The following is a 60948-nucleotide window of genomic DNA, read 5'->3' on the forward strand; positions in this document are numbered from 1 at the left end:
GCCACATATATAATTGTAAAATTTTCTAGAAGCCATAGTTTAAAAAGTAAGAAGAAACAGGTGAAATTAATTTTGATATATTTTTTTAAATTTTGATATTTTTTATTTAATTTAGTGTGTCTAAAATATTGTCATTTCAACATGTAATAAGGATAAAATGTTATTGAGGGTTTTTTTTTTTTTCCTCTTTTTCCTGATGTGTATTTTACACACTCTAGTACATCTCAGTTTAGGCTAGTCACATTTTAGTTGCTCAAAAACCACATGTACCATATTGAACAGCTCAGCTCTGTACTCTCACTACATATTTATGTATTTATCTTCCCCATTTTACCATCATCTCCTCAAGGAGGGAGACATTTCGTTCTTCTTTTTATTCAAGTTGTATTGAAATTTAAAATATATTAGTATTGTAAAATGTTTGGGAAAAGCTAAAATGTCCTTGGGTAACATCAGTGGAAGAATTTCTTGAGGAAAGTGGTAGTAATACTCTTCTCCTATTTACCAGGCAGATCATCCCCTAATTATTATGTTTGGTCCTTCTAGGCTTCCAAAGGGCAATGTTAAACAGGAGAAAGCCCAGAAAAGAGTGATTAGATTAGTAAGGGGTCTTCCAATCAATGCCTTTTAAGGAATGACGGAAACCTTGATGATACTTCACGTGGGGTTTGGGAGGTAGGGATGGGCATGAAAGAGTATGGTCTTTAAAGGCTTGAAGAGGGGCGCCTGGGTGGCTCAGTGGGTTAAGCCGCTGCCTTCGGCTCAGGTCATGATCTCAGAGTCCTGGGATCGAGCCCCGCATCGGGCTCTCTGCTCAGCAGGGAGACTGCTTCCTCCTCTCTCTCTGCCTGCCTCTCTGCCTGCTTGTGATCTCTCTCTGTCAAATAAATAAATAAAATCTTTAAAAAAAAAATAAAATAAAGGCTTGAAGAATTGTTAAGAGTAGGAATGAGTCTTTGTTCCTCTGAAAATAGAACTAAGGTCAAGAAGTAGATATAACAAGGGGTCAGATCTCAAATAAACGTTAGGAAGAACTCCCCAACTGAAGATTACCTGGTTTACCTAAGGACCAAGGGATGTCCCTGTGCTGGAGGTTTCTGACAGCTCACCTTTTCAGGGTAGATGGCAGAAGATTTCTAGCATCACATGGAATAGAGACTTAGACCAAATGATTTCTAAACATCCTTTTCCCCCTGTGGTATTGCGGTTCCATGAGATCATACCTGTAAGCACATTTGAGTCCTTTAGAAAAGTGTGTCACCAAATTCTAAAATATTTATGTGAAGGTATTTGTGTTGGGATGCTTGGATTTACTTTCACCTCTTTTAATGAGGTTCTAAAACAGCCACTTTATAGATATTTTCTAACCTTTGTACTTCACTGAAAAACCTGGTACTTGCATATTTTTTTTCATATTTTTCATATTTCTATCATTAATTTATTCAACATTGTTCACTGTCTTTAATTTACTTCCTTATGTCCTCTGGCTCACTTAGAGAGTCTGGATTTCGTAGACCTTGCTTGGAAAGGCTTGATAAGACAAACATGAAAATCCTGTGTATGGGATATGATACATTTCTTTGGAAGAGTTGCTGATTTGTATACATTCAGGAAACACTTGGGTTAGTTAATATTCTAGTAAAGATTAGCTTTTCATTTACATAGCTCTTTGCATCGCAGGTTCTCAAATACTTTAAAGATAAGCAGAAATCATAATCAGTGTTAACTCCGCAAGCTTCTTTGTTAACATTCAGCAAGTAGTCTTTAGGTTTGAGCCACAGCTTATAGCCTTGGTGTGTTACTTCCAAAGAACCAGAAACTTGTATTTAAACTGATGATTGTATCTCAGGTCAAGGATTTTGAATTTATTGGTTTTGTGGGTCGTTTTCAAAGTTCAGAAATGCAGGAAAGGGTGTGTTAGTATTATGTTGATAAAATATATCAAAGTACCAGTTCCTAAATTTGCCAGTGCTTCTGAGTGAATCTGTAGGAATGGGTTGTCTTTTTTCCAGAATCGAATATGTTTATGTGTTTACTAACTTCCACATAGGGCTATGGAACACACCTGATGAATCACTTGAAAGAATATCATATAAAACATGATATCCTGAACTTCCTCACATATGCAGATGAATATGCAATTGGTTACTTCAAGAAACAGGTAAGTTTTTCACTGTGCCACCCTGTTCTGTCATTTCTTTTCTTTTCTTTTTTTTTTTTTTTAAGATTTCATTTATTTATTTGACAGAGAGAGATCGCAGTAGGCAGAGAGGCAGGCAGAGAGAGAGGAGGAAGCAGGCTCCCCGTCAAGCACAGAGCTCGATGCAGAACTCGATCCCAGGACATGAGATCATGACCTGAGCCGAGGGCAGAGGCCTAACCCACTGAGCCACCCAGGTGGCTTGTCATTTCTTTTCTTAATATATACTCAGGTAGCCTTCATCTAAGGAAGTTTTTCCCCTAGCATTTTCTATTTATAAGAAGGACATGCAACTACTTGTTAATCCTTAAGCCAGGACTAAGCTTCAGATTTTAGTGGAGGTTATAACCAGCACAGTAAGTACGAGAGATTTGTTGAGTGAGTGAATGAATGCCATCTATAAATGAAGTATAATATTGCATCACGGATTCTAAAATATGGTATCCCCAGGCTAAGGAGAAATTCCCAAGGCTAGGTGAGTAGAGTTCTCCATGAATAAGAGAAATAGATTCAGTCTGTGGAAATCCTCCATTTATGTCAGCAGAAAGAAAGTTCTGAAAGTTCTTAGAGTTCTTTTTTGGCAGCACACAGTAGGCTAGGAGCTTGGCTGCCATCTTGGTCCTTTCTTACCAGAAGTTTTCAGCTCAACTTTTTAAAGATTATTCATTGGCTGCATATTTTTTTAAATAATGCTTTATAATTCCTAAACATTTTCATTTACTTTTCTAACTACAAAAGTAATGTAAAGTTACTGTAGAAGTTTGGGCATAGTAAAGTAGAATGAAGAAAAATCAATTGTAATTCTACCACCAAAGAGATTTGCTGTTACTATTTTGATAGGTTCCCTCCTAATAATTGTTCTGTGTATGTGTTAATGTGTATATATGTATATAAATATAAAACTGGGCTCCTATTATATGTAATTGAATTACTTGCCTTTTCACTTAATCTGATTATTAATATTTATATCATTTTTTAAAAAGATTTTATTTATTTGATGGAGAGAATGAGAGAGAGAGCATGAGGAGAGGGAGGGTCAGAGGGAGAAGCAGACTCCCTGCTGAGCAGGGAACCTGATGTGGGACTCCATCCCAGGACTCCAGGATCATGACCTGAGCTGAAGGCAGTCACTTAACCAACTGGGCCACTGAGGTGCCCCAATATTTATATAATTTTTGATGGTTCTCTGAAATTTTATGGTATAATTAGAAAATGCTTCATTAAACCAATACTACGTGTTTAGGACATTCAGGTGTTTGTTCTATGTAAATGTACATTTATAAGTGTGTGTTCATAGGTATGTTACCCTCATCTGTGGTAAGTTTGCTTAGAGTGAATGTCTAGAAGTAGAGTTGTTTCCAAATATATCTGAGGTTTTGTTATGCATTGCCAAATGCTGTAACAATTTCTGTTCTTGTCAGCAATATAGAAGGGGGTTCAGGAAAAAGTTTGATAATGTTTGAAATGTTTGAAAAACATTTTTTTTTGCTCCTTTCCTAGATAATAAATTACGTATGTTTATATTTTGTTTATATTTATTTAATTATTGTGAAGTTTGATGTGTTTTTTCTTATTCAGTGATCCTTTGTATTTGTATTTCTTTTTCTGTTTTTGAATTGCCGGTTAATTGTATTTTGCCTCTTTTTCTACTAAAATATTTATTTTCACATAGAGGACTCTTTGTATATGAGGATATTAACATCTTATTATTTTTCTCCCATTTGTCAGTTGTTTCAACATTGCTTGTGACTTTTGATATACAAATTCTTAAAGACTTCATTACATAAAATCTGTTGACTTCTTTATTTTATATAAGTCTCATGTAATTAGAGAGCTTTTCTTCCTCTGATGTCAGATAATCTCCTATTTGTTTTCTTCTCATTCTTTGGGTTGTGTCTGTGACTTTTATAATAAAACTCATTTGGGACAACTCAGTGGGGTTGTTAACTGAAGGCTTGAGTATCAGCTTTCTTAGGCTGCAACTGCATTGCAAAGCTTGAAATACCAGTCATGGTTCTTAAATGACTTGTCTGTAGTCCTCTATGAGGATGATGGTAATGATTGCTTGGAGAATAAATTTTGCTGAAAGGGAGGCAGTGTCTTTGTGATAGTCTGAATTCCAAGTAATTCACTGCAAAGAACTGAAATAGGCATTGTAAGGAAAATTATGTTTATGATATAAATATATGAATATATATCCTGTAGCACTTGGTTATTGCAGATTAAAGTATATAAATGAACATATTACAGATAAATGTCACTGACACAGCTACACATTACAATGGTCTGGAAGTTTTCGCCTATATAGTAGGGGTTTCATTTCATCAACATTAAAGTTCTAATTATTGTATATGTATATTTTAAAGATTTTATTTTGGGGGCACCTGGGTGGCTCAGTCGGTTAAGCCTCTGCCTTCAGCTCAGGTCATGATCTCATGGTCTTGGGTTCATACCCTGGTCAGACTCCCTGCTCAGCAGGAGTCTGCTTCTCCCTCTCCCTCTGCCCCTCCTCACTCCCCACTTGTGCTCTCTTTCTCTCTCAAATAAATAAATAAAATCTAAAAAAAAAAAAGAAAGAAAGGAAAAAGGAAAAGGGTAATAAGTAATTAAGTAATGACTGTACCCAATGTGGAGCTCCACAACCCCAAGATCAAGAGTCTCATGGTCCAGGGTGCCTGGGCGGCACACTTGGTTTCAGTCCAGGATATGATCTCAGGGCTGTGAGATCGAGCTCTGCATGCAGTTGTGCACTCAGCATGGAGTCTGCCTCGGTTTCTCTCTCCCTCTGCCTCTGCTCTCCCTACCCCTCAGATAAATAAAATCTTAAAAAGAAAAAATCACATGCTCTACTGACTGACCCAGGCAGGTACCCCTAATTACTGTATTTTTTGATAAGCTTTTCTTTTAGAACTTAGATTGGTTTTTGATTTGTTGAGAATCCTGGGGTCCCCTCCCCAATTTGGGAGAATTTCAATTTAATGGAATTGAAGAGGAATTGGGAGAATGTTTAATTTAATGGAAAATTCAACATTAATATTAGGTCTGTTAAAAAACCATTTAGTATAATTTGTGTTTTACTAGGATTATTTTTTTTTATGTTGTCTTGCTTCCTATTTGGAATTTGATTTTTGATGTTTTTGAACTCCACAGTGGGGATGCTAGTCCTTTCCAGAGTAATAGGATGAGAACTTGAAAGAAGTGTATCTTGCTGCCTACCATACGGTTTGCATTCAGTGGATATTTGTTGCACAGTGGCTGTATGAATGAATTTATTTGCATTGCAGGGTTTCTCCAAAGAAATTAAAATACCTAAAACCAAATATGTTGGCTACATCAAGGATTATGAGGGGGCCACTTTAATGGGATGTGAGCTAAATCCACGGATCCCATACACAGAATTTTCTGTCATCATTAAGAAGCAAAAGGAGGTAAGCACGGGACCGCCTCCTGTTCCTTCTCTACAGGGTGGTCTTTGTTGGGTGAGTTGTGTGTCTCTGGGCTCTGTGTGGATGGCTCTATGGTGTGTCATCATGATTTTGGTTTGCTGTAGTTTGTACATATTTCTTCTTTGATGGGACACTTGATCTGTTTCCTTTCTAGGCACCATTCCTAAGAGGGTCAACACTTGTTAAATTGGTATAAAATATAAAACTTGTAAAATATGATGACATCTTACCTTCGCCTTCAAGGCCTTTACATTTAGCCTCATGCATCCTTCCCAGACTTCTTCACTTATCTAAACTCTTCTCGAAAAGCCATTACTGATGCTTTAAGCCTCTAGCTTGGTGTCTTTATCCATTTCCTACCTCACTCTCCCAACACACGTACGAATAGGACCACTTTGGCCTGTGTTCAGTTTCTTCTTTGAACTTCACTACCACTAGTTTGATCCGCTTATTTGAATTTTTGTTACTCATCATCTTACATGGGCATTTATCTTAGCATGTATTCATCTCTCTTTTTAACATTGGGAATTTCGAAGGCCTGTATTTGTAGGAATTCAGTGATTTGCTATCCCATTTTGGGGTGAAGTCTTTTATACATAAGAACTAAAAGAGAAACAGAGGAAAGGTTGAGAGATTTGACTATGTAGTAGTTTTACATTTGTCCAAGACAGAAGAAAATACCATAAAAAGAGCATAATTGGGGAGTGTGCATTTATTAAATGAACGAATTTTGTGTTAAGCCCAGGATCACCTCCTCGCTCCCCCTAGTTCATTGACGTTCAAAAATGGGCTTTGTGGGGCACCTGGGTGGCTCAGTGGGTTAAAGCCTCTGCCTTCGGCTCAGGTCATGATCCCAGAGTCCTGGGATCGAGCCCCACATCGGGCTCTCTGCTCGGTGGGGAGCCTGCTTCCTCCTCTCTCTCTGTCTGCCTCTCTGTCTACTTATGATCTCTGTCAAATAAATAAATAAAAATAAAATTTAAAAAAAAAAAGGGCTTTGTGGCTATGTCATCCCTCATCATTTCCACTTTATACTCCGGTTACTCATTTTAGTGCATTCTTTTTCTAGCAAGTAACTAGAAAAAGCATCTGTCTTAATTCCCATCTTTGTTTTCTGGTTTCTACTAATTTCCCTTAATCCCAGTTCTTGGTTGTTTGTCAGATATCATCAACATAACAGACATAAAAGTCCTTATGCAGTGTTTGGTGCATAGTAGGTGCTCAAGAAATATTTTCCTTTTTACTTAATGTGGGTCAGGTTTGTTCTTATGAATGTGAGCAAAAGGCGCTTTTTTTAGGCTTTTTTTTTTAAAGAAAATAAAAACAACCTTTGTTGTTTCTTGCTCAGAGATGCCAGCCTTAGAGTAAATTCCAAATAGGGTACTTGGAGAGTTAATAAAAGCACAGCAGGCCCCTCTCTCTGTTTCTTTCTAAAGAACTAGCTTTCTTCATTGTTCTCTTTGGGGTTTAATGAGCAGGTCTGTATTCAGCAGCTCCCCATTCAGCATGAGGGACTGCTGGCCAACTAGAGCCATCACCAGGCAGTCAGCTGCTGGGCCCTCCTTCCTCCTCTGAGGAGCATCCATGCATCTCTGGTGAAAGAAGAGAGCAGGAGTCTCCTTCAGATTCACCTAGTCTGGATCTTTTGGCTCTTAGTGCATACAGGGGAAAGCCATGAACACAGAGCTAACAAGAGCATTCAGTCCTTTAGAAGACAGGGCTCCTTCCCCTTCCTTTTGCTCCTCCCCTCTTGTATCTCATCTCCCTCTCACCTCCCCTTCCCTGTTTGCCTCCAGCCTTCTCTAACACATGCCACTGAGTGGATGATGCAGCTATGAACCTAGTTTCTTTCAAAGAGACTTGAAGTCACCATAATAAAATACTGGATTTCATGTAGTGTCTTCTTCCACAGAACTTGAATGATTTTCACAAGTATCTTTATTTCAACTTGTGAAACCCTCCCCCTTGCAGAAGACAGGGACTGATGGTAGTAGCAGACAAGTTGTAAGTAGATGGAGGGCTTTGCTGGCCCCTGAAAGCATGCATGAGCAGAATAAGTTGTGGTTGTGTCGAGTGGAGATGGAGAGGGAAAGCTAGTGCAGTGGGACAGGGGAGCAGAGTAGGAGTTGAGGGCTACTTTGTGAGTGTTGACTCCAAGGGCAAGAGGAAGGTGCGGTCCTTCAGGGGCCTAATATCATCGGAGGTGTCTTTGTCGGAAATATGTTTTGAACTGTTTTGAGTCTGCTGAATCCCATCAGCATGAGCAAAGATTCAGAGTCCAGCGTAAGTAGATTCATGGGCACATGCGCAGCTAGGACCCTAGGTGTGCCCGTGATAACAGCCACTGTTTGAGAAAGTATAAATAGGTCATGAGAAGGCAAAGTTGAGTGTATATATGCATGTGTTTGGGGGGCGTGGAGCTGGGATGTAGGGATACATCTCAAATCTTCATCCGAGTGTAAGGTGACAAGGGACTGGGTTTGGAGGATCCAAAGTAAGGGTGACGCCAACCAGTGGGATTTCTTTGTAAGAACACGTGCTAAGACTTGGTGACATATTAAAGATGGAAGAGCTCCCCCAAATCTTGTGTTTGGGGAGACTAAAGCTGAAGGGATGAAATGGGAGAAGAATTTGAGGAAAGAATGATGATGACATGGTGAAGAAGTGGAAACATTTTCGAGGAAGGTGAAGATAAAAGACTGAAACAAGTAAAGTGTCTCCTTTCTCCAGAGCAACCCTTGGAGGCACAGAGGGGTTAAGAAGCCCTCCAGTGTTGTTATGAGTCACTCACTAGGACTCCGCCCCCTTCAGGGTGCTACACAAGGGCTATGGAAGCCACCTGGGTGGGTTATCACATCTGAGAGTATCCGTGATAAAGAGAAAAAGTTTTAAAATTATATTTGAAATTATATTTTCTGAAGGTGTTTGTTTAAGAGATTACAATTGGCATTCTCCTTTAAAAAGACTTAGACTGGGGTGGGGTCCCTGGCTCTCTCTGTCAGAGAGCATCTGACTCTTGATCTTGGAGTTGTGAGTTTGAGCCCCAAGTTGGGTGTAGAGATTACTTAGATAAATTTAAAAACTTAAAAAATAATAATAAGGCTTACACTCAGGGCACCTAGCTGGCTCAGTCAGAAGAGCATGTGACCTTGATCTTGGGGTTGTAAATTTGAGCCCCATGTTGGCTATAGAGATTACTTTAAAATCTTTTTCTTTTTTTTAATTTATTTATTTTAGAGACGGAGAGCATGCAGGTGTGGGGAGGGAGGGGCAGAGTTAGAGAAACTCAGACACTCCTCACTGAGCCAGATGCCTAATGGGGCTGGATCCCACAACCCTGAGTTCACTATGTGAGCTGAAATCAGTAGGGGGACACTTAACCAACTGAGCCACCCAGGTGCCCCCAAAAATAAAATCTTTTTTTTTTTTTTTTTTTTTTAGTTTTTTATTTATTTGACAGACAGAGATCACAAGTAGGCAGAGAGGCAGGCCGGGGGGCCGGAGGGAAGCAGGCTCCCTGCTGAGCAGAGAGCCTGATGTGGGACTCCATCCCAGGACCCTGAGATCATGACCTGAGCCGAGGGCAGAGGCTTAACCCACTGAGCCACCCAGGCGCCCAAAAATAGAATCTTAAAAAAATAAATAAAAAAACTTGAACTCGTAAATAAACAAAGGGAGAGCATGCATCTAGATCTATCCTATCCAGAGTGGCAGCCACTAGGTGCATTTGGCTCCTGAGTGTTTGATACATGGCTAGTTGAAATTGAGATGCTCTGTAAGTATAAAATACACTCTGATTTTGAAGACCTGTTAAGAATAAAAGAATGTAAATGTAAAATATCTCATACTTTTTTTTTAACTGATTATATGCTGCAGTGATAATATTTTGGATGTATTAGATTAAATAAAAACATAAAAAATGTATTGTTAAAGTACAGTTTCTCCTGTTACTTTTTACTTTAAAAAATGTGGCTACTGGAACATGAGTGGATGGGGAGGGTGGGTGCCTTTGGGGCTCAGTTGGTTAAGCCTCTGCCTTCAGTTCAGGTCATGATCTCAGGGTCCTGGGATTGAGTCCCCAGTCTGGGCTTCCTGTTCCGATGGGAGCCTGCTTCTCCCTCTGCCACTCCACTGCTCCTGTCCTCTCTCTCTGAAATGACTAAAACCTTACCAAAAACTCACATGAGCTGATTGCATGATATTTCTGTTGCACAGCAGTGAACTAGGTTTACCAGACATACACTTTTACTAGTCGCAGTCACCTTATGAAGTTCTTTGTTTAATTGTCAGGATTAAAATGCATTCATGCTGGAGCATTTACCAATGATACGTTTGAGATCAAGCTGTTAGGAACTGGAATTTTTAGTTTACCTTTGTGAATTCAATTACTGACTGCTACTGTGTTTTTCTTTCTCAAATTATTATTTAAATTCTAGTGAGTTAACTTACAGTGTAATATAGAATTTAGTGATTAATCACTTATATATAACACCCAAAGCTCATCATAGGCGCCCTTCTTAATGCCCATCACCCTCTAGCCCATCCCCCACTGCCCTCGTCAACCCTCAGTCTCTTATGGTTTGCTCCCCCCCCATCCTTTTTTCCCTTTCTCTCATTTTTTCTTTTCCAAAATCAGTTACGACATAGTTAATTTCTGGATAGCTATTTTTAATTAATTTTTCTTTTTTAAACGGGAAACTGGCACTGTTTTGGAAATAGTTGACCTCAGTACTTCAGGAACTATTTTACAAAACAAACTTCTCTCAAAATTCCCATTCATCATTCATCCTGGCTGCTCACACCAGGGGGTGTGTTGCCTCAACAGTTTGGAGCCGCTTTTCTGATGCAAAGAGTATAGATTAGGGCTCAAGCCTTGAAAATTTTGAATAATAATGTCAACCTACCTGGCACTGGGGACTTTTTGAGGCCTGTTCAAGTGCCCTTCAGTCCAGGAAAGGGAACACTTAGCTCCTAGTTGGGGGATGTGAAGAGGTCCAGGCCTGGGGCTTGGGCTGGGTAGCTGATCAGCTCCGGCAGAGGCTCCTCAGAGAAGAAGGGCAGGACACCTGGCTTCTGTGCCAAAGAGGATGGCGGGCCTCCAGGGCAGTGTGTTCTCTCACTGTTGGCTTTTTTGATGGCAAGGGACAAGTATTCAAAAATGGTTGTGTGAGGGGCACCTGGGTGGCTCAGTGGGTTAAGCCGATGCCTTTGACTCAGGTCATGATCCCAGGGTACTGGGATCGAGCCTCACGTCGGGCTCTCTGCTTCTCCCTCTCTCTCTCTGCCTGCCTTTCTGCCTACTTGTGATCTCTCTCTGTCAAATAAATAAATAAAATCTTTAAAAAAACCACAAAAAACAGTTGTGTGAATGCCGCTGGAGGGGTATGGTATAATAGTACATTTTCAGGTCTTCCCTGTTCAATTGCATTCACCCTCTCTCCCTTTTCACGTCCCGAAGACTTTATTTAGGAGACCGACTTTTTAGGTTGACTGATGTCATCTGTAGCCAACAGACTTCTGTCACTAAACGCATTTTCTTCCTGTGCCTTACAGATCATTAAAAAGCTGATAGAAAGAAAACAAGCCCAGATTCGAAAAGTATACCCTGGACTTTCATGTTTTAAAGATGGAGTTCGGCAGATTCCAATAGAAAGCATTCCCGGAATTAGTATGTATAGATCTTCTTTTAACAGCAAAATCTTTCGGGTTTGCCATGCACTGTGTTTAAAATGGTTGCCAGAGTGCAGTGATTTGGAAAGCTTTTTGCCTTGCCTGTCTCCATTCGTGGGGTTTGTAGTCTTAAGGGGGCAAATGCTTTTCCTTTGTCTTTTCTCTACTGAGTGCAAACAAATTAAGGAGGACTTAGATGACTCCTTCTAATAGCTGTTCATATCCATCATTTACTGAAAGATGGCTGTGGATAGCATGGGGGAATTCTACTTTTATGAATGGGGGAATTGAGTCTCAGAATGGTGAAGTCCTTTGATCGCAAATAGCACGTGGCCAGTAACCGTCAGAATTAGCAGCAGTGGGATGCCGGTCTGCGGATTTGTTGCTGTGTGCACCCTTGCTCCTGCTCTCATGACTGCAGCCTGCCCAGGTGTGTGCTGGGCCAAAATTGTCTCCAAATTTCGAGAAAAGATGATTGGGAAACATATAATTTGTTTCAAGTTCCCTGTTTTAGAGTAGTTTTCCCAAGGGTTCTTATCTGTGCGCGTTAGAGATGAATTGTCGTGGGTGAAAACTTGCAAAATAGCTGTTTTTGTAGATTGAAAGCTATCGAATAGCCACACTTTCAATGAGTTCAAATCCAGGATCTTGTAGCATATTGAAGATTCAATACACAGCACAAAATCAAACAAACCACAGCTCTCCAGAAAAAAGTAAGACCTTATTCCGGCAAGATACATCCCTTCAATACAATAGCTACCCTATAGCAGATCTGACTTTTACTTCTAGACCTAGAAATTTCACTTCCCTACATTACCCCTGCTAATGCATCATAGATAATCACATTGCTGAATGCCCTCTTGCGCCGGCATTCTTCTGTTTTTGGTTTTTTTTTTGTTTTTGTTTTTGTTTTTACATACATCAGCTAATCTCAGAAGGGATAATATCACCTAATTTTTAGAGTTCTGTTTTATAGATTGATAAATTACAGAGGCAAAAGGTTAAGTAACTTATCTCGGATAAGTTAGCTTTTAAGGAGAGAGCAAGAAATCAAATCCTTGAAGCTGTAGTTTCTTTCTGCTGCACTAAACCATCTTGTATTACAAGCAGGGTTTTTGCCAAATAAAAGAGAGGCCAGGATAAGGTTTGTTCTAACCTAAAATAACAGCTTAACTCTTTTACGTGGTGATTAGCAAAATATGTGATTTAGAGTTTAAAATATACACGTGCCCCAAATACTGGACATACTTATTTTTTATATTTTCCTCTGAAAAGTTGGGAGTTCCTTCTTTAAAAAACACCAACAGAAAGAGGTGTTGGCTATCTCGGAAATGTTTCATGCTGTTAGCTGTAGAAGGAAGTAATTAATTGCAGTTGATTTCTGTCTTCCCAGAGGTAGACTTTTATTGAGGCATGCTTGTAATTTATTTCATTTTTGTTAAGTATTACTTTTGTTACTCTCTTGACCAAAAGCAGTTCTCATTCAGTGTTTAATTTTGTTGACATATAGGAGAGACAGGCTGGAAGCCGAGTGGAAAAGAGAAAAGGTAAGTAGGATGGGTGAGAGGATATTAATGGAAGTGATTTTTCTCTCCTTCCAGAAACTTAGAGGAAGCAGGCAAACTACTTATAATCACCCATTACAGCACTTGCTGCTTTTCAGTTTTCATAAACAATTCTGGGATGGCTCCCATTTTAGGTTTTGGTCAAAATAAGCAGAATAGGAATCCCCTGGCAAGGGGGCAAAAAACTAATCATGGTTCTTGCTGTTTACTCTTTTCCTTTCAAGTAAAGAGCCCAAAGACCCTGACCAGCTTTACAGCACGCTCAAGAGCATCCTGCAGCAGGTGAAGGTGAGTGTTGTCTTTTCATTCACCTCATGCAGATATTTTGAAATGATTTCCCACATGGAATTTCCATATTAGATACCTTACTTTTTTCTTTACTCAAGAGCCATCAAAGCGCTTGGCCCTTCATGGAACCTGTGAAGAGAACAGAAGCTCCGGGATATTATGAAGTTATAAGGTTCCCCATGGGTAATGCCATTAACATTTTCTAAGTATAGATTTAACTCTCTCTGGATGGCGGTGTGGGGGACACGTGGTTGCTGAGCTTGATTTGTACTCTTCTGTTGTAGGGTAGGGTGTATGTGATGGGCGGTGGGGTTCCCTGCATCTGGGCCACTGATACAGAGTAGAGTGATAAAAGACAGGTGGGTGGCCCAGTCTCGTTAGACATGCCCGCAGCTTTTACAGCCACCTGCCGCCGGCACTGGATGCAGAGAACCCAGGTGGGGAGCTGCACCCAGCCCTAGATGCGAAAGCTGGCTGTTGGGACATAACCTGGTTTACATTCTACCCATTTGGTTGCACATGGAGAACTTCAGGCTCTCCTCTTGATATATTTTGAGGCTTTTGATAATTTTTGAAAGCGATGCAAAATAAGTTGGAGTAGGGCTGCTTGCCTGCTACACTAGCAGAGGGAGAAATCCTAGTAACTCAGTTCTCGATTTTCTACGCTCTTGATGGATACTATTAGTGTCACTATTTATATTCCCGTTAAAAGCTTTGTTCCACATCCAATGCCAGACAAACACAAAATGATTTAGAAATGTAGAATTGTGGAATTTGCTGCTGTGCCTGCACCATGCTAAAATGATTAATTGAGCCAATTGAGAATCCAATTAAGCTAATTTGGCATTGTGTAGATGACAGACGACTAGCTGAACTGTTTTCAGTCAGTTGTGTGGCCATTGTTTCGGAGACAGCCTGTGTCTTCTGTCCCTTTTCTACCTGCAAACTGTTCCTGGTACTAAGACGTTATTAAAATATGAAAGGAAGAATGAAAGGGCTCTATTAGCTCCCTGATAAAAGAGTTATTTGTAGGTGTTTTCTGTAGCATTAATTTTCACATGAATTTTCAATATAGTCATTGTAATGATTTTGGTAGTCTGTCCTCCTTAATGTGTACCTACATGCATATGCTTTTCTTTCTCTTTTCTCTCTGCCTTGCTTCTCTGTATCTTAGTTATGAAAACTGAAGTGTAAGGGTTGAGTGAGTCTAGAATTCTGAATGGAATTCAAAGTGTTTGGGGAATCAGTATCTTCTTTTCTTTTTATTCTTTTTTAAAGGTCTTATTTTTAAGTAATCTCCTTACTCAACATGTGGCTAAGACTCACAGCCCTGAGATCAAGGGTCCCATGCCCCATTGCCTGAACTGGTCACATGCCCCTCAGTGTTTTCCATCCTGTAAAAAATATGTTAAAATCCTTTATTTTTTTTTTTTAAAGATTTTATTTATTTATTTGACAGAGACACAGTGAGAGAGGAAACACAAGCAGAGGGAGTGGGAGAGGGAGAAGCAGGCTTCCTGCTGAGCAGGGAGCCTGATGTGGGCCTCGATCCCAGGACCCTGGGATCATGACCTGAGCCGAAGGCAGACGCCTAACGACTGAGCCACCTAGGCTCCCTGTTAAAATCCTTTATGCCCATTTCCAAATTTAACTGACCTTTGCATCCTCATCGCCTGGACCATCTCAACTCCCTTCATGAAACACTCATAGGAGGTTGTATAAGGTTGGGGGAGAATAATTATCTTTCAGCCCTGCTCATGTACTCTCTGAAGACCTGCAGTGGTAGGTCTAGAAGGTCCCCTCTGTCACCTCTGGAAATGTTTTGCTTGGTCCAGCCCGAGAAGGGTGTGAGCCTCTCCAGTTGGCTACCACCTGTGTGCATAGCTGACTGCTCATGAGCGGAATATTGGCCCTGTTGAGCAAGCCCAATGGTAGACTGAGGTGTGTTCTAGACAAAGTTACAACAGTAAGTGGTGCTTTTTAGGGGAGCAGTAATATTTTTCTTAGGGTGCCTTTAGGTGCTGAGTGAAAGGTATAGTCTTGTCCTTAAGATGGTCATGCTTTTGGGGCAAGACTGACAAATCTGTAATTTTACTTTCCCCCATTATTGCCTTCTCAGCTTTTTCTAAAAACATTTCTTCTCTTTCCTTTGTGCTCTCAGAAACGCTTTTTCTTCCATATGAATGAGGTCCAGCCTGTATCATTTAGAGAATCTCATTCAGAACATCGTCTAAGTAGTCTGGCCCAAGCATGTCTTCTTACCATTCGTGGATTGCTGGGCAGGGTTTTCCTATTTACTCAGAACTCCGCAGTTGGTGGGAGGGATGAAAATGGAATAATTTAATGATTTTTCCATATGTGATATCACTGATACTTAATCACCTTCTTTAACATGCCATTTGGTCAGTAAGCTTCTAGTAAGGCTAGAGGAAGAACAATGTTATTTACTTATTTAAAGATTGTATTTATTTATTTGACAGAGAGAGCACAAGCAGGGGGAGTGGCAGGGAGAGGGAGAAGCAGGCTCCCTGCTGAGCAGGGAGCCTATACAGGGTTCAATCTCAGGACTTTGGGATCATGACCCGAGCCAAAGGTAGACACTTAACCGACTGAGCCACCCAGGCACCTGAAAGATGTTATTTATAACTTAAGAATAGAATAGAAATATAGAAAGGAAATAACACAGAATGATTTTAATTATTCTGAAAGATCCAGATACTTTTATGGCTCTCATTTTGTTTCTGCTGTAGCTTAGGCTCTCTCCATCTCTTCTTACCACCTTTCTTCCAAATAATAGTTTGAAATCTTTTGGATAAACTTCTTTGTGCCATGTTTCATTCCCCCCACCCCCTTTTAGTTATACAACTCTTCTTCTAAAACATAAACACTGTATTGAGCAGCATATCTTAAGTGGTAGGCATTAGGTGGTAAGGTAGATATCCAACTCTACCTAGAGAGGCACAGTTAATTTTATTGCTCTTCTTTCATTTACTGAGAGGACATCTTCATCTGCTCAGTCACACTTGGGTGAGACATCTAGTGGGGTATTTGCTGAGCCTTTATAAAGTATCTTAATATTTGCCAATTTTTCTCTCCTTCTGAACTGTTTTAGTTAGAGAAGAAAGAAAATTGAAAGTTGAACTCTCAGATACGATGACATATCACTAACCAAGAGAAGCTTTAGTCAAAGGAAATAGGCAAAAGTACCTATTTCACATTTTTTTCTTTGGTGTTTTGTGGTAGATTTAAGATTTTGACACAAGTGAATTCTCCCCATTTTTGGATGTTGCACATAAATTTATATATCTCACTAGCTGATGATCCCAGTGTATTCAGTTATAAGTTTCTTTCCTTCTGGAAAATGTGATAATATAGTGGGAATTTGGGCATTGGTAGAGCTATTTTATTTTTTAAACAATTTTGACTTTTCCATGTACAGTTAATATAATTTTTAATGACAGAACCAGACTTAAAGACAACTAGGGTACCTATAAGTAGACAAATGTTAGCATCTTCTTTTTTAATTTTTTTTGTATAAGATTTTCTTTTCTTTATTTTATTTTATTTTTTTTTTTAAGATTTATTGATTTATTTGAGAGAGAGAGAGAGAGAGTGAACGACATGCTAGCCAGGGGAGGAGCAAGAGGAGCACAGAGAAAGGGAGAAGGAGAGAAATAGACTCCCCACTGAGCGTGAAGCCTGCTGTGGGGCTCTATCCCAGGACTCTGTGGTGATGACCTGAGCCAAAACCAAGAGGCCGCTGCTTAACCAACTGAGCCACCTAGGTGCCCCTATTTATTTGAGAGAGAAATAGGTGCCCCTATTTATAGAGAGAGGGAGAGTACATACCTGTGGGGGAGGGACACCGGGAAAGGGAGAGAGAATCTCAGGCAGGCTCCATGCTCAGGGGAGAGCCTGACACAGGACTCAGTTCCCACGACCCTGAGATCTTGACCTGAACTGGAATCAGAAGTCAGGCACCTAACCGGCTGAGCCACCCAGGCATACAGAAATGTTAACGTCTTCTAATCTGCATGGAATTTTGTAAATCAGTTCTAAGAGTGAGGAGTAAACACGCCCCATGGTATTCTTACAAGTTCATTTTTTAAAATTATTTATTTATGTATTTTAAAAGGATTTTATTATGTATTTGACACACAGAAAGAGAGTGGTCACAAGCAGGGGGAGTGGCAGGGGGAAAGGGAGAAGCAGGCTCCCTGCTCAGCAGGGAACCTGATGCAGGGCTCCATCCAGTACCCTGAGATGGTGACTCGAGCCAAAGCAGACGCCCAACTGATGGAGCCACCCAGGGCCCCTATTCTTATAAGTTTAAATAAAGTACTATTTTCATTTGTAAAATAATATAATTTAAAGCAAGTGAATATATTAGGAAAATATTATTTTTACAATAATTTTTCAAAGCTTACTTGCTTTAGAAAAGAAATTACTATTTGTGTTCTGTTTTGTTTTGTTTTTTTTTACTGCCTGTGATTCATATTTCATGGATGGAACATGAAACTAAATTCATTTGAACCATTTTATGTGCAAGGATACTGGCGTATCTGTAGATTTGTTTATGATCAGTTTTTCTACTTTAGTTCTGTTTCTGCAGCTCCAAAACAACTGTGAATGTAATGAAACAAACTCAGTCTTATTGATTGGATTTAAGTAATGAAGTGATTCAGACAAACGTTCCACCTGCTCTACTCCGGGTAGAGAGAGCCTCTCCTGTTTAATTCTGGGTGAATAACTAACAGTACTTAGTTTATCGTACTTATCACTGCTAATCTACTTAGCTTCCTTGTGCTGAATCGGGGATTGGGCCAAATGACTAATAATGATCCTTTCAACGCAAAAATGCTGGGATTTTACACAAGAAGCTCTCACAACAGAAACAACATAAAATTTAAGAACTGTTTGCCGTGATCATAAGAATGTCTCTTAAGGGCTTGGGATGGTAAAAATGTAGCCACGCTGATGACATAGATTTCTCTCCCTGTCCCCTTCTTTGTCAGCTACTGTTTAAAAGGAGTCAAAGATTGCTAATATTTTTTTTTCCTGTGCAGATCTGAAAACCATGAGCGAACGCCTCAAGAATAGGTACTACGTGTCTAAGAAATTATTCATGGCAGACTTACAGCGAGTCTTTACCAATTGCAAAGAGTACAACCCCCCTGAGAGTGAATACTACAAATGTGCCAATATCCTGGAGAAATTCTTCTTCAGTAAAATTAAGGAAGCTGGATTAATTGACAAGTGATTTTTACCCCCTTCTGCTTCTTAGAAACTCATCAAGCAGTGTGCCTAAAGCAAGGTGGTTTAGTTTTATAAAGAATTGGACATAATGTTTTGAAGATACTTACTTGTAAATGTAATAATTAGCACTTTTGAAAAACAAACAAAACCTCCTTTTAGCTTTTTCAGATATGTATTTAAATTGAAGTCATAGAACATTTTTATTTTATGGAATAGATTTTAAGCTATTTACTACTATTGTAAATTTTCTATGGCATGTCCATTAGCTGAATATTCAATAATAGATGATCAGGGGTTTCCTCAAAACCTGTGTATGAGGAAATTGCACATAGTACCAAGATTTGGGGGAATGCAGAAACTTTTCAGACCATGAATGTTTCCATTTTTTTCTAATGGAATGTGAGAGTTTATTTTTATTTTATTCTGAAGGACTTTAAGGAAGGGATACATGATAAAAAGCCCGTAAAAGGTGAAATATGTGATGTTTAAAGTCTCACTGTAGACTTTTTATATATATTTTTTAAAAAAACACTCATCTAGATGAGGTGCTTTGAGCAGTTCTGAAAAATGCAGTTCCAGAAAAGCAACTGCTTTGATTCCTAAGGAAGAAATTCTAAATAATGCACACTTTTTTATAAGCATCTGGATTTTTGATAATTCTATCTACCTACAATAAACTCATGAGCACATAACCACTATTTTAATAATTATTTTCTCTACACAGATGTGGACTATTATATTTGACTTCGCTTATGCAGGCCATAAGTTCCAAAAGGCAATCTGATGCACAGAGGCATACATTTAAAAACACTTTGAGATTGAATCAATGTGCTTTAATAAGGAACGATGCATCATCTACATACGTATCAAATTTGGTGAATCCTTGTTCTAACAAATAAGGATTTTTTTCCCTTTTCTATGATGTTTGCAACCCCACTGATAATGTATTATATGAACATTTTTCCTTTTGCATCTCCAGATTATATTCATTGTCTGAGGTGAATTAAATCACCAAGATTTGCTGTCAGTATTTTAACACCTACATTGGAAGACAGACCCAGGGTAGTTTCCCACTAAAATCCATCATACAACCTTATTAACCTGTCTTGGGATTCCAGCTTAGTGCTTGGAAATATTTCCTGATTAACACTACATAGAAAAGTGGGACATCTGCCATCCCAACTCTGGGAGAACCAACTAATATCAAACAAATGAAGGCCATTTTGATGGTCTTTGACACTAATTTTTATGATAAAAATTTATAAACTGATTTTTGTAAAGAACTAGGTTTTAAAAGTATATTTAACTTGATGTTTTCTATCAGCATAAATGAGTTAAAATGATCATGTAATAGTTGTCAAAAACAGTTGCCAGAGATAATCTGCATGAAGGAAAAAAACCTGCAAATGGCTGTTTGCCAGTGGGAAGTATGGTTTTTAATATGTAAGAGATATTCAGAATGCTCACACCGAAAAATGCCTCAACTTTTATAAGCATAAGAAACCACCTTGAGTGGCATCTAGATTTCTAGTGAAGAATGATGATACAGTTTGGATTAAGTATCTTGGACTGGTTTTAAACAGTGCTTTGTCCTGAATCTGCCAAAGCATCTGTCCAGCTTGGTATCCTGTGAAAGTTGTTATTTTCTGGGTAGACATTGTTATAGAGTATTGTCTTTAAAATCAGATTGTCTCTTCTATATTGAAAACATTTTTATGTTTTCTAATTTAAAAATTAATATTTTCTTATAGATATTGTGCAATAAAGCTGAAGTAGGATGTGTGGTTTTTGCAAATGCTTTAACAGCGGATAAAATTTTACATTTGTAAAATTAATATATTGTACTGGTACAACATAGTTTTAAATTATATTTTAAAAAGCTCTCAATTTGGTGTTGTGTTTTCTTCTTCTAGCCTATTAAGTTTAACAGGGCAAGTGTTTGGTTGTTGACCATTGACTATATCCATAATTCTTAGATTTTAGGCATTTTGTTGAAGATGGTTAGCACTGTGGCATTTGTTGGAAGTTTCATAAAAATTCACAGCCCACCAGTGAGGGAATTTCAAGAGGAGAGACGCTCGAGTGTGTGTGTTTTTTGAGTGGTCCACTGCATCTTGCCCACTGTCACTCATTAAACAAAGAAAAAAAAAGTCTTACAGAAAGAAGAGTGTTACTCTTTTAGAAATTAGATGTTTTTTCCCCAGTTTTTCTACTCTGCATCGATGAAATAGATGAAGAGACAGATAAAAATACAGCTTCTTACAGATTCTTAACACATCTCCTCCTGAGCTTCTCATGTTCCTCAGAATGGTGACTGCAGGAAAGAATACTGTGTCCTCTCTGGGGTATGAGAGAACCCACCAAAGAATACTTTTTCTTTCTGAATACTGAACCAACTGAGAAGTCAAAAGAATAAGGCACTTGATGGCCAGAATATCTTTATTAGTAATAAAATGGGTATTGGAGAATGTGGCTTGTATATCTCTGGAACATGGGCTAATACTGAACAACATGACTGGCTTGCCAGCAGCTTGGCACCACTGCCAGCTTCCCCTCCAAGGGCAGGGCCTTTACCACTGAGCTCAGGGCATGGCCAACAGCAGTGCTGCTCTCTGGAGGCAGGCCAGCTCTGAAGAGGTCTAGGTGAGCAAGCAGCCACACAGTGCAGTCCTGAGCCTTCCGGTAACTCATCAGTTAGAGGGAGGAGTGAATAAGGGCAGAGGGAGGCCAGGGGGCATGTCCTTCCTTCTGCTGAAATGTAAACATCTGGATTGGAGAAGAAGTCTCCTTCCCACTCCATCCCATATATCTGTATCAAGAATCGCTACACAGTTGTTTTTTTCAGTACACGTGAAAGCTTGTTGTATTCATTAGAATAGTGAAAAGGCTGAGGTTTCATACTACCTGGAAGTAAAATTTAAAATTATGAAACCTAAGATAGAAACAAGATCAGATTGAGGCACTATGGACAGATCAATAATGTGTCACCCCTTTTAGCTGAGAATCTCAGACCGACCCTCACTGTTTTAAGAGATGTAAAACCTGTACAGGACAGGGTTGTTGGAGGCAGCCTGTGGCTTTTTCCACAATGTTCTGCGCCAGTCTGCTCCAGCGCTCAATAACGAGCGTTCTCCTCTGAGCAAAGTAGAAATGATACTGCGAAGTCAGAGCTTCAGCAAAGTAAACAGAAGATGCTGAGAGAAGGTGAGGGAACACCTGTAAGTATGATGAAAAGTTTTTTAATGTAATTTATGTAGATTTACGACTAGGTTTCTTTATTGGGAGCACCTTTCTTTTTTTGTGGAACAAAGAGACAAAGCAGGAGATTCTGGGTTTATTAAAAGCAGTATATTTCAACGAGTCAGAGGAAAGCGAAGAAAACAAAAGTCAGTGTTCTTACTCCCTCTTGTTATTGAGAGATGCAACACAACTTTGGCAGAATTAGTTTAAAAAGATGAGAAACTACACGACTGTGTGTGTGTGTGTGTGTGTGTGTGTGTGATTTTCTGAGCTGAACTGAAGGTTATCAGTTTTAATTTATGTATGTTTAAAAAAGTTCTTTAAGAGAAATCCCTTGGAGAATTTGTTGGAAGATAGGGACCCTCTCAAAGTCATGCACATGTTCATGCATAGGTACTTTCTACATACCACTTTACTTGGTTCTTGGACCCTTTCTAAAATTCACTGGTCTCTATTCTTTGCTCTCTTGTTAACCACCCATTTCCTACAGTTAAGAGATGGGTATCCTGTTGAAATGCTTGAAAATAAGAACAGAAAAAAAATCTGTGTTATTGGACAATAAGGCAGTCCAGCAACAGAATAGGCAAAGAGTTACAAGAAAGTGCTTGAGTTTGGTTAATGTTGGTTGTTTTAAAGAGTTGAATAGAATACAGACACGGTTTATACAAACCTTGTGACCAAGTTCTAATTCAAATCTTTTCCCCATACAGTGTTACTAATTCAATGTGCCAGCACTGCTTCTACTCCTTTTTTTTTTTTTTTTTAAGATTTTATTTATTTATTTGACAGGCAGAGATCACAAGTAGTCAGAGAGGCAGGCAGAGAGAGAGGGGGAAGCAGACTCCCTGCTGAGCAGAGAGCCCGCTGCGGGGCTCCATCCCAGGACCCTGGGATCATGACCTGAGCCAAAGGCAGAGGCTTTAACCCACTGAGCCACCCAGGCGCCCCTACTGCTTCTACTCCTTAACACACTCACACTGTACAGTCATAGCTAGTTTTTCGAAAAACTCAACATCCCCTCCTGTATTATTTAACATTAAAAAAATTGAAGTATAATTAATAAACACGCAATACAATATAATAAAATACACAGGTCTTATGTGTAAGGAAAAAGAAGTATCTATCAATCCCATACAAACTCAGAAAAGAGATGTGGGAAGACTTCTGAAATCATTATATGAGGGCCAGGATTGTTTACCCAGATACCGAACCCAGAAAATTCTAAGGAACTATACACCAACACAACCCTCAAAAGCACAGATGCGAAAGATCTTTAACAAAATACTAGCAAATGGAATTAGCAATATATAAAAATTATAAGAGATCATGACCAAGTGGGGTGTATCTGATTAAGTCAAGATTGATTTAACATGAAACTTCATTAATGTAATTATATGAACAGCATAAAGGAGAAAAAAAATGTTCATCTCAATAGACAAAGCATTTGGCAAAGTTCAACAGCCACTCCTAATTTAATAGAAAAACTAGCGAATAAGAGGAAACTTCCTCAATATGATACAGGTTATTAATAAAAACTTAAAGCCAACATCACAGTAATGCTGAAAAACCAAATGCTTCCAAGGTTGAGATAAGAAAAAGTGTCTGCTATCATCACTTTTATTCAACATTATAGCAGAGGTTCTAGTGAGTGCAGTAAGGCAAGAAAAGGCATACAAGTCAGAAGAGAACCCTTTATTTGTAGACAATAAGGTCATGTACATTAAAAAAATTCTAAAGAATAATAAAAAAAAAGATCTAGTGAGTGAATTTAGCAATATCCATACATGAAAATCAATTGCATTTCCATAAACTAGCAGCCAACAAGTGAATATGAATTTTAAAAATACATTTACAATTAAGTCAACAATATGAAATGCTTAGGATAAAGTAATAAAATGTGAGCAAAAATTAGATCGACAAGACTTCTCAACAGCAAAATTAAGACCGTAAGAGAATGAAATTTGGGGGAAGTAAATGTCAAGCTACATCAAGAGTGAGGGAAAAATTCATTTCTAGAAAAAAGAATTTGACCCTCATCAAAATGACTTATAAAAGATATGCTTCAGAAACTTGGACTTTGGAAATACAAATTAAGCCATTACAGGATAGCCATTTAATAAAAGTAGAAATAGAGACAACTTGACCAATCCAGTGGTAAACAGTAAAGAAGAAAAAAGGGCAGAGTAGATAGCATAAAAATATTTGATAGAAATAAATTTAGGAGTTATCAAAATAAATGTAAATGGACTGACTTTGCTAGGTAACAGATGACAATTCAATTTGGACTAAAGCCAAAATCTAGTAATATGCCCTTTAATGAGATATATCTAAAACATTAACATAGGAAACCTTGAAGAAATGGAAAGAAAAAATGATATAGTAAAAATACTAATATTAACCATATGCAGGCAAATATTAACCATACATAAGTTGCCTTAGCTATATAAGACATTAAAACAGCATTATGAGGAAAAAAGAGTGACTACAACAGTGATAAAAACAACAGTTCACAGGAAAATGAATAAACCCAGAAATTTTGTGGAAGATGTTATACTTTTAGCAAATGATGAAACAAGACAAAATTAGTAAAGCTGTAAAATATTTGAAAACATTATACAACACTACATTTAACAATTAGAGAATTTATATTTTTTTTGGCACACACTGTTAAACATTTGTAAAATTTGACAACTTAGTCACAAAAGATCTAACAAATAGCAAAGAATCAACACGATACACATAACTTTTTTTGATGTATTACAAAAGGAATAGAACTCATTAACAATAGAATTCTCCACTTTTGTATATGAAAAAAATGATTTTACAGAACTGATACATCAGAAAAGAAATCACCAAGTTAGAAAATACTTGAAATCAAAGTTAAGGATATATAAATCACACTGAAGAGGTCATGGAGTAAAACTAAGAGGCCAAAAGGTATGCCTTTAGAAATTTATGTTAATAAGGAAGGTTGGGAGCACCTGGCTGGCTCACTCAGTGGAGCATGCAATTCTTGATCTGAGGGTCAGGACTGAAGAGTTTGAGTCCCATATTTAGCATAGAGATTACTTAAAAATAGAATCTTTTAAAAAACGAAGGCTAGACAGCATGGAGTTGGATAGAAGTTAGAAAATGACAACATAAATGAATGTGAATGGAAAATAACAATAGCAGAAATTAATAGAGTAGAACATGAAAAAACTGAGGATCAACAAAAGCTGGAGCTTTGAAAAGATTAACAACTAGCAAAATAGATTCTGTACAAAAGAAAGCAGGCAAAAAATAGGCAAAAAAAAGTGACAAAACTAGATAGTACAGATAAATACGCAATTCCTAAGAAAAATGTAATTTAGCTAAATACAATAAAGAAGGATAAGAGAATTTATAATCATTTAAAAAACCAAGACAAAAATTTGCCCACAAAACACAGGATAAAATATTTTTAATGGCAAGTTTTACCAAACCTGAATCGGTAACAATTTGTTCCATAGAGCAAAAAAAGAAGGTCCTCAACTAATTTAATGAGGCTAGTATGGCCTTGTTTTTAAATTTTATTTGTGATATAGGTATAAAAAATCCTAAGCAAAATATTAGCAAACCAATTCCATCTATGGCTTTAAAAACAAATGCAACTTATAAGAAATAATAGAGGAAAAACTTCATGACATTGGATTTGACAATGATTTCTTGGGTATAACATTGTGTATAACATCAAAAGCAAAGAAAACAAAAGGAAATATTGATAAACTGAACTTAATCAAAATTAACTTTTGTGCATCAAAGGACACTCCAACAGTAAAAAGCCAACCCACATAATGGGAAAACATTTGTAGCTCACATATCTGATAAGGGATTAATATCTAGAACATTTAAGGGACTCCTAAGATTCATCAACAGAAACAACCCAATTCAGAAACAGGCATAGGACTTGAACAGATATTTTTCTGAAGGAATACAAATGGACAATAAGCATATAAAAAGACGCTTGATATCATTAATCTTTAAGATAATGCAAGTCAATATACCACAATGAGATGCCATTTCATACCATTAGGATAGGTATTATGGAAAAAACCCACAAAACAAGTATTAGCAAGGATATGGAAAAACTGGAACCCTTTGCAGTCCTGGTGGGAATATAAAATGGTGCAGCCACTCTAGAACACAATATGTAGGCTCATCAAAATATAGAATTACTATTGATTAACAATAACACTTCTGGGTGTATATATAAAAATTAAAAGCAGAAACTCAAGTAGGTTTTTTCCTTAAAGAGTTATTTATTTGACAGAGACAAAGTGAGAGAGGGAATACAAGCAGGGGGAATGGGAGAGGGAGAAGCAGGCTTCCTGATAAGCAGGGAACCAGATGCGGAGCTCGATCCCAGGACGCTGGGATCATGACCTGAGTCGAGGGTAGACGCTTAACTTACTGAATCACCCAGGCACCCCTCAAATAGATCTTTGTATTAGCATATATACAGAAAGTGGAAATGACCCAGATGTCTACTGATAAACAAAATGTGGTACATATACCCAATAGAATACTATTCTGTATTCTAGCACTTGAATACTTGAAAAGGAATGAAATTCTGTTAGGTGCAGACATGAATAAATGAAATAAGCCACACACAAAAGGAAAATTAATGTATGAGTCCATTTATATGAGGTACGTGGAATAGTCAAATTCATAGAGACAGAAAATAGAATAGTAGTTACTAGGGGATGGGGGGTGGAGTAAATGGATAGTTACTGCTTAATGGGTATAGGATTTCAGTTTGGGATGATGAAAAGGTTGATTGCACAAAAATGTGTATATAATGCTACTGAACTATACACTTAAAAATGATCAAAATGATAAATATTTTACCACTGTACTATAATAAAAAAATGTGACTATACAGTACCCAGCCCATTTCTAGACAAATAAACCAATAGAAAGAAACCTCAGTGTATGTCAAAGACAGCAGAAAGATTAGTCTGAATAGTGCTGAAATGGTAGGCTATTTTCATGGAAAATGAAATAAAATTAGATCCCCGTTTGACAAAATACCAAACAGTTTAAAGACCCAAGTGAAAAAGAGAAAGTACCAAGTTGTAGAGAAAAACCTTAAGGGAAAAGGTGATAGAGGACACTGATATTTAAAACTCCCGAACATCAACAAAAAAATAAGGTAAGAATAAAGTAGAAACCAGTAGTTATAATCCATGTAAATAAAGACACGGCATACTATCCAGAATATATAAAGAGCCCATTCTGTTAAGAAAAAGACATTCTGGTTGAAAAGTGGGCAAAGTACACAATATGCAATTTATAGAAGGAACGAGCGACCAATAAACATTTGAATTCTCAGAAGTAACTAACTCAGAGATAAAATCTCATAAATAATTAGAACAAAGAGAAACCACTTCAAATTCATTGCCTTAGGTAATTTCAATGTCCAATGATACAACGTGATCGTGTGTGGGGAAACTGGAACTTAAACACATTGCTGAGAGGAGAGTGATAACACTTCTCGTGTCAGGAGAACTGGTATAACCACTTTAGAGAGCAACTCCCCTTCTAGGTATCAGCTCCACAGAAACTTAGTCACATGTGTGCAAGAATGTAGAATATTCACCGCAGCACTAACTTGTAATAATGAAAAAAGTGGAAGCAAATTATCTCTCAAAAGAATGTCTAGTTTATTTATGAATAAAATACTGTACAACGATGGAAATAATCTACATCTGCCAACATGGATAAATCTCAAAAACAATGGTGAGTTAAAAATCAGTTGCAAAAAAATATATATACTATAACATTCGTGAAAAATGTTAAAATATAAAACAAAATGGTCTATGGATAAACGCTACAGCAAGAATACAGAAATATTAAAAGTACAAAAACAACAAATTTGCGATCACCCAATAGTTTTCTGTGGTGATGGAAATGTTCTATATCTGCATTGACCCCAACATGGTAACCACTAATTAGCGAACTATCCTGAAAGTCCAAGACACAATTTGTGATTTTGCTGAGTTATCGCTGAAAAATGTACACACAGAGTTTGGTATTCAGAGCTAGTCACTTACCTAGTCCCTGAGCCTCAGCAACCATTAATTCTTTAATAATGATCTCACATTTTATTTGAAATTTTAAATATAACAGTGATATAAGGGATCCACAAACAGTTTAGGGTATACCCTACTATGCATGCCAAGGATTTATTTTATTCAAGTATTATAGAGAGTTGCAAAAGATCCTTGGCCTGTCTTCAAAAATCATTCATTCTAGTATTTTCCACTTAAGGAAAAAAAAAAGGCACCAAAAGCTTGTAATTAAAACATCTTAATTTGATTATTCATTTCTAAAATTTCTACAGAAGATACATTCTGAGTAAAATTAAGAGTTTTAGGCAGTTTAAGAAATAGGGCTTCAGTTCAGTTATTTATATTTAAAAGAAAAAATAAACCAAATTTATTAATGGTATAAAAAAAAACATATTTGAAGTCCAGTTTTGAAGAATTTTCGTGATCTAGAGTTCAAAGAATATTCCATGGCAACAGTTCAACCCTATTGTGTACTATCTTAGAGATTCTCTCTCGGAGTGATAAAAGGAGGTGTAATAGGATGGATTTAAACATCATCCAACAAACAGCATCCGTCACTGTATTTGCTTCATACTTCTTTTTTTAGAACTGCGTCTGGAATCCTTTTTCTGTTTGAAAATCGGAGAATTTAAGAAACACAAATCTGTAAAAGGGTCTCCTCTTCTCAGTTTCCTATAAGAGTAAAAATAATTCTTAGACATAATTATAAGTATCCCAATACTAACTCACTCTTCAATATAGTTATTGTAAAACATGCCAGTGCTAGTAGTCCCACGTCAGTTTTTAATTAAAACTTAATATTTCAACAAGACTCATTCTTTTTTTTTTTTTTTTAAGATTTTATTTATTTGACAGACAGAAATCACAAGTAGGCAGAGAGGCAGGCAGAGAGAGAGGGGGAAGCAGGCTCCCCGCTGAGCAGAGAGCTGGATGTGGGGCTCGATCCCAGGACCCTGGGATCATGACCCAAGCCAAAGGCAGAGGCTTTATTTAACCCACTGAGCCACCCAGCTGCCCCAACAAGACTCATTCTTGAACAAAGCTCCAAACTTTACTCCCCCAACATGTATCATTAAAGGTGGGTTCCCACAAATCAAATACTTACGAAGCTAGCGTGGGCTCTTTATAATTCATACTGACTGCACACCTGCGTTTAGGCAGAGACACTCCTGGGCTTGCTTTCTTTTTTGGAGAAAGAGAAAGTTTTCTGATTTTCACTACAGGATGCAAGGGGACATTGGTGATATCATTCAGGCTAAAATGAGGTGAGCGGTGAGTTTTAGGTAGTGCACCTACAAAAACAATTTTTACTGAATATGGTTCCAAATGAAAGAAAAAAACACAGGAACTAAAATTGTGTGCAATTACATATCCTAAACATACAAATCCAACATTTTACATATAAAATATATATATACACATATAATTATATAATACAGATCTTTAACTCAGTCATTTTTTCATCCCAGATAACACTGAAATATTACTGTAGATGTGAAGAACTGATATGTTATTAAAACACTAAATTCTTTAAAAAATTATAATTCTTCAACGATAATATGGGTATAATGAATTAAATTATGGAATTTCATTTTAGTTTCACCTTGCTCCGTTGAATCTTCAAGGCCTCCATCTTTTTCAATACCGAAATTTATGAAGTGCCTTCCTATAGTCTTAAAAAGCCACTTAAATTCACTTTATTAAATAAATGAGAATTCTACACCATAGTCTCTGTGGAGGTCAACAGGAAAGGGGTTCCCTCTGGTAAAGCTAATATGTTAAAAAGTTACCCATGTTTTTCCTATTATAAGCATCCAAGTTATTCTACTTTGGAGATAGATCTATATTGGGTGACAGGTACACAGCACACAGAAGGACAATACAAGACAATCTCTTCACACAGCTTTAAAAGGCAAATTGTTTTTTGAAGTCAAACTATAACTGTAAAATGCCTATATTTAGCAACCATGTTCTCCAGGGTTATCTAGGTTTCAAATACTGCCTCTTTTTGTCCCCACATAAGTTTACTGTACTATACTAATTATTCCAACTTTTAGTTTGGAAAAGTATGGCTAAGCAACATCAGATCAGTTGCTATATTCTGGAACAATGCTTCTTATAATTTATGAATATACAAATACCCCAGGGAACCTGTTAAAAAGATGCGGATTCTGATTCAAGGGTATGGCCTGAGAGTCTGCATTTTTAAGAAGTTTCACATAAGGGGCACCTGGGTGGATCAGTGTTAAGCTCCTGCCTTCGGCTCAGGTCATGATCCCAGGACCCTGGGATAGAGTCCTGCAAGGGCCTCCTTGCTCAGCTGGAGCCTGCTTCTCCCTCTGCCTGGTACTCCCCCTGCTTATTCTCTCTCTCTAACAAATAAATAAAATCTTAAAAAAAAAAGTTGTTTCATTTAATTGATGCTAGTGATCTGGGGATTAAACTCTGAGTGACACTACATTAGAGTGTAGTTTTTTTTTTAATTCACTGTGTAAAATTTCAAGGATACACAAATTTGGACACAAAAATCTAATGAAACCCCAGTTACCACGCTTCAACAATTATCAACATTTGGCCAATTTTGCTTGATTTTGTAACATTAGGATAGCATATTAAAAACAACAACAACAACAACAACACATTTGCATACTACCACGGCTGTACTGGTTGACCTTGGAAAGTAATTTAAATTTTTTAGGTTTTAAGTTTCCTTAAAAACAATATAAACATGGTGGTACCTACACATCATAGAGTTTTTCTTTTTTTTTCCCCAAGATTTTATTTTTTTATTTATCTGACAGAGAGAGCATAAGCAGGGCGAGAGAAGCAGGCTCCCCACGGAGCAGGGAGTGTAATAAGGGGCTTGATCCCAAGACTCTGGGATCATGGCCTGGGCCAAAGGCAGACACTTAACCCACTAAGCCACCCAGGTGCCCCTTCATAGAGTTTTTCTGAGTATCAAATGAAATAGCATGACAATGTTTTGGGAATGCTACAACCTGACCATATGCATTAGTTTTACCACACTAACTAAATTCCCCAAATGAGACTCTCTGAACAGATGTAGGCTCTATTATCAACTTTTGAACCATTCCTACTTTTGATCTTACTAATAAAAGCAAGATTTTCTAAGCCAAAGTTTTTAGATGTCTTACAAGTGTCTTAGAGAAGAATACTTAGCCCATACTGAGAAAAAAGTTTGGTCTAGTGTTTGGTCACCTTTCATTAACTAGAATGAATCAATTTAAAATCATGGTTCCTGTCAAATTGAATATGAAGGAAAGCCATTAAAATGACAGGTCACTGGATTCAAATTTGATTTTGTTTTCAAGAGCCTGTTTCAAGTGAGTGTATAGAAGGTATTTTAATTCAACTGAACTCCACCAAAGGTTTTTGGTTACATTGGAAGGCTTCATTTACTAAAAGTAAAAACGCTTTCTCTGTAACTAGCATTTGTTCTTAAAGAAGATTTAAATTAGCTTAAAGTAGGTCATAGCCATACAATCGTGATTTCCACCCCAGGCCCCCATTGTTTAATCAGACTGTAACTTCCCCCAGAGACAGATGGCAAGTCTCTAACCTCCCCCAGAGAAACAGATGGTAAGTATAGCATATAAGCATCAGGAGTGATCATTTATTATAAACACTAAAAATGCAGGCAAACAAGTAAATCACTTACTGATAGGAGTTTTCGTAAGCTTAGAATCCACGATCTCTTTTTCATTCCTATATTTTAGTGCTCTTCTAGGTCGATACCTGGTGACTGGGCTCCTATCTGATTCACTAGAGACATCTTGACTGTACTTGCAAGTGGGCAAATAAAGGTCATCGGAATCATCTCCTGAATCACTTGATTCACAGACGCTCACTTCAAATTCATTGTTGTTTTCTTCTCTGTTAGAATCATTGCTCGCTTTTTGGCGGAAAGGAGTGATATGAATACCCTCTTCCAAATTAAAATTGTAAGCATCACTGGAAGTAACAGATTCGTCCAACTTTTTTTTGGAAACAGTTTTTTTATTTTCACTTTTGCCCCCTTTATACTTCGATACAGATTTTGATTTTCTCCTTCTATTAGCTTTTCTTTTCTCTTCTCCTTTTCTTCCTTGTGCACTTCTATGCTTGCTTTCAGTTTGTTCAAATTTATATTCTAAAATGTTTTCTTTTGCTTTAGCAGGTCTTCCTGGGTCAATCAGCTTTAGTGATAAGTTAGTTTGATTCTTATTCCATTGACAAACACTTTGTTCTATGTTTTCAGGTATATTCATGTTTACTAATGGGTCTACACATCTAATTCTTTCAGATTCAAAGGGCTGCACTGAGAAATGACTGATTTCAAAATCTTCCAAGGTATTGAAATGAGACAGATTGTTAAAATGTTTCTTTAAACTTCGACGAACAGATACAGTTCTAGGTAGGATATTATCAGCAGATTTATCTTCTTCTGAATCCCAATCAAATCCCAGTCTATCTTGAGAAATAGGTATTTGCTCTGAGAATTTTTTAAAAAATGAGAAAAATAGTTTTACTTTATGGAAATTTTAATTTTAGCAATCTTAGAACTCAAAATTAAAAATGGAATAAATGAAAAGTCATTCTGTATCTTCTCCACACTTGTTCTAAGTAAATACAAATCTGAGGAACTTAACATTGCCATTTATTTATTTAGCAATGATCAATTGATGGCTTCTATCTGACCTGTGAAAGAACCTTACATAACTTTTGAAAATATTCTAACTGGAGGTTTTCTGCGTCCCTAATTTAAAGGTTTAAGAAAAACTAGTAGGTTATATGTATTTATGTTTGTAGGATTCAGTGGGAAAGAACCTCATATTTTAAAGTAGGACAAGCACACTTGAGAAAGTGGGAGCTAAGGTGTTCCTTGAAAAATTAGTAAGATTGGGGTAATTGCAAAGGTAAGAAATATAATCTGTATTTTTAGGAAAAGTGAGGATATTTGGTCCTGTTTATTCAAATGATATCCCTTCTTCAAAGCTTAGTTCAAGTAGAAAGGATTGATATTTGAGAGCAGGGACACGTCAGTTTAGGCAGAGGCTTTGACCCACTGAGCCACCCAGGCGCCTGGGACACGTCAGTTTAGAAGTGGAAAGAATGGCATGGCTTTCTAGGTCAGCTTTGAGTTTAAACACCAGGCTTTTACCATTTGGGCCACTTCTTGTGAGATAATTTACTTCTTTGAGTCTATATAAAATGGGACCAATTGCACCTACATTCCAAGGTTGTTGTGAGGGTCAAGTGATGTAATGTATGTAAAATGGCTAACACATAGTAGCCACTGGCATACATAGTAGCTATATACATAGTAGCTTGGCACATGGTAGGGCTCAGTAAATTGCAGCCATTTATAGCCAATTATAGATTTGGCAAAATAAATGGATGTATTTTAAAACTTATTATTTCGTGTAAAATAAATACATCTATTTATTAATTTATTATTATTATTATTATTTATTTATTGCTTTGAGCAGAAAAAATCCAGATGAGCAAATTTAAAATGTTAAAAAATATTAGAGAAATTTAATTTTTACTTGTTCACAAAGATCTCGTGTTGCCCTTAATATTATTTTTAGATTTTTACTTAAATTACCTTCTGTTTGGAATGATTCTCCTTGTCCTGGAAGGTGAGCTTCCTGAAGAGGAACTTGTCTAGCCAATGAAAAATAGAAATTTATTTTATAATTATATAATAAAAACAAATTTAAGACGTTCTTAAAATTGTTTTTCTCTTTCTTTAGTATTTCATAATTCTATTCGAAATCAGTATATCTGTTCAGTATCAAAGAAAACAAACATACAAAAATATATGTTGCTTATATGGAGGCTGGTTTGTTACAAATGACATGTAACTTCCACTAGAAGAACAACCTTACCAATGAAGACATGCCATAACTCATAATTTAATTTACCTGGTGAAGCAGTCAATTGGAACAGACTTATAAAATATATTACAGAAATGCAATCTGATTACTCAACTCTTTATCAGCCTGCTTCATCATTAGTCGAGCTGTGATCTTTTTTTTTCTTGGCAGTATATGTTTTTACGGTGCCTAACTACTGACCTCTTTGAAGTTAACCTATTTGTTTAAAAATCTTGTCCCTCTTTGGCTCATGAAACAACTTTCTTTATGCTTTAATACTATTACTGGCTTTTTCATCCTAATTTTATTTTTTATTTCCTATAAAGATTTTTTCCCTCTAGACATTGAAAATTAAATATAGGTTTAGGTAACAGAGTTATGGTAACTAACAGTTTGAGGAATCTTATAAAAAGTTAAGTACCCCATCTTACTTTTTGACCATTACATAAATATTTTGTTAGATCTTACAGTTCAACTATTTTCAACTATTCATGATTAAAATTAATACAGGGATAGAAATCGTCTTAGTGATTATTTTTGTGAAGAGAAGGGGAAAGACTTGAAAGGGATAGGTGATGCCCTATGGCAATGATTCTAATTAGGGATAATTATAAGGATAACTGGCACTGTCGAGTTATTTTTGTTCTCATAACCGGGGGAGGGAAGTGCCACTGACATTTAGTGGTAGAGGCCAGGGATCCTGCCAAATGTCCCACAATGCTTAGGATAGCCCTCCACAACAAAGAATGATCTGGCCTAAAATGTTAATAATGCTAAAACTGAGAAAGCCCAGCTAGAGTGACAGCAGTGCTCTATATCATAATGGAGATTTTGGCTCCACAGGTGTATATATTAGTCAGACTCATCAAACTGTGCAATTAAGATCTGTACATTTTACTTTATGTAATTATATCTCAATAATTTATAAGCAAAGTATACTTGATCTAAGAGAAGGGGAGGAGGGTATATGGGGTGGTCTGACTGTATTTAGGAATGAGATGGATTAACAAGACAGGTGATAGCTGTGTTACACTTGATCTTAGCCAAAAGGCCGAGAAGCGATGTGATAGCTGTGTTAAACAAGATGTTTTATTATGCTTTGTTTCTAAACCAGACTATGTGTAGTACTGGCAAAAATACCTTCAGGTGAATAACCAATCCATCTTATAATAAAAACATGAAATAAGAAAAATATAAGTGAAGAAGTTCAGATATATTTAAATAACTAGCTTATTCCTAGACATCAATAAAGTAAGTATGAAAAAGTTTTGGCTTGGCTATATGTAACAATCTGTATCATATTATTTTAATGCATTTTTAGTACAGAAAACATCAGACTCCAAACACAAGAATCTATACTATGCAAATTTTCTTTGGTAAATCCATCACAAAATTAAATCTTTCTTGATATTAGTAATCATAATAATGAAATTTGATACTAACGGTATATCCTTCACAAATAAATCCCCAGAGTTGTTGTCACTTTTGGAGTCCATTCCAGAAGGACATATTTCCTGGTTCTGTTAATATATTAAAATAAAGAAAACAGTGGTACAATTGAAATACTCATAACAAAGCATTCATTTATTTAATAATAAAAACGTATGAGCACTCTATATGGTGCCAGGCTCTGTTCTAGGAACTAGATGTATAGCAACTTAACAATAGATTTAGGTCCAACCCTCTTACATTCTAAGGTAGGGAGAGAAAATTTTAAAACAAAAGAAAAGAGATATATAAGTAATTTCAGACATTGTAAATGCTATGAAGGAAATACTCAGAGCTGAAATGATAGAGTACTTGAGGTTGGAGGGGTTCTCTTAGGGTGACTTTCATCTGAAATTTAAAGAATGCAAAGGAGCTAGCCATTGAAAGAGCAGGGGAAGAAAAAGTGATAGAAACAGCAAATACAGAAGTCATGGTGTAGGAAAAACCTTGCTGTATTTAGAAAAGAAAGGCCAGGGGACCTGGGTGGTTCGGTCGTTAAGCGTCTGCCTTTGGCTCAGGTCATGCTCCCAGGGCCCTGGGATCAAGCCTCCCTGCTTGGTGGGAAGCCTGCTTTCCCTCTCCCACTCCCTCTGCTTGTGTTCTTGCTTTCACTTTCTCTCTGTCAAATAAATAAATAAAGTCTTTGAAAAGAAAGGCCATTGTGGCTGGAGTCACCTATGACCTCTCTCATAGTGAGAACAGTAGGGGGTGTGTGCACAGAGACCACATAATGAAGCCTTGGGAGTCATGAGTTTGAATTTTAGTCTAAGTGTGATGGGAAGTCACATAAATATTAAGAAAGAAAGTAAAATGATCTACGTTTTAAAAAGATCAGTCTGGCCACTGTATGAAACATGGACTGAATGGGGCCAAGAGCAGGAGGAGTTAGGAAGTCATTATAATAAATCTAGCAAGACATGCCTATGAGCTAGGACTCGAGTCCTATGGCTACAAAGATGAAGCCCAGTGGAAGGTATTAAGAGGACAAAGTGTGCTGGATTGAAGAGGGGTGGAGGTGGGGACAGTAAGGGAGAGGGAAGCCTCTTTGGTTTTGAGCAAATGGGTAGGTTATTTTATGAGATGAATAAGACTCACAGACAGAGGCAGAAATATACAATAACTTTGGGAAAGGAAAAATAAAGAGTTGTACTTTGTACAAAGCATGTTTAAGATCCTTTATAAGTATTTAAGTAGATATATCAAATAGTAGTTTTGTGTGTGTGTGCTAAGTTATAAATTTGGAAGTCATCAGCAGACAGATCACATTTAAAGCTGTGGGAGGGGGATAAGACAGTATGGGTCTAGAACAATTGACATTTGAAAGTAAAGAAGAAGTGAGAAAAGAAGCTGACCTGGAATAGTCAGAAAGGCAGGACAACCAGGAGAGTATGATAGTAAGAAAGCTAAGAAATCAAAGTATTTTTTTTTTCAAGGTCAAGAAGAAAGAAGTGACCAATAAATTTGGCCACTAAAAATGGGGGTTGTAGGCACCTGGCAGAGTGACCATAGAACCATGGGAATAAAAGCCAGGTAAAAGTAAGTTCAAATGTAAATGGAAGCTGGGGAAGTGAAGACAGCAAGCACACCGTCCTCTCTGCTAAATTTCTGCTGTGAAGGGAAGCAGAGAAATGAGTAAAGGGATATGAAACCAGGAGAGGTTTCATTTATTTTCTTTTTTCTTTTCTTTTTTTTTTAAATTTTATTTATTTGGCAGAGAGATCACAAGTAGTCAAAGAGGCAGGCAGAGAGAAAGGGGGAAGCAGGCTCCCCGCTGAGCAGAGAGCCCGATGTGGGGCTCGATCCCAGGACCCCGAGATCATGACCTGAGCGGAAGGCAGAGGCTTTAACCCACTGAGCCACCCAGGCACCCCTATTTTTTTTTTTTCACTTATTTTCTTTTCCTCTTAAGGTATGAGATAGTAAAGCACATTTGAATGATAGCGAGAATGATTCAGCCAAGAGGGAAATACATGTTGAAAGAGTACAAACTTCTAGGAGCAAAGTCCTAGAGATGAGAAAAAGGGAATCTGATGCACAGGAGGGAATCTGATGCAGAGTCTTCGATAGGAGCAGAGGCACTTCTGCCACTGTGACAGGAGGGAAGATGAAAAACACAGCACAGACACAGGCAGATTTGTACATTTGTATTAGGAAGGTTTTCACTTCCAGACGGATTCCTTAGAGATCACTCTAATCCAGTTCAGTTGTTTTTTTAATTTGATGCACATATAAGATGCTGACATTATGATAGGTTAAAACTGTTCAAGAGAAACAAAACAACTAGAAATTTAATCCTGTTAAATGTCTTCAATTTATTTTCAGTACCGCTAACGTTCTAAACGTTAACGTTCTAACATTTAAGTAGTAGTAGTATTGAAGGTAAAGAAGAATATTTAACTATAGAATTTATTTTTATTTTTAAATTTTTTTAAATTTTAAAAAATTTTTTAAAGATTTTATTTATTTATTTGACAGAGAGAGAGAGATCACAAGTAGGCAGAGAGGCAGGCAGAGAGAGAGAGGGGGGGAAGCAGGCTCCCCGCTGAGCAGAGAACCCGATGCGGCACTCGATCCCAGGACCCTGAGATCATGACCTGAGCCGAGGCAGAGGCCTTAACCCACTGAGCCACCCAGGTGCCCCGAATTTATTTTTATTTTTTTTAAAGATTTTATTATTTATTTGATAGAGAGAGAGAGACAGTGTGTGAGCACGGAGGGAGAAGCAAACTTCCCATTGAGCAGGGAGCCTGATGTGGGACTCAATCCCAGGACTCTGAGATCATGACCTGAGCCGAAGACAGATGCTTAACCGAATGAGCCACTCAGGTGTTCCAGGAATAATATAATTTAATAACAAGTTACTAAAAGATTCATTATAAAATTTAGGGAACAAAAGGTTATTAGGAATTACTTTGGGATTAATTCTTATAAACCAAGTTAACTATTGACAGGCAAGAAAAATATTTTTCTCATTAAAACATTTTAAGCTGGGGCGCCTGGGTGGCTCAGTGGGTTAAGCCTCTGCCTTCGGCTCAGGTCATGATCTCAGCGTCCTGGGATCGAGTCCCGCATCGGGCTCTCTGCTCAGCGGGGAGCCTGCTTCCCTCTCTCTCTCTCTCTCTCTCTGCCTGCCTCTCTGTCTACTTGTGATCTCTCTCTGTCAAATAAATAAATAAAATCTTAAAAAAAAAAAACAAAAAAAGATTTTAAGCTTTTCTATCACTCATAAATTGACTTTATAAGCATGGAAGCATGAGTATAGAATGATGGATGAGAGAGTGACACATGTACCAAGTATATGGCAGAAAACAAACTTTGATGTTTTAAATGCTAAGAACACTTTTGCCCAGCAATTAATATGTTCTAATAAATACTTAAAAATCATTGATAAATATCAAAAGACCTGGAATAATAGAATTTTTGCCCACAGTTTTTGTGATTATCTTATCAGGTACCCATTTTTCACTATTCTATATATGATTCCACCACAAACTTAGGAAAGGGAAAAGGAAGAGTCAAATATCTTTGGAGGGATTTTTTTTCTTCACTAGTTGACCAAACAAGGAAAAATAAATAAATAAATAAATAAAATAGGAACGATTATATTCTGAAGGAAAAAAAAAACACCTTTTAAAATAATCTAACCCTTGGGGCGCCTGGGTGGCTCAGTCCTTAAGCGTCTCCCTTCAAATTCCAGGGTCCAGGGATCGAGCCCTGCATCGGGCTGCCTGCTTGGTGGGAAGCCTGCTTCTCCCTCTCCCACTCCTACCCCCTCTCCTTGTGTTCCCTCTCTTGCTGTGTCTCTGTCAAATAAATATATAAAATAAATAAAATAAAATAAATAAAATCTTTAAAAAAATAACCCTCACATGAAGGAAATTATATTGAATCTTTATAGATAATTCTCTGCTACACTACATATGCACATATTGCATATATATGTATGTACATTCTCTGTATCATACACAGAAAAAATATGGAATCACTTTAGTTGCTGGGAAGCAAGAACTCTTTCACTGACTCCCCTGTCAGGGGTGAGGTGACTTCCTGAGTCTATACCCTTCCACTATGGTCTGGCTTTCTTCTCTGGTTTCCTGGCCTAAGTGCCAACACAACTGTCTTTACTAGCATAGCAAATAGATGGCCAACAGGAAGAAAGCAAACTGTTTCTGTTAATGCCCAGTTAGTGTATAGTTTTCCTTATTTAACCAACCATTAGTAAAATTGACTCTTCAAAAAGCACTTAAATACTCCCCTCCCAAATTAAGGTAGTTCTTATAAAACCTCACTAGATGTAACAAAACCACATAGAATAGGTAAGATTTATACTTTATATTGATTAAAACTTTTGGACTGTCTACATCAAGTACCACTTTTAGACCTTTCGCTATCTTTGACTCACTTAAGTGAACAAAGGGACCAGCAGTGCAATAAGCTAAACTAGTTCTTCTGTACCTTGTCTCGCTAACTGCTTTTAAGAACCAAGTTATATAAGCACAAGTCTCAGTCATGTATGTGCTTGAAGTTTCCTTAACTTACAAGAGATGTTTTGATCAATTTGCTAATAACAGAGCTATTAGTAATTAATTTAAATAACATAATTGATCTAAATTACCAATTCATGTCTATTACATTTTTTCCTAAGAAATTTATCATTTGTAATAAAATTACCTGAGCAGTTTCTTCTGTTTGTTGTGGAGTCAGTTTTTCTTTCAATGCATATAGCTGACACGTGAGGTAGTAACATTCTTTTCTCAGTTGGAGGATGATATCTTGGGCTTCTCTCACTTTGGATTTTTCATTTTCCAAAGCTAAAACTAACATTCTGTTGTTCTCTTGGTAGTTTTTTAGCAGCGTAGAAGTGTTGGCTAAAAGAGGAAAAAATTTTTCTTATTATGTATTAAGTCTAAACGTAAAAAGTGATGCAAAAGGACATGAAAATCTCTTACAGATTATTTGGATTTGGCATGGTGCAGTTATAAAAGATTTTCGTTTGCCAATCTCTGCCAAATTTTTATTCCTTTTCTCTTTCATCCGTTTCTTTATGTCTTCAAGACTGTCTTGAAAGGACTTTTTAAGGCACCTTTCCTTGGCCATCTTCTGCCTAGGAATTTAAAACAATAAAAAGTATTTAAGTTACCTAAGAGATAAGATCATCAAATAGAAATTAAGATTGAGAACACAGGTAGTTCATAAAGAACAAATTAAATAGATTAAATAGACATAGTAACTAGAATTAGCTTATAGAAGATGATACTATTTAGATTTAGATTTTGGTAATAACTTAGATTTTGCAGCTTTAAAATCTCATTAATATTATATAATATTAGCCTCTTCAGGTACTTTATAGGGAAGGTTAATAAGTATGCATTTTCAACCAAAGCCTCTATAATATGCCACTATTTATTCTTTAACAAATACTCACTGAAGGCTTACTGTATAGGCATTATGGGAAATAATATTATGTTTTAGTGTTATTATTATTTTGATATTATTATATGTTTCCTACAGGCAATGCATATGACCAACATGTAGTGTTTTAGTGTTTACTAGACTTACAGCATTAGTTCAGAGGTAATCATATATGTGGGCTTTGTTTTCCAGTTCTGCTCTATATTATTAATTTATTAGATTAGGTCACTCGATTAACTCTTTCTACCACACTCTTTTAACCCAATACTCAAGATATAGCACACACTTTCAATAAAGTCAAGGTCATCTTCAGAGGTTTCAATTTTAATAGGCAACTATAACAATTATAGAGCTAGAAAGAATAGGAACTGAAGCAGGGGAACATGCCAGTTTTCTCAAAGTTTTTTTAAAACTCAGGTCTGCTAGCTCCTAGTAAGTCATGAATATATCAAACAACATTAAATAATGATTGCTCTACATACAGTTAAAAGTAGCAAAACAAGTGATGATAGTGGCATAATGCTACTGAGCATATAAATAAGTACATAAGTATACATAAATATACTTAAATTTTTCAATACTGCAAATCAGATTTGCTTCAATATTCTACTACTAAGCATATCAAACTACTTTTCATGAACATCTTTTTTCCTAAATTGCACTTTGCAGATCTTAAAATTGCAAAAATAATTCTTGTTTCCTACAGCTATATATACATTACAAAAGATAACTCCATCTCCTCTCAGTCAAGTATTTTACTAAATCTTACATTTTCTTGAATATTTTCTCCAGGCCTTATTTTCCTTGAAACAGTGTCTGGGGGTGTTAAATATAGGTATTATAGATCCCATTATTTTCTGACAGTGTAGATACAACACGGGATGGTTCTAGTAGAGCAAGCACAACAATTTTTTTTTTAAAGCACTAATGTTAAGTGGATTGTATAAAACAATGTATCACAATGGAGCATTTGAAGTTTCCACCGGAGATGTTTGAGAGCCATACAGATGAAGTAATTGATCAAGTTAGTTTAGCAAAGACTTACCTAAAAAACTTTTGTTACCACGTTTAACCAACTTAAAATCACAAAAGAAATTGGCCATATCAGAAGTTTCCTGTCTAGGCCAATGGTGTTAACAGGCGGTTTGGTTGGGAGAACTAATGAAAACAGGTTACTGTGCGAGATAAGAGTCCGTCTGTATTCAGATGAACCTGGAATACTGGAGCTCTGTCATAATTTTCACATTCGTGCTGCTGAAGCAGCCAGGTAGGACACTGATCAGGGCTAGCTTCTCCAGGATAACCGAAGAGAAACAAGGTCAACGGTATCGCACTGCACAAAGAACAGCTGCCGGCTTGTGCGCCCGAACATTAAGCCTAGTGTAAATGCTTTCACACATAACTTAATCCACAAAATTCTGCAAGGCAGGAGGTTAGGGTATCCCAGTATTTAACAGAAGAGGAAATTAGAGCGTCGGAAGGCGCAAGTCCGGTGGATGAACACAGAATGGCACCCGATCAATTTGACTCCACAGCCTGAGCTTTTGGACACCGAACTTGGAACGACTGAGAGACCTCTGAAGGAAGAAGTGGGCCACAACACCCCTGTTCCACACCTGAAAAGCCTGTGGCCGTTTTCTCGGAGGCTAGGGTAAAGACGGGCAGGGGAGGTGTTGCCGGAAGAGAGCCCGGAAACCCTCCTCCCACAGGTACGTCCAAAACAGTACCTTGACCACCACTTCTGCCGCAGCTGTCGCCCTCCTCCTTACATTCCAAGCTTCCGCGACGCGGTCCGGGCTGGTGCGTCCCACGATTCGGACCCTCCGGGTCTATGTTCTATCTACTGTCGCCAGCCGGCTAACGCGGCCACATTCGAAATTCTCCGCCGCGCTCACCCATTGGCTGGCTGCAGGCGGTCACGTGAGCCGACGGCGCAGCGGGGGACGCGGCGGAGTCCCGCCTAACGCGGCTAGCTCACGTGACTCACTCCGAGTCTCCACATCCGGGCGTCTACCTCTCCCCTGTTCCGCGGAGGGGGGCGGAGTCATTAGTCCGCGCGGTGACCTGAGGGCGCTTTTATGCTAAGAGTCTTTGGCTTTTAGGGGTGGAGCCGCTGCGAGATCTTTAAGGGTGGGTATATTAGGGCGTTCAGAAGCTTCCTGTTAACTTTAGTCTTGCGGCTTCCCGACTTTGAGATTGTACTCGCGGGCTCCCTCTTGTGTGAGAAGAAGCTCCTTGATTGCCCGCTCTAGCTATCGACCTGCGGCACAGAGCCGTCTGGTAGGGCCATTAAAGCCAAAATAGGAAGCACGTTTTGGATGAACGGGATATTAGGGAAGTTCCAGATATCTGAAATATTCATCTCCAGCCTCTTTGTCTGGCTACCTCTGACTCTTCAACCCTCAGGAAATGGGATTGGCATCCATACAGCTAACGAGCCAGAAGCATGGGCAATTTTCCTTACTGATTTTTTTATTCCCCCTCAGCCTTTCCATGCCCTGTCAGTCACCCATCCTGTCACTTCTGCCTTTTAATTATTTTGTTCACGTCCAAACCCCACAGTTTTCCATATAGCCAAATACCTAATCTCTTTCTGTGAACTGTGTACCAGTACTTACTCTGACCCACTCCCTTATGTTCTTCTTCGAGTGATAGTTTGGCAAAGCAGCTATGATTGAGTATAAACTCCTATGACTCCCCACTATATTTAAGATGGAGTTCAGTCTCCTAAAGATGTTTGGTCTTTAAAGAGCCGTATGGTTTCTGTTTTCACCCCTTCTGAATTTTCTTTCATTTCCTTGTAATTCATCTTGCTACTTTTGCCCATGCTATTTTGTCAAGAGCAGTCTTTCCTCCCCCCTGGGCCCACTAGTCTTATTCATGCTGCAGGTTTCATTGTAGAGGTGAGTTCTTCCAGAAAGCCTTGTCTGTCCCCAAAGCCCCCTTAATAACCTGCCTTGTACAGCCTAGTGCCATGCATGCACTTTTCCTTTGGTACCCCTTGTGGCGTTGACTTGGCATTCATTGCCCATTTATTCAACTTGCATAAGGATAGGAACTATACATAACTGTTTATAGTTAAATATTCAGCATCTTTTTAGCAATTTGCTGTTAATAGATATTCACTGGGACAATAAAAGAATAAATGAAACCTAAGCAGTTGTTTTGAATTTAGGCATTCAATTCATCCTGAAGTTCTGTTTGTTTGTTTTTTAATTTTTTAAAGATTTTTATGTATTTATTTGACAGAGAGAGAGCACAAGTAGGCAGAGAGGCAGGCAGAGGGAGAGGGAGAAGCAGGCTCCCCACTGAGCAGGGAGCCCGACGTGGGACCTGATCCCAGGACTCCAGGATCATGACCCAAGCTGAAGACAGTTGCTTAACCAACTGAGCCACCCAGGTGCCCCTGTTTGTTTGTTTTTAAGATAACTAACATTTACATCCTTATCCTTGTCTAGGCCTCACCTCAAGTCTTCTTGGCTTGAGTGGAAGAGATGAGAACATCTGTTTTTAGCCAATAACTTGTTCTCCCAGTGTTATGAGCCAGCTCGCTTCCATTCATCCTTAGTTTACTACTCTAGGCGGTGTGGTTTATATGTGCAGAAGCATCACGAAGAAAGCATCAGGGCAGGTATGATGTGCTGGCTTGGCTATAGGTGGTGGCGGCTACTGCCTACAGTGAAGCTCAGGGTTTGGGGACCACTGCTTGCGCCAACCTCAACTGGCGGCATTAATCACTCTGTTCTGCTGGTGTGGGTGGTGGCATCCGTCTCTGCAGTTGGCTTGGGGGGCCCTGGCAGCGGTTAAGGTTGGCACAGGTGCAGAGCGCAATGGAGTTGCTACTGGGTGTGCATACCGCCTCAGGTCTGTCCAGGTGGGCCTGCATCGGCCTCACCACTGTGTCCCTGTCATGTGCCTACAGCCATGACATCCTGGCCAACTCTGAAGGCAGAAATAAACATTGCAAGTCATCTTAACCAAGAAGTTGCAGTTTGTGCAAATCAGTTGAGGTGGTCCAAAAGACTTCTAGACTCACTTATCTAAAGAATATGTGGAGACTTGGGGCATCTGGGTGTCGTAGTTGGTTAAGCTGAGGACTCTAGATTCTGACTTAGGTCAACATCTCAAGGTCTGAGGTAGAGCCCCAGCCTCGGGCTCCATGCTGAGGGGGTTGAGCCTGCTTAGGAATATGCAGAGGCTTATTTCAGAGCTGTATGACCTGGATAATTGCCACCCTTTGAAAGCCACTGTATTGTTCTGGATTCACTTTCCATTGTGGATCTTCCTATCTGTTGCTCTCTGGAATTTCAGCATAGGGCAACACGTTCAGGAGAAGGTTTTTTCCATTCAGAAACCAGTTAGCTACTGATGAGGTCCTGTAGTTTCTTAACCTCACTGCACCACTTGATTCTGCCTATCTCGGCTGGTGTCATTAATTTATTAAAGTGGAGATTTTTGCTCTGCAAAAAATTGGAATGTCTTATTTTCAGACATATGTTGCATACTTTGTTCCTGCGGTATCAGTGTTGATGATTCCAACTGCTGTGACAGTACCTTCACTGATTATCTTCTACTGGTTGTGCTCCAGCTCATGGGCCTTGCCAACTTTGCTGAATACTGGTCACCAAGTCACCAGATACAGATATTCCTTATAAGGACCTCTTGGCTGACCTTTTATACTAAGTTCATTTCAAGAAAACGACATGTTTTTCAGTAATTTATTTTTTTTAATTTCTTTTCAGCATAACAGAATTCGTTGTTTATGCACCACACAATTGCATGGAGCATAAACACAATGTTTATGCTCCATGCAATACGTGCCCTCCATAATACCCACCACCTGGCTCCCCCAACCTCCCACCCCCCGCCCCTTCAAAACCCTCAGGTTGTTGTTCAGAATCCACAGTTTCAGTAATTTCTAAACAATTGCAAGTGTCATTATCACAATATATTTGGGCTTCGAAATTCATATTGATTTCATTTGTTTTTATTTAAAATCATGAATTGTGTGAAGTACTGTGGGCTAAGATATAATTCAAATATATTTGACAACACTTAAAATCTTTTAAGTGTTAGAAATGTATGTCTAATTGTATCCTAAAGGGACACCTGGGTGGCTCAGTCAGTTAAGCATCTGCGTTCGACTTAGGTCATGAGGTACTGGGACTGAGTCCTGCATCAGGCTCCTTGCTTAGTGGGAGCCTGCTTCTCCCTCTGCAGGGGGAGGGTATGCTTGTGCATGTGCTCTCTCTTTCTGACAAATAAATAAATAAAATCTTTTAAATAATTGTATGCTAAAAATATAAAAGTAGAATCAAAGTATCTGGTTCTGCTTATAAAATTACTAGAGACACCAGAACTTTGGAAAACAGGATTAGATACTGGATGATGTCAAATTATACTGACTAATCTCATACATTAAATCTTTATAAAGTAAGAGAATCCAGTGAGGTGATACTTAAAATTTTGAAGGTGTGAGGGATCATAAACCCATTTACACATCTTCTAAAGCTATGCTTTTATTTTTAGAAAAATTCTGGGTCTCTCAACATAGGGGCCTTCATTGATGACTCCCCTTACTCTTCTCCAAGGCTTTCTGGTAATTCCTGGTTAAGAAATCTTATTCAAATGGAACACACAATGATGATGAGTTAATGTGTGACTTTTATAAAATGGACTTGAGATACATGCAGTAGAGTAGTCCTTACAAGAAAGTACCTAATATGGTAGGTGAAGTTACCTTTCAACACTGAGTGTAGCACTAAGTACTGCTAGAACCCAAAGTGGAAAATCTTAAGCATTAAGTTTGTTTAGTTATAGGAAGAAAATCAAAAGGGAAGCTACTGATTAAGGAGGTGATTTTATGAACTTTATTTGGAAGGGTTAAGCACTCTAAAGGGTTACCACTATAGTAGACATTTAATATAGGAAAAATTAACAGGTAATATAAATTGTGAATCCATTTGTTTGCTTGATTTGAAAAGATGATAAAACTAATTGCAGTTTAGAATATTTATTATTAAATTTGACAGTCATTTGAGAAGATTGAAAAAATAATAGGAGAAAGGATCACAAATTAAATTTAAAAAATTTTTTTATTGCTTGAGGCCAGAAGGTATGAATGAGAAAGTGAGAACAAGGCTGGCTTAATGAGCATGCAACCTGTGCTCAGAAAAGCTTTGCACGTGGTTTGATGTTCTGCTTTTGCCCTTTTGAAATGCTTAACAATTTATATTTGAGCTTGTGATTTGTAAGCGAAGTCTGATAAGACAATGGAACATGCATATGAACAAATGAGAAAATGTGTAATATGTGTGTCCATCTGTGTCTCTTGTTGCCTCATTGCCATACTGTGTTCAGGATGTTCACTAAATGGCTTCCATGACACACATATTTTATACCTGCGACTCTGTGCTCAGAAGGGCTTCATACTTGGTGTAGTGGTCTGCTGCCATCTTGAAATTCCTTTAAAAAAAAAAAAAATATATATATATATATTTATTTACTTAGAGAGAGAGAGAGAGAGAGAGAGAGAGAGAGGGGTTGGGGGAGGGGCAGAGGAAGAGGGAGAGAGAATCCCAAGCAGACATTGCACTTAGAGCAGAGCCAGACATGGGGCTCTATCTTATGACCCTGAGATCATGGCCTGAGCCAAAACTAAAAGTCGACATTTAACAGACTGCACCACCCAAACCCACCACCCACCCTCTGCCATCATGAAATTTTTAACAATTTAAAAAAATTTTTAATTCCAGTATAGTTAACATACAGTGTTATATTAGTTTCAGGTGTACAGTATAGTGATTCAACAATTCTATACATTACTTAGTGCTCATCATGATAAGTGTACTCTTTTTTTTTTTTTAAAGATTTTATTTATTTATTTATTTGACAGCAAGCAGGCAGAGAGGCAGGCAGAGAAAGAGAGAGAGAGAAGTGGAAGCAGGCTCCTTGCTGAGCACAGAGCCCGATGTGGGGCTCGATCCCAGGACCCCAGGATCATGACCTGAGCCGAAGGCAGAGGCTTTAACCTACTGAGCCACCCAGGCGCCCCAATCATGATAAGTGTACTCTTAATCCCCTTCACCTATTTCACCTATACTTCTACCCGCCTCCCCTCTGGTAACTGTCAGTTTGTTCTCTATAGTTGAATCTGTTTCTTGGTTTATTTCTTTTTGTCTTTTTTCAATTGTTTTTAAAACTGAAAAATGATTATGATTGAAATCATGTGCATTTGTCTTTCCCTGACTGGCTTATTTCACTTAGCATTACACTCTGTAGATCTACCCATGTTGATGTAAATGGCAAAATTTCATTCTTTTTTATGGCTGAGTCATAGTCCTGTGTGTGTGTGTGTGTGTGTGTGTGTGTGTATTTATCTCTTTATCCAATCATCTGTAGATATACATTTGGATTGCTTCCATAATTTGGCTGTTGTTAATAATGCTACAATAAACATAGGGATGTATATATCTTTTCAAATTAGTATTTTTGTATTCTTGGGAGTTACTAGATCATATGGTAGTTTTATTTTTAATTTTTTGAGGAATCTCCGCACTGTTTTTGTTTGTTTGTTGTTTTTAGAGCTTTTATTTATTTATTTGACAGAAAGTGAGAGAGAACAAGTGAACACAAGCAGGGGGAGCAGCAGAGGGAGAGGGAGAAGCAGGCTCTGTGCTGAGCAGGGAGCCTGCTGGCAGGGCTCAATCCCAGGACCCCCTGACCATGACCTGAGCTGAAGGCAGACACTTAACTGACAGCCAGCTATGCATATCTCTCCGTACTGTTTTCCACACTGGCTGTACCAGTTTGCATTCCCACCAACAGTGTACAAGGGTTCCTTTTTATCCATGTCCTTGCCAAGACTTGTTGCTTCTTGAGTTTTTGATTTTAGCTCTCTGACAGGTATGAGGTTATAACTCATTGTAGTTTTGATTTGCATTTCCCCGATGATGAATGATGTTGAGTGTCTTTTCATGGGTCTGTTGGCCATGTGTATGTCTTTGGAGAAATGTCTGTTCATGTCTTCTGCCTATTTTTTAACTGTGTTATTTTTTGTTTGTTTGTTTGTTTGTTTTTGTATTGAGTTGTATACTCTTTTTATATATTTTGGATGCTAAACCTTTACCAGATATGTCATTTGAAAATATCTTCTCCCATTCAATGGGTTATCATTTAGTTTTGTTGATGTTTCCTTTACTGTGCAGAAGATTTTATTTTGATATACTCCCAGTAGTTTATTTTTGCTTTTGTTTCCCTTGCCTCAGGAGACATATCCAGAAAGATACTGCTACAGCCCATGTTAGAGAAATCACTGTCTGTGTTCTCTCCTAGGATTTTTATGGTTTAAGGTTTCAAATGTAGGTCTTTAATCTATTTTGTTTATTTTTGTGTATGGTATAAGAAAATCGTCATTCTTTTGTATGTAGCTGTCCAGTTTTCCCAACATCATTTGTTGAAGAGACGGTCTTTTTCCTATTGCGTGTTTTTGCTCCCTTTGTCAAAGATTAATTAGCCATATTATCATGGGTTTATTTCTGGGCTCTCTATTCTCTTCAAAATTCTTAATGTTTCTTTTAAAAGATTTTATTTCTTTATTTGTTGGGGAGCACAAGCAGGGGGATGGGCAGAGGGAGAAGCAGACTCGCCACTGAGCAAGGAGCCAATGTGAGACTCAATCCCAGGACTCTGGGATCATGACCATGGTCTCCCAAAATTCTTAACGATTTTATCTTTGAACTTGTATATTCAGTTTGGGTCTCACTGAACTCTTGCACTTCTTAGCCTCTAGAGACTTTAAAAAACCTAATCTGAGGGTGCCTGGGTGGCTCAGTTGGTTAAGTGACTGCCTTTGGCTCTTGTCGTGATCCTGGAGTCCCGGGATGGAGTCCCATACAGGGATCCCTGCTTGGCAGGGAACCTGCTACTCCCGCTGACCTCTCTCCTCTTGTGTGTGCTCTCTCACTCTCAAATAAATAAATAAAATTTTAAAACAACAACAACAACAACAACAATAACAACAAACCTAATCTGAGATTGATTATTTCCAGCCAGTTTTAAGAAACTAAAGTTGACTTTATGGAGCCAGTGAAGCCCCTGGATTCAGCAAAACTGTAGCTGAAAGTCAGTATTTTTAAATGTGCATAAAATCACTATTCTTGCTGCACTTGTATAAATAACCAGGCCAGATTTAATGAGACTAGACTTATTTTCCAAACAAATCAGTGTTACTGTAATTGCCTTTGGTAAAAATGAGGCGCCTATAGAGAGAAAAATTGTATTTCAACAGAAAACTATAGTGTGCCCATTACAGATTCTATTTCTTCTCATTGTTTTTGAGGTTTTGTTATTAACCTGTAAACTGTACTGGACTGTGAGTTCTGCTTCTTTCAGTTTGAGTTCTCTTATATCTGGCTACAAATCTTCAAACACATTTCCAATTTTCTCCTTATGACTTAGAATCACTGAAACCAAAACTGCCCTTTTCTCCATGCCCTAACTAGCTAAAGGGAGACAACTACATGTGGGCTAGAATAGCAGATTTTAGCTACTTGTATGAATAAATCTGTATGTATGTATGCATGTGAAAATGTTAAGTTATTCATTCTCTCACTTGTATGGACAAAGAGGTTTCTTGTGAGTATTTAAGAGTTAAGTCACTTTTGCTTATGTTATTACTGCTTGAGGTTGAGCCTTTTTGAGTATTTTAAAAATATATACCAACAAACCTGGTGATTCTACAGACCTGTACCCCTTGGGCTAATAATTCATTATATGTTAATAAAAAAGAAAAAAATTAAAAAAAAGACACTCATAAAAAAACATTTAGAACTGGAAAATAATAAGCTTTTTTTAAAAAATATATATATATATACACCAACAGAACTACTCTGAAAAGAAAAATATTGCCACCATTTGTAGACCATGTAAACTTCAAGTGTGTGCTATTTTTATCCCTGTATCTAACTCAAGTCAGAACTTTAAAAACAATTTGCTTTTGAAACTTGAAGTTCTTAAAGTAGTGTGATACGATTGCTGCTGTTCTAGTCCCCAAGAGTTTTCTGTGTGAAAGCTTGAATCAATACAAATGAGGGAGAACTTGGATGTTAAACAAAACAAAATAAAAAACAAAGGAATGCATGCAAAACGTCAGAGGTTTCATCGCAACAGATCATATGTGCACAATCTTTATACCTATATCTATGTAGGTCACTTAGTTCACCAGAACACTCTGATATCATCAGATATTAAAGCTGCAAACGAGGAAAATCCATCAGATTGAAACTGCCATCTTCATTTCACCATCTAAGGGTGTTTCCAGCTCAAATCTAGAAATGGTCTTCACTGACTACTATTTAGTCTTAGAAATTCATTTATAAACTAGGTTATAATTTGCTCCAACTATGAACCTGTTTCTCTTTTGATTCCATAAAATGCCTCTTATTAAATTCCTGATTGCTGACACCATATAGAGCCCTACTTAGATGGAAACTCCTACCTGCAATACTGCCTCTTGAAATGAGACATCATCTTATTTTTCCTGTCCTAAATTATTATGACCTGGTTCATTATTGTAAGACACAATGCAATATTAAAATACTTATTTCATACCATACAAATTAATTCTTTCCAAAAAGTTTTCTGAGATCCACTTCCTAAAGAAGACAATGGGTCCCATACATTAAAACCTAGAGATTTGTTTATTGGAAAAGACATTAATGAAAGATTGCAGTTGCACCTTCTTAGAGGAGATCTACAAAATTTCTACAGTAACAACAAAAGTCTATAGAACTTTTAGCCAGAATTATATTAGAGAACCACATAGTCTTAGATTGTTTAGAACCATATAGCCTTAGCTTATGAATAAGAAAGAATGTGTTTTTATTAATACATCATGTTATGCTTATTTGGAGGAAATTTTTAAACCCTATTATACCCCACACACACACCCCCCCCAATGCAGATTGCTTGGAAAAGTAAAATTTGACTCTGATTATAAGCCATTTGATCCCTTTAGTTGGTTAAGTTTGGGTGAATGGGCACCTTTAGCATTACTCTTAGTCACCATTTTGCTGGTTTTCATGGTCCTTTGAAGATCACAAACCAGGATTTCAGTAGATTTTTCTGACCATTCAAGTTCATTTAATTTTTTTTCTTAGAAAAATCACCTGATGAGTCAGTAGCTGCTAACAAGTATTTAAGCCTTTGGGGGTATTTTTTCAAACATTTGATATTATCCTTTTGTTAGTCATGTTAATATCCCTATGCATTTTATTCTCTCAAGAGTCTTTAATGCTTGTTCTGATTTCCCCAAAATGCCTAAATAAAACTTGAGATGTCTTCATATTAGTGTTACCTTTCACTTCCTAGACAATCAGCTACAAACAAGTAAGCTTAGCAGTTCTACTCTTAAAAAAAATGTGTAAGTTTTTAGTAACCAATCACACGCACACACCAAGTACCCCCTCATTCATGTAACTGCTGAAAGTTGAGCTTCAAAACACTTTTGGTTTGAAGTGTGCTGATTCACAGTTTGTCTCTTGTGCAGTAAAATATTCATATCAAGTAGAGCACACTGAATTTTTTTTTTAACAATGCATTGTGAGTCCTCTGAACTGCTGTGCTCAGGTTCCCTATTAGTACATCTATCAGTACTTCTTTAACTAGGTACACCGGGGGCTGACAGCCCTCAGAAGCCATGCTTTACATTTGAACTACAACTTGCTTCAAACACAGAATGGTAATGGTGTTCTATGAAACACGAATGAAGAACATAATTATTTTCTAAAACTTACATGAAAATGATGACATAGAAGGAAAAAGACAGGACAACACATAATTCCTTGTCTTTTCAGTCTATCCCATTAGTAAGCTGAAGGTAGAGATTGTTGGTAGAATGTGTACATATAAAGAACTAAAAACAGTTCAGTTAGTCTTGTGCAGCTTTTCTACTGTTCTGGTAAGAATGATGGGGCGCCTGGGTGGCTCAGTGGGTTCAGTTAGTCTTGTGCAGCTTTTCTACTGTTCTGGTAAGAATGATGGGGTGCCTGGGTGGCTCAGTGGGTTAAAGCCTCTGCCTTCGGCTCAGGTCGTGATCCCAGGGTCCTGGGATGGAGCCCCGCATCGGGCTGTCTGCTCAGCAGGGAGCCTGCTTCCTCCTCTCTCTCTGCCTGCCTCTCTGCCTACTTGTAATCTCTGTCTGTCAAATAAATAAATAAATAAATCTTAAACAAAAAAAAAGAATGAAATACATATGCATGCTAGAGCTATGAGATATGAATTAGGTGATTTTGGTGATTGTGCACATTCAAGTTAAATGCTGTTATGTTTGCATTTAAAACTACCATTGTTACAATATAAAGATGAATGGTACAATTCATGCTAATATAAAATTTGCTTTTACTTGGAATGACTTTAAATGTCAAATGAATAAAACACAATGATGAATTGAGAGAGATACTATGGAAGAAAGGAAAAGCTTTATATTCCAGTACCTCTAAGGGCACATTTGTCTTACATTTTGAACAAGGAGCCTTACATTTTTATTTTTCAGTGGTCCATACAAATTATGTAGCTGGCCTTGAGCAAAGTCTTGAAGGTTCTTACTTTGGAAGGTGCCTTGCCCCTTCTTATTTTGAGCATGGTCAAACTTTAGATTAAGTCTTTTTTATAGGGCCTTGAAAAATAGAAATGGCTGAGCTTGGGGGCCTCTGATCTACCAAGAGGGAAAATATTACCAGAGTAGAAGTGTAGGTAACTTTTGTTAATTTCAGAGTAACTTTGGGCTTAGTTCTTGTTCTATGTGTAAAGTTAATCATTTGAGATTGAGATCAATTCTTTCTTTTCTAATGTAGGCACTTACTGCCATAAACTTTCCTCTTAGCATGCTTTTGCTGAGTCCTATAAGTTTTGGTATGTTGTATTTCCATTATTGTGTGTTACAAGTTAGGTTTTGATGTTCCTTTTTTAAAAAGATTTTAAATTTTTTTATTTTTAAGTAAGTCCCAACATGGGACTCAAACTTCCAACCTTGATACCAAGGGTTGCATGTTCTACCAACTGAACCAGCCAGATGGCCTGACTTATTTCCCTTTTGGGTTCATTTTTGACCCATTGGTTGTTCAGGTGTATATTAATTTTTACATATTTATGAGTTTTCCAGTTTTCCTCCTATTATAGATTTCTGGTTTCGTATCATTGTGGTTGGATAAGATACTTGGTGTGATTTCAGCTTTTGTAAATTTGCTGAGACTTGACTTGTGACCTAAGAAATGGTCTGTTCTAGAGAATGTTCTATATGTTCTTGAGAAAAATGTATATTCTGCTGCTGTTGGATGTTCTGTATATGTCTGTTAGGTCCATTTGATCTAAAGGATAGTCCAAGTCCTATGTTTCCTTATTGATTTTCTATCTGGATTATCATCCATTGTTGAAAGTATGGTATTAAATTCCCCTCCTATTACTGTATTGTTGCCTATTACTCCCTTCAGAGTATTAGTATTTACTGAATATATTTAGGTATTTCAATGTTGGATACATATATTTACAATTGTTATGTCCTCTTAATGAATTGACATCTTTTCATTATATAATGGCCTTTTCATCTCTTGGTTTTGCTTAAAGTCTATTTTTCTGAAGTAAGTATAGGTACTGTCACTTTCTTTTGATTTTCATTTGTGTGGAGTTTATTTTTCTATCCCTTTGCTTTGTCATGTATGCAAATTCCACCTTCTTAAAATATGTTTGATGAGATTATGATTGGCTAGAATTATCTAGAGCTACCTGATTTTTATTTTCACTAATGTTGGCATACTTTTAAAAATCCATAGTGGATGCAACCATCAAGCAAACTGTAATTTTGCCATTTGCAATGACGTGGCTGGAACTAGAGGGTATTATGCTAAGAGAAATGAGTCAATCAGAGAAAGAGAATTATCATATGATCTCTCTGATATGAGGAATTTGGGATGCAGGGTGGGGGGCCATGAGGGGAAGGGATGGAAAAAAATGAAACAAGATGGGACTGGGGAGGGAGACAAACCATAAAATATTCTTAATCTCAGGAAACAAACTGAGGGTTGCCGGGGGTGGGGTGGGGGAAGAAGGGATAGGGTGGCTGGGTTATTGACATTGGGGAGGGTATGTGCTTTGGTGAGTGCTGTGAATTGTGTAAGACTGATGATTCACAGACCTATACCCCTGAAGAAAATAATACATTATATGTTAATAAAATTTATAAAAATCCATAGTGGGAGCACCCTTAAAACAATTTGAGACATGTAGTAACTGTCACAATAGAAAGCGGTTATCTCCCTTATGTCTTTTCTGAATTATGTTATTGCTTCAAGTGTTGGGAATAACTTACAGTTTGAGTGTTTGTGTTCTTCCCAAATTCTTATGTTTGAAATCCTAATGCCCAATGGGATAGTGTTAGGAGCCGGGGCCTTTGGGAGGCAGGCATTTAGGTAAGGAGGCCAGAGCCCTCATGAATGGGATTAAGGCTCTTATAAAAGAGATCCCACAGAGCTCCCCAGCCCTTTCTACCATGTGAGGACACAGGAAGAAGTCATTAAAAACCAAATGTGTTAGCACCACGATTCTGGATTTCTTAGCCTCTAGAACTGTGAGAAGGGGCGCCTGGGTGGCTCAGTGGATTAAAGCCTCTGCCTTCAGCTCAGGTCATGATCCCAGGGTCCTGGGATCAAGCCCCGCATCAGGCTTTCTGCTCAGTGGGGAGCCTTCTTCCTCCTCTATCTCTGCCTGCCTCTCTGCCTACTTGTGATCTCTGTCAAATAAATAAATAAAATCTTAAAAAAAAAAAACTTAGAACTGTGAGAAATAAAATTCTGTTGTTTATAAGCCACCAGTACAGTAATATTTTGTTATAGCAGCCTAAACAGACTAACACACTTATTAAATGAGGTAATTTATACCACATTGATGGTATTCTATAAAGAGAAAAAGTTACATAGGACTTAATTTATTTGTGAAAAAAAGATACACACCTGTGCAAAGTTTTGTAATAATTATGTACTTAAGTAAGATTGCTAATGACCAAGATAATAAGGAAATGAGTATTACTAAATGGACTTAGAAAATTGATGTTAGGGTGCCTGGGTGGCTCAGTGGGTTAAACCACTGCCTTCGGCTCAGGTCATGATCTCAGGGTCCTGGGATCGAGTCCCGCATCGGGCTCTCTGCTCAGCAGGGAGCCTGCTTCCCTCTCTCTCTGCCTGCCTCTCTGTCTACTTGTGATCTCTCTCTGTAAAATAAATAAATAAAATCTAAAAAAAAAAATGATGTTAGGGTAGCTGGGTGGCTCATTTGGTTGAGCATCGACTCTTGGTTTTGGCTAGGGTCATGATCTCGGAATCCTGGGATCAAGTCCTGCTTTGGGCTCTGCGTTAAGATGGGGGTCTGCTTGAGATTCTTTCCCTCTCCCTCTGTCTTTCCCCCTGCTTGTGCTCTCTCTCTAAAACAAATAAAATATTTTTAAAAAATAAAGTGAATGTTATTAGTTGAGGAAATTGAAACAATTAAGTGACTTTAATAAAGATTTCACTCATTCACAGAATAATTTTTGTTTTGTTTTGCTTTAGAGAGAGAGAGTGAGGGGAGGGTGGTGGGAAGGGGCACAGAGAGAATCTTAAGCAGGCTACATGCTGGGCATGGAGCCCAAGGCAGGGCTCCATCTCAGGACCCTGAGATCATGACCTGAGCCAAAATCAAGAGGTGGACTCTTAACTGACTGTGCCACCTGGATGCCTTATAGAACAAATGTCTTTTTAAATACTAAGGCAGAGACTGCTGTTGGATACCTGTTATCCCTTCTTCTCTCTTAATAATAGAAGCACTCTGTTGTTGAGTAGCAGTATGTACAGCTATAATGAACATTTCAAATCTCCCTCTTACAATATCTGATATGCGTGGAAGTCCTTGTATAGGGAACTATGTATGTATAGGGAACTAAGTTTCATGACGTATTTTCTTAAGTTTCTAGCTTGAGAAGGGTCTAAATCCTGAACCAGGTATAGCAGAAATTGATTCATCTTTCATGTCACATTACGTCATGCCTTAATTACTTATTTTGATGTCTCTCTTTCCTAAAATGTATAAGCGCTATGATGAGAGGGCCTGTGTCTATTTTGTTTTATCCTGGATCCCAGAAAGAGCACAGAAAAAATCTTTGCTGCATGAATGAATGAATGAAGCAATGGCTATCTGAACTTTGTGTTGAGAAGAATTCTGAGTTAGTATTGTACTCAGGGGAAATAATGTCATTGTCAGTTTGACATGAATGTCATAGACATACCATGGTGGGGGGAAATACACACCTGCCAGACATGTGTCATTTTTTGTTTTTGTTTTTGTTTTTTGTTTTAAATTAATCAACTTTAACTTTTAGAGCAAATTTAGGGTCATGGCAAAATTGAATAGAAAGCAGAGTTCCCATATACCTCTTGTCCCCACACAAGCACAGTCTCTCCCATTATCAACATCCTGCCCCAGAGTGGTACATTTGTTACAACTGATGAATCTACATTGATACATTATTATTACCCAAAGTTCATAGTTTAAATTAGGGTTCACCTTTGGTGTTGTATGTTCTATGGTTTTCTTTTTTTAATTAAAATCAGTTAATTAACATATAGTGTATTATTAATTTCAGAGGTAGAGGTCAGTGATTCATCAGTCCTATAGTACCCACTGCTCATTACATCACATGTCCTCCTTAATGTCCATCACCTTGTTACCCCATCACTCACCACCCTCTCCTTCAGAAACCCTCAGTTTGTTTCCTATGATTAAGAGTCTCTTATGGTTTGTCTCACTCTCTGATTTCATCTTGTTTTATTTTTCCTTCCCTTCCCCAGTCATCCTGTTTTGTGTCTTAAATTCCACATATGAGTGAGATCATATGATAATTGTCTTTCTCTGACTGACTTACCATGCATAGCATAGTACACTCTAGCTCCATCAACATAATTGCAAATGGCAAAATTTCATTTTTTATGGCTGAGTAATATTCCATTGTATATGTGTGTGTGTGTGTGTGTGTGTGTGTGTATGTATATACACACGTACCACTTCGCTATCCACTTAAGAGTTGATGGACATTTTTATCTCTCCATAGTTTGGCTATTGTTGATAGCCATTGTGATGTATGTACTTTTGGGTAAATACCTAGTAGTGCAATTGCTGGATTATAGGGTAGCTCTACTTTCACCTTTTTGAGGAACCTCCATACGGTTTTCCAGAGTGGCTGCTCCAGCTTGCATTCCTACCAACAGTGTAGGAGGGTTCCCCTTTCTCTGCATCCTCACCAAAATCTGTCCTTTTCTGACTTGTTAATTTTAGCCATTCTGACTGGTGCGAGGTGGTATCTCATTTTTTTTTTTTTTTAATTTGTATTTCCCTGATACCGAGTTATGTTGAGCATTTTTCCAGGTGTATGTTGGCTATTTGTATGTCTTCTTTGGAGAATATCTATCCCAAACCTGTCATTTTCATTAAAGCTTTATGTTATAAACACAGATCACTAATGTTATGGTATTTTAATGGATAAATTTGCTTTTGTGTTATGTGCTGATATAATGAACTAGGAAACACATATAGATCAGTAAAACAGTTTTAAGTACTAAAAGAATAATAAGAATGTTGAAGTTGAATTAAAATTAGATTGTTTTGTTCAACCTCTTTTAAGTTATAGATTTTGGAGTTTATGTGGCTTATTGAAAGTCTCACAGTTTCTTGAAGCGGTTTCTTACATTTCCCCCGACAATATGTTCCTGCCTCACCTTATTAACCACCCCACCTAATTTAACTCCCATTACAGAGCTGTATGGCTAACTGTCCTAGTGCGAAGGAGGGATTTAAAACAACAGAATCAGAAAGATTATTTTAAAATTGCATGAAAAGTCCTGAAACTCTGAAATTTCAGTTGCTATCTTCTTTCACTATCCTCTAACTCCAATTTTTAGGTGAAATTAAACAGAAATCGAAAATCTGATACAATTTTCCTTTCATTAAAAAAAACTTCCTTTTTAAAAAAATTTTTATTTATTTGAAAGAGAGAGAGAGAGAACATGAGAGGTGGAGAGTGTCAGAGGGAGAAGCAGATTCCCTGATGAGAAGGGAGTCAGATGTGGGACTCGATCCTGGGAATCCAGGATCATGACCTGAGCCAAAGGCAGTCACTTAACCAACTGAGCCACCCAGGTGCCCCCCCCCAAAAAAAAAACTTTCTGAAGTAGACACACTTAACTCTATTCATTTTGACTAGAAGCATATTTCTTCAACATCCATTTCTATTATATGAATATTCTCAAGTGTCTACATTTGACATTCTATTTTGATACATTTGTGTTTATCTTTGGAAATCTAATTTCATTTGATGTTATTTTATAGTTTCCTTCAAAACAATTTTCTTCAAATAAACAGGATCTTTCTTAGGTCTGCAAGGTCTGAAAGACTAGACTGGCAATGTGCACTGAGAGAAGGTAAGTTTTGCATTAAAATGGCACTAGGTATTAGAGCAAAAGTGGGTTGATAACTTAAAAAGAGGCCAATGGTAAAGAAGATACCACAAATAAAATGTGGTTTCTAGAATAGCAGGAGATGGCCCTATACTTGTAAAACTCCAAGCTAATTATTTCTTAGATTATCTATGGCAGTGCTATTATATTAGCATGTCTATTACATATGAAATATGTCAGGTTCTTGTGCAATGTGAAACAACAGGAAACCATTCTAATTTACTATTTTTCCAGCATTTTTGTCTTTTACTATTATTTTTCTCAAATAGAAATGCAGTGTTTATTAATAGCATCAGATTTTCATCAAGATTTAGTATGGAGTTATAATAAAAATAAAATATGATTAGCTCTAGGCACTTGAAGATTTTACTAGTAAACTGCCTCAGTTGTAGAACATTAAATAGTGAATTATTCCATCTGACAGGGGTTGACTAAATTTGCTGGATTGGGAGAATGGAAATGTGCACTGAGGGAAGATAAATTTTACCTTACCTAAGAGACAGATTGGGATAGTCAGATCTTCAAACTCTTTCACTGAAGAATTTGGTAAAAACACAGAGGTGCAGGCCTTATCCTACCTCAACAAGCCTGGGTCTTTCTTGTCTATATTTGTTCTCCAGGTGATTCTGACGCTCATCAGACTTTTGTGTGCACATAAATCACCTGGCCATCTTGCTAAAATGCAGATTCTGATTCACTACATATAAAGCTGGGCCTGAGATTCTGTATTTCTAGCAAGCTCCCAGGTATTGCTTGTGCTGGTGGTCAATGGAGTACATTTTGAGTAGCAAAAATCTTAAGACAGTGATTCTCAAACTTGGTGCACACTGTAATCTTGCAGGGGCTTTGAAAATTACTATGTAGTAGCCATCCCCAGAGATCTTGATTTGGTAAGTATATAGATGAGTGAAGCTTAGGCACTAGGGACTTTTAAAAACTTCTTGGTGATTCTAGCATACAGCCAAGTCTGAGACCCACTGCTGTAAGTGAGTAATTCTAGAACAACTCATCTCCTTTGGTCATCCACCCTCTTGACCACTTAGGTTCTAATCTCCTTTCTGGAGAATGATCTACCTTTCTATCTATTCCATTTGAAAGCAAGTAGGAGACAGTGTTCCTACCACTAAAAAACCTTATATATCTTTCCTAGGAACAAAGGATATTCTCTTCCATAATCTCAGTACACTGATCAAAATCAGAAAATTTTATATTGACAAAACACTATTTTCTTGCCCACTATCTGTATTCAAATTTCATCAATTGTTGTAATAATTTTTTTTATAACTATATTTTTTCTTAGGTTCATGATCTTTGCTAGAATTACTTTGCTAGTTTGTTTCTCAAGGTTCAGTTTGATTCTAACTCCTTTGCTACTATATGCTAGGATAGGTTGGCTGGGTTCAATTACCTTTAGTTAATTGTCTTTTGCCTTTTAAAATATAGCTTTACCTGTGTTAGTATGCCTTCTTGCCATTGAGGCCTTCACATATAAAAAGGCAACAAATAAATTTGGTTTAACTTCCATTTCAGCCTACATTTACTCCTGTAATAACCGCCCTGGATTGTAGACATGATTCTTCAGCCAATGCTATGAAATATATGGGTCTCACCTATGTGCTTCTGAGGTTGGCCATCTTAAAAAAGGTGAACAACTGAATATGAAAAACATGATCCATAAAAGGAAAAATTGATAAATTGTACCTCATGAAAATGAAAAAAAAAAAATTGCTCTGTGAAAGGTCCAGTTAAGAGACAAGTTACTGACTGGAAGAAAATGTTTGCAAACCCCCTGTAGTAAGCTGAACAATGGGTACTTAAAAATATCAAGTCCAATCTCTGGAACTTGTAAATGTTATTCGGAAAAAGGGTCTTTTTT

At 37.6% G+C, this 60948-nt stretch overlaps 2 protein-coding genes and 1 pseudogene across 10 annotated transcripts in view; 2 read left to right on the top strand and 1 right to left on the bottom strand.

The window, feature by feature from the left end:
- The window catches only part of KAT2B (lysine acetyltransferase 2B), a 101915-nt gene extending 82039 nt beyond the window's left edge, over window positions 1-19876 (top strand). For 3 of the 8 annotated variants that reach the window (XM_032860939.1, XM_032860940.1, XM_032860946.1), the window contains exons 12-18: window positions 2051-2161; window positions 5485-5628; window positions 11200-11314; window positions 12827-12863; window positions 13106-13169; window positions 13268-13352; window positions 18236-19876. In XM_032860939.1, the coding sequence (XP_032716830.1) occupies window positions 2051-2161; window positions 5485-5628; window positions 11200-11314; window positions 12827-12863; window positions 13106-13169; window positions 13268-13352; window positions 18236-18429 (750 nt within the window). In that variant the 3' untranslated portion in view covers window positions 18430-19876. Of the gene's footprint in view, window positions 1-2050; window positions 2162-5484; window positions 5629-11199; window positions 11315-12826; window positions 12864-13105; window positions 13170-13267; window positions 13353-16281; window positions 16373-18235 lie in introns of all 8 variants that reach the window. The other 5 variants (XM_032860941.1, XM_032860942.1, XR_004383082.1 and 2 more) reach the window with 5 other exon arrangements.
- Window positions 19877-28166: 8290 nt separating this feature from the next.
- Window positions 28167-42388, bottom strand: SGO1 (shugoshin 1). 2 transcript variants are annotated; one of them, XM_032860948.1, is made up of 8 exons: window positions 42264-42388; window positions 40074-40228; window positions 39796-39992; window positions 35080-35156; window positions 33366-33424; window positions 31437-32249; window positions 28863-29049; window positions 28167-28429 (listed from the first exon to the last, which is right to left on the bottom strand). In XM_032860948.1, exons 2-8 carry the CDS (start codon window positions 40219-40221, stop codon window positions 28312-28314), a joined length of 1599 nt encoding a protein of 532 aa, XP_032716839.1. In that variant the 5' UTR covers window positions 40222-40228; window positions 42264-42388; the 3' UTR covers window positions 28167-28311. The 2 variants fall into 2 exon arrangements, with proteins under 2 accessions (XP_032716839.1, XP_032716840.1); XM_032860949.1 differs by lacking the exon at window positions 42264-42388 and adding an exon at window positions 41582-41695.
- Window positions 42389-44169: 1781 nt separating this feature from the next.
- LOC116869613 lies at window positions 44170-45253 on the top strand (annotated as a pseudogene).
- Window positions 45254-60948: the final 15695 nt, after the last annotated feature.

This window comes from Lontra canadensis, unplaced genomic scaffold, assembly GCF_010015895.1.
Source record: "Lontra canadensis isolate GAN:19392208 unplaced genomic scaffold, GSC_riverotter_1.0 scaffold20, whole genome shotgun sequence".
Classification (NCBI taxonomy): Eukaryota; Metazoa; Chordata; class Mammalia; order Carnivora; family Mustelidae; genus Lontra; species Lontra canadensis.

Coding starts and splice junctions, on each gene's coding strand:
- SGO1 (XM_032860948.1), bottom strand. CDS start 40,221: ATGGCCAAGGAAAGGTGCCTTAAAAAGTCCTTTCAAGACAGTCTTGAA. Junction 32,250..33,365: donor AGAATCATTCCAAACAGAAG/GTAATTTAAGTA, acceptor AAAAATTCTCAG/AGCAAATACCTATTTCTCAA. Junction 28,430..28,862: donor AAAGAGCCCACGCTAGCTTC/GTAAGTATTTGA, acceptor TTACTCTTATAG/GAAACTGAGAAGAGGAGACC.